General features: G+C 35.8%; 1 protein-coding gene across 8 annotated transcripts; it reads right to left on the bottom strand.

Annotated features, from left to right (window-relative positions):
- Nucleotides 1-34894: 34894 nt before the first annotated feature.
- On the bottom strand, nucleotides 34895-71818 carry ODF2L (outer dense fiber of sperm tails 2 like). 8 transcript variants are annotated; one of them, XM_045835522.1, is made up of 17 exons: nucleotides 71637-71818; nucleotides 64420-64584; nucleotides 62452-62584; nucleotides 61687-61815; nucleotides 59632-59694; nucleotides 59441-59512; nucleotides 58808-58924; nucleotides 54970-55155; nucleotides 51444-51553; nucleotides 50382-50517; nucleotides 45662-45772; nucleotides 44263-44367; nucleotides 40581-40666; nucleotides 40342-40504; nucleotides 37949-38074; nucleotides 36956-36994; nucleotides 35328-35443 (listed from the first exon to the last, which is right to left on the bottom strand). In XM_045835522.1, exons 2-16 carry the CDS (start codon nucleotides 64530-64532, stop codon nucleotides 36977-36979), a joined length of 1668 nt encoding a protein of 555 aa, XP_045691478.1. In that variant the 5' UTR covers nucleotides 64533-64584; nucleotides 71637-71818; the 3' UTR covers nucleotides 35328-35443; nucleotides 36956-36976. The 8 variants fall into 8 exon arrangements, 7 of the variants coding, with proteins under 7 accessions (XP_045691474.1, XP_045691479.1, XP_045691480.1 ...); XM_045835521.1 differs by having other exon boundaries at nucleotides 35340-35443; nucleotides 36930-36994; XM_045835518.1 differs by lacking the exon at nucleotides 36956-36994 and having other exon boundaries at nucleotides 34895-35443.
- Nucleotides 71819-72089: the final 271 nt, after the last annotated feature.

Raw genomic sequence — 72089 nt, 5'->3', positions numbered from 1 at the left:
ATTAGCAAAAATGTTTTCCCATATAGTTGGTTCTCTTTTCATTTTAATGCTGTTTTCTTTAGCTATGCAGAAACTTTTTAGTTTGATGAGGTCCCATTTGTATATTTTTTCCTTTATGTCCCTTGCTCTAGGGCACGTATTGGTGAAAATATTGCTGCATGGAATGTCTGAGATTTTCCTGCTAATGTTTTCCTCTAAGACATTTATAGTGCCACAACTTACATTTAAATCTTTTATCTGCCTTGAATTTATTTTTGTGTATGGTGTAAGTTGGTGATCGAGTTTCATTTTTTTGCACATAGCTGCCCAGTTTTCCCAACACCATTTGTTAAAGAGGTATTTTTACTCCATTTTATGCTTCTTTCCCCTTTGTCAAATATGAACTAGGCATGGAGACTTGGATTTATTTCTGGGCTCTCTATTCTGTTCCATTTGTCCATGTATCTGTTCTTATGCTAGTACCAGGCTGTTTTGATTAGAGTGGCCTTGCAATACTGTTTGATATCAGGTATTGTGATCCCTCCTACTTTGTACTTCTTTCTCAAAATCACTGCAGGTATTTAGGGTCATTTATGGTTCCATATAAATGTTTGAAATGTTTGTTCTATATCTGTGAAATATGCCATTGGTACTTTAACAGGGATTGCACTGAATCTATACATTGCTTTGGGTAGTATGGACATTTTGATGATGTTAATTCTTCCTATCCATGAGCATAGTACATGCTTCCATTTGTCTGTGTCTTCCTTAATTTCTTTCTTCAGTGTTGTGTAGTTTTCTGAGTACAGGTCTTTTACATCCTTGGTTAGGTTTACTCCTAGGTACTTAATGAAATTCTTAAGAAAAAAGTACTTATTAATGACTCCTTCTTTGAATATTAAAATATTTTTATTTCAGCCATGGCCAGGATGCTCAGTTGGTTGAAGCATTGTCCCATACACCAAAAAGTTGCAGGTTCAATCCCTGGTCAGGATACATATGTAGGTTGTGGGTTTGTTCCCTGGTTGGGGTGTGTACCAGAGGCAACTGATCAATGTTTCTCTTTCACATGATATTTCTCTCTCTCTCTCTCTCTCTCTCTCTCTCCCCCCCCCTTCTTCTCTCACCCCTCAAAATCAATAAACATATTTTTGGGTGAGGATTAAATATATATATTTCAGCTACAAATCGGTGTTATGTTTAAGGGGCAACACAAGAGCATCCGCACTTAAGAACAAGACAAGAACATCCTGTCAGCACTGTCATTTAACATTGCACCAAAATAACTAGCAATTCAATTATACAAGAGAGAAAAATTAAAGATGTGAAAATTTCAAAAAAAGAGATAAAACTATCACTATATGTAGATCATATGATAACATACCTAGAAAACCCAAAGAAGTCAACTAAAACACTACTACAAATATCCAATAGATTAGAAGGTGGAAAATTAACATATAAAAATTTTCATATAAATAATCAATATTAAATAAAAATATAAGAAAAGAAAACATCCCATTTCTAGGTAAAGGGTCTTAAAGTATGTTTAAGGCCTAATAGTTTAAAGGGAAAAAAACACTAAGACAATCTTTGAAAAATAAAGTCTTAAACAAATGGAAAGGCATTTGGGATAAGGAAAAATTAACATTGTAAAGATGTCAATTCTCCTTAAGTTAATTTATAAATTTAACTTGATTTAATTGAAAATAAATTCTTTTTTTTCAGAACTAGACCAAGTGATTTTAAAATTTATGTGCAAATATAAACAAAAACTCAGAAAATCTCTACAAAAGGAGCGCACTAAAGGGAGACTTTCCTTGTCAGATAAAGCCTCAGTAATTAATAAACTGCATTACTGACACATGAATAGGCAAAAGACCAGTGCAATAGAATATGTTGCCAGAAATAGACCTAAATACATATGGAGTTTTAGTATATAATAAATGTGGTATGTCAAATCAATAAGAAACAGAAGTACTATCAATGAAGCACCTGGGAATAACCAGAGCCATATGGAGAGAAATATGGTTTGATGGATAGCTTATATCATAACCCAAAATAAATCCCCAGTGGGCTAGGAAATATCGGCATTTATCCTATAGATACAAACACATAGAATAAAATAACATTTTAAAATTATTCATTGAAACAACATATTGACAACAAAGTAAATGCTCACCAATAGGGACTAGTTAAATCCATTAACAACATATATCTATAGAATAAAACACTGATTTTCTTTAAAAATATTTTATATCAACATATCAAAAGACCTCTAAAGTATATTAACTGAAAAAAGCAAGGAGCAATAAAATATGCATAGTATGCTATTATCTGTATTTAAAAAGGGAACAAAAATAATAGCATATATTTGTATTGGCATGTATATAAATAATTCTTATCAAAGATAAATAAGAAACCAATAATATAAAAGTGGCCAGCCAGAGCGGGACTCTGGGGACCACTGGCTGCTGAGGTGAGGAATGTAAGGGAGAATTTTGAGTGTATGCATGTTTATACTTTTTGATGTTTAAACAAGGTAAATGAATACTTATTCAAAAAGTTAATGCATACTTTTATTTTTTTATTTTTACTTTTTTAGAGAGAAGGGAAAGGAGGGAGGAAGGGAGGGAGGAAGAGAAGGAGAGAAATATTGATGTAAGAGAGAAACATCTGCTGCCTCCCACACACACCCTGACCAGGGATCAGGCTCCCCGCCCAGGCATGAGCATTGGAGGGCGCTCCAACCAACAGAGCCACACTGGCCAGGGCACAACATAGTTTTAAATAGCAAAAGGCCTAATCTAATTATAACCAAAGGATGAAATAGAAAGGTCTATAAACAATTTTCTAACTAGCAGGGATACATTTATTTTACAAGTAAACTTGTGCATAATTTTTGTAGATAAATATGACTTTATCTTTGCAACTGAGGCCAAATTTCTGTGTAACATACATACTTATATGCCCTGTGTATTTCCTTGGAGCACCTACCATAATTAAATAATCAACTCATAATAAATTGTTCAGTTGCGTGTCTTCCATTCTGGAAACTAAGTATCACCCGAGTAGCAGCCAGGTCTATCTTATTTACTTCTGCACCTCATAGTATTGATGCATAGCAGATACTTATTCCATTAAATGAAGGAGTTAGGATATTTTAAAATCTAGGTGGATTATTTCTATTTTATCCAGAGAATCAAAATAACTATGAACATCACTGCTTCTTCGCTACCTAGAGGGGCTGAGAACGATGCTTTCTGAAGTTCCCACTGCTGTGCTGCTTCTTGCAGGTATCCTTGCTTTGAGAGAAACAATTAGAGCAAAGGCCTGTTTGCAAAGGACCTCTGAAGTTTCAAAATCTTGACGATGTGCTCTTAAAAAGGTTTTGGTAGTTTCCCCATCTTCTTTTCCTAAGAGAACTCCCTGCACTCATCAAGTGTTGGCTAGACTAATGGCCATTCCAGTTGAGATCACAGTTTCCACCTTCCTTTGAATCTTGGTAAGGCTTTGAGTCTTGGTTCTAGTTACTAGCTTTTAGCAACAACTGCTTCAGATCCTTCAAAAGAAAGTTGTTTCGCCTTGGTGTTTTCTTTCTTGCTTCCCACAGCCCGGAATGTTGATACAGGGCCGTACAAACATCTTAGACGCAGAGAGAAAAGCCAAATGGAGCAGATGGCAGAGTTTCCCCACCAGCCCGAGTCCCTAGATGACTCTGTGGAGCCTAGCCAATTACCCATTTTGAACTATGATATGAGAGAGAAAGAAGCTTCTAAAATATTTAAGCTACTGTCCTTGGTGTCACTCTTTTTACAGTGGCTAAGTTTATTTCCCAACAATGACAACAATTGCTGGTGAGGTTCTTAGTGGCAAGATCTGTTTTGCAGAGAACAAAATCCACTCGGGCTAGTTTAAGAAGAAATGGATGGATTATAGCCCATTGGATGGGTAGATCCATAAATCACCATTAGGTGGTTTATGGAACTTTTTGGAAGGCCAAGGAAACAATCTATATACTGTCAAGAGCAACCTAGCCAGGAAAAAACCCCCAACTTACCACAGACAGTACAGGGGAAATCCCACAGTTCAGCACCCTATGCAGAGCACTCACCAGGATCTTCCATTTCCTTGGGTTCTAGGCCTGAGTGTTGAACAGTGAGAAATAAGCCAGGAAGCTGCCCAAAGAGCTAAACGGAGTCCTATCTCTCGGGGCCATGCCAGAGTGAGCTCTGTGAATTGATCCTCTTAGCTTTCTTTCATTTCTGGCATTAATGTCACCTGTAAAGTTTTCGTTTCAGTCTGTTGAAGTGATCCATGCTTTCATTGTTCTCATTGATATCACTAAATGGCCCATTTCTTCTTTAGGGTTTCCTAGAAGTGTGATCTTTCAAAATTTTTCATCATAGATTTAGTATAATAAAATGCTTTAAACAGTGGATGTAATTTTCAGTAACAGAAGAGTCATTCCGTCACAATTTTGAGCCTAATTCCAGAAAGGACAAACCCCGAAAGAACAAAATTTATGGTCAAAGAACTAGTTTAAGTTATAAAGTTGGCAAGTAGTCAGAGTAGATCAACGCTCAGTATTAACATTCTGAACCATATGTGAGTTAACGAGGAACCAGATCTTGATGTTATAAACATTGAGACTTGTTCTGTCCTTTCTATCTATTTAAACACTAGAAGCACTTTAGAAAATTAAAGAAACATGAATATTCATAAAGGAAAAAGATGGGAATGAACGTATTTTGCTTTAAATGCTAAGATATTCTTTCACATTCTTTCTAATGTTTTACTTAGTTTGAATCCAATGTTTTCTTTAATTTTTACAACTTTCTTCAAAGGCACTTCATTGTGAGTCAGCAAGGTAGGCCGCCTCTATCGGTTTTCTCATAACTGAAAATTACCTCTTCGCTATTTAAAACATTTTTATCTTATTTTTGTCAGAAACCTTTCTATAACCTATTACATTCTCACCTGCCTTATTAAACAAAGGATATTGTCTTCGGTTATCTCCGTGAATACTCATTGTGAGAAAATGTTTTACAGAATGAAATTCTAACAATTTTTTAAAGTTCTTTTCTCTAGAACTCCATCAAATATGTTGATCGCACCTCTTCTTTCAAATGTGTTCTTTATAACTTATTAAGCTTAATTGAAGTTGTATGTTCAGTGATATCAAGCAGGCTCTGAATGAGAGTTTATAAGTTCACCTAGAAGTGGGGGATTTAGCTGGAGTGCTATGGCTTCATCAAAGCTATTTCAGCATAATTTTAAAGAAATTTCTGAGTGAATAATCCTAGCTGTCACAATTTATATCCAATGTGTGAAAAGTTTCTCTCTGGAGTGTGTACCTGGTGTTTAAATCCATAATTTAATGCACATTTGGACAAAAGAAAGAATACATGCTTCATGAAGGTAGGACTGTTCACTCCTCCAGGGTAGGTTTTGTGCCCTAAAGCATTTGGTGAACGTACCTATTCTCACCCAACTTATTTCTCCTGTTCTTGTCCCTGTACCTGGAATGCCCTTTCCCATTTTAGCTAGTTGTGTGAATGTGTTTTAATTCTTCAAAACTGGTTCTGGGTCAATTTGCCAAGAATCAACTGCAGAAAGCCAACTTTCCACAAGGCCAATTTGCCAGATTTTCTTGTTCCTTTGAACTATTTATAAAGTTTACAATAATTCAGACTGGATGGGGTAGTTTTAATAGCTTTGAGAATGTTTATGTAAACTTTTAGTTGACCAGTTTTCATTTTGTTTTCCTAACAACATTTTAAGGAATGTTTAATTTGTCTCTACCCAGATTCCTGCTGGAGCTGGAAAGGGCTGGGACACACAAAGGGACTTCTACTCTGGGCTAGATGTGGAGCAGGGTCAATACGCACTGCCTCCCAGAGAAAGAAAGGCAAGATGTGGCCATCAGAAAAAAAGATCCATTCATTGGACATACATTCACAAAGAATGTATTTTCAAATATAACGACTTTTTAATAAACATACTATTCTTATAAATAAAAAGTTTCTCCCACTTTTCCCCTTTGTCACCCAGTTTGCCACATTCACATCCCTGGGAGGGTTGTGCTGTGCGCTGACCTTGCTGCCCACCTCTTCCCAAGTAGTCGTTCCGCCCTTGCTCCTTCCAGCGCCAGCAGCGCGGAGCTGGGGCAGAGACAAACCAACATTCCTTCAAATGCTATTATGGAGACAAAATGAAAAGTAGCCCATCAAAACTAGGTAGTGAGAAACAAAAAGGAAATTCACAGACGCAGTTATTCAGTGAACTGGACTCCAGGAACTCGCTCACAGGACTCCTTTTCTTCAAAGGCTTCTCAGACTGTCCTTGGCAAACATTTATTACAACCTGTTCACACACCCATTACATCACTTAGACATGATGTAAAGATAGAAGCATTCTATCTTGCTTATTTGATTTCATAAGGAGTTTGATTTTGAGACTGTTTATTCATTCAACAACTGCTTAATAAACAAAAATTTCTTCACTAAACAGGCAATTACCAAGGGGTGGGTGTGTGGAGCAAATTGGGTGAAGGGAGTTAAAGGTACAAACTTCCAGTTACACAATATATAAATAAGTCATGGGGATGAAATGTACAGTATGGTAACTATAGTTAATAATACTGTGCTGCATATTTGAAAGTTGCTGAGAGAGGAGAGCTCAAAAGTCATCATAAGAAAAAAATGTTTATGTATGGTGACAGAGGCTAACTAAATGATTGAGGTGAGCATTTCATCATTTATACAAATATCTAATCATCGCATTGTATACCTGAAATTTTAAAACAAAACAAAACACAGACATTTATTGTGAGCTAACTATGTGCTGGTGAGTAGCACAGATGCTGCGGACTAAGGTTAAATAAGTGTAGAGATCAGAGTCTGGAAGAGACAGCCCAAGTCTTAGGTGTTTTTACATTCACCCTGCCCCTGTGCATTATGCTTGGCAGAGTCTGCGCTCAGAAGTGCTAAGCATATTAGAGGCATGTTGTCACTAAAAGAAATAGAACTGAAGTCCCAAGTAGAGTTACAAGTGTTATACTAAAATTTAAAACAGCCAAATAGTTCAAGTCCAAGAGAATTTATGAGGTAGCTCTGAAGACTACATTTTCTAATTCATCAAATTAGTTAACCAAAAAAAAAAAAGGACAAACAAAATTATTTAGTGAGATACACAGAATTCAGAATATCTTGACAAGGAAAAAAGATGGTATAGCGCTTGTATGTCAAATTTCTATCTAGAAACAAGCTATCCACCATTTCACTTAAACTTAAATAAGAATAATCCAATTACTATGGTTAATGTCAGTTAGGATATGTTAAATAATCTGTTACATATAAATTCATTGAAAAAATGTATTAATTCAGCCATAATGAAGTTCAAAGTATAACCTATCAGTCCCTGAGTGACAAAAATTAAATGGCATTGAATCATTCCAGATTCATGGTCTTATAGCTTCCACATATTACAAATTGGTACAACCAATATGGAAAATAGTAGGGAGGTTCTCCCCCAAATTATAAATATAACTACTGATTACCCCAAAATTCCACTTCTGGATATATATCCAAAGAAATCCAAAACGTAAAGTCCAAAGATACATGCATCCCTATGTTCATTGAAGCAGTGTTTACAATAGCCAAGATATTGGAAGCAACCTAAGTAACCATCAATAGATGATTAGATAAAGAGGATGTGGTACATACATACAATAGACTATTACTTGGCCATAAAAAAAAAAAACAATGAAATCTTATATTTTCAACAACATGGATGGACCTAGAGAGTAGTATGCTGAGTGAAATAAGTCAGAAAGAGAAAGATAAATACCATATGATTTCACTTATATGTGCAATCTAAAGAAAAAAATAAGTGAACAAACAAAACAGAAAAAGACTCATAGATACAGAGAATAAACTGAAGGTTGCCATATGGGAAGAGGGTTGGGGTGGATGGATGAAAAAGGTGAAGGGATTAAGAAGTACCCACTGGCAGTTACAAAACAGTCATAGGGATATAAAGTACAGCATTGTGAATATAGGCAATACCACTGTAATAACTATGTTTGGTGCCAGGTGGGTACCAGACTTACTGGGAGGATCACTTCATATGTTATATAAATGTTGTACACCTGAAACTAACATAAGATTAATATCAACTGCAATTGAATAAATTTTAAAAAATGCAGAAACATACAACAATTTAGGAAGTTCAATAAAATATAATTCAAATCTTCAAGATCTTTGAAGACTGTATCTAAATTAGCCTGGATAATTACAAACAAATTATGTTTCTGATATTCCCCCAAAACAACCCCCTTTTAAAATAAACCTATTTAAAAGCCTAGGTTTATTACTTCCGGCCAAGATGGAGGCATAGGTAGACACACTGTGCCGCCTCACACAACCAAAAGAATGACAACAACAATTTAAAAACAAAAAACAACCAGAACTTCCAGGAAATCAAACTGTATGGAAATCTGACAACCGAGGAATTAAAGAAGACATATTCATCCAGACCCGAGCAAAGGGTGGAGTCTGGCAGCCAGAGCGGAGAGGGCTCAGAGCCAGGCGGTGGCTGGCGGACCCAGTGAGGCAGCAGATTGTGGAGCAGCAGCTGGCCAGTGAGGCAGCAGCAGGTGGACCAGGCGGTCCCACATTTGTGTGCAGATAAACCAGGTGAAACAAAGGGGGAGAGGGATGGAGTACAGGGAAATAAATCCTCAAACCACTGATTAAAAACACCTGTGGGGAGATCCACAGGGTCCTAGAATGGGCACAAACCCACTCACATGGGAATCAGCACCAGAAGGGCCCAATTTCCTTGTGGGAGGGAGGGGAAGTGACTGAAATCTGGCAGAGAGCAGAGAAAGCGCCATTGTTCCCTCTCAGACCCCGCCTCCACATACAGCATCACAACCCAGCGACATGGGTTGCCTTGCCCTAGTGAACACCTAAGGCTCCACCCCTCATATGTAACAGGTGTGTCAGGACAAAAAAAATGGCCCGAACAAAAGAATAGATCAAAGCTCCAGAAAAAAAAAATACAACTAAGTGATGAAGAGGTAGCCAACCTATCAGATGCACAGTTCAAAACACTGGTAATCAGGATGATCACATAATTGGTTGAATTTGGTCGCAAATTAGATGAAAAATGAAGGCTATGCTAACTGAAACAAAGGAAAATGTACAGGGAATCACTAGTGATGGGAAGGAAACAGGGACTCAAATCAATGGAGTGGGCCAGAAGGAAGAAAGAAACATCCAACCAGAAAAGAATGAAGAAACAAGAATTCAAAAAAAATGAGGAGAGGCTTAAGAACCTCCAGGACATCTTTAAACATTCCAACATCTGAATTATAGGGGTACCAGAAGGAGAAGAGGAAGAGCAACAAGTGGAAAAATTATTTGAATAAATAAATAAGGAGAACTTCTCCAATCTGGCAAAGGAAATAGACTTCTGGGAAGTCCAGGAAGCTCAGAGAGTCCCAAAGAAGTTGGACCCAAGAAGGAACACACCAAGGCACATCATAATTACATTAGCCAAGGTAAAAATGAAGGAGAGAATCCTAGAAGCAGCAAGAGATAAGGAGGCAGTTACCTACAAAGGAGTTCCCTTCAGACTGTCAGCTGATTTCTCAGAAGAGACCTTGCAGGCAAGAAGGGGCTGGAAAGAAGTATTCCAAGTCATGAAGGGCAAGGACCTACATCCCAGATTGCTCTATCCAGCAAAGCTTTCATTTAGAATGGAAGGGCAGATAAAATGCTTCTCAGATAAGGTCAAGTTAAAGGAGTTCATCATCACCAAGCCCTTATTATATGAAATGTTAAGGGTTTTATCTAAGAAAAAGAAGATAAAAATATGTACAGTGAAATGACAGCAAACTCACAATTATTAACAACCACACCTAAAAATAAAAACAAAAACAAACTAAGCAAACAACTAGAACAGGAACAGAACCACAGAAATGGAGATCACATGGAGGGTTAGCAACAGGGGAGTGGGAGGAGGAGAGAGGAGGAAAGGGTACAGAGAATAAGTAGCATAGATGGTAGGTAGAAAATAGACAGGGTGAGGGTAAGAATAGTATGGGAAATATAGAAGCCAAAGAACTTATATGTATGACACATGGACATGAACTAAAATGGAGGGAATTTGGGTGGGAGAGGGTGTGCAGGGTGGAGGGGAGTAAAGGGGGGTAAATGGGACAACTGTAATAGCATAATCAATAAAATATATAAAAAATAAAATTAAATAAATAAAATAAAAGCCTAGGTTTACAATTGCTAGTCAAAAATGAAGTAGGTCTTTGGAATCTTCATCTTTTGGCGTTAAGCTCAGGGGTAGTAGGTAGTAAAATGGTTTCAGTTTTAGCACATTTTCAGGCATCATGCGCATTTGGTTGAATAATGTCTCCCTCTCCCAAAAGATATCCATGTCCTAATCCCTGGAACCTATAAATGTTACCTTTTGTGGCCAAAATGCATTTTGCTGCTATAATAATTAAGTTAAGAATTTTGAGATAGAAAGATTACCCTGGATTATCTGAGTGAATAACCTTTACTGTATCAGTAATTTGTAGTTGCATCATAGTTACACTTTGTTAATGTAACTATTTGATTTAGAATTACAATGGATTAGGATAAATCCGATAGTCAAGATGATATGAAAGAAAATATTACCTAGATAATAAAAGTCAACATTCTCAACTCCGCCTTTCCTGAATAAACCAGAATTCCCTTATTCCCTACTTTGACTCCAAGGCCAGACTGTGACTTTTAGGTTATCACAACCAAGTACTTACACAATTGCCTCATTGATTCCCATTAAGTAACTCATGTGCTCTGAGTCAGAAACTTCCACAGAGACATGTGGCCCGAGCCAAAAGGTCCCTGATATTCAAACTCTGCTCTTCTGCAAAATTCAAACCCTGACCCACCTACCCAACCCCATGTGCCAATTACCAACTAGGCAACCTAGGCAAGAAGGGGCATTATTGGCAATAGCCATGACACAATTATTGGATGGAGAAATCATGATAGCATATTTTATGTTTCGATCCTGTAAACCAGAAGTATAAATAGAAGTTATGGGCTACTTGAACCCAGGGACATTTTCTAAGTGTGGATGATTTTCACAGGAACAAATATCAGGGACCATTTGGCCTGGACCAAATATGCCCATGAACATTTTCTGATAGGACCAAATTCCAATGATCACTTGTTGTGGACCAAACATCTCCACGTACATTTTGGACAGGAACAAATGTCCACTAACCATCAGGCCAGATTTTCGTGATGCAGCCCCTGAACAGAATACGTAGGAATAAAGAAAGATTCCAAAGACTGCTTCTATCTTAATAAATAGACACCGACAACAGTCATCTGATCCATAGCTGCACAGTTCAGAGTGTTAATTAAACCTCAGGCGACAGCTTTAACTTTACAATCTATGCGACTAAGGGATATTTTACACACACATACACATAAGCCAAAAGCCTTTTTAATTAAAATCTTTTGGCAGAAATACTCTTTCCATTTTGGAGATAGTCAGAAGTATAGGAAAAGTTTGATTCTGCTCAAGGCATTCCTGTTTTAAATCAAACTCATTTTTCCATAGAATATTCTATGATTTTCTCACTCTTAATACACGTCGGCCAGACATGTTCTCTTTGAAATTAATTCCAGTTTATGAAATCCAAAAGGTGAAGATTAGAAGGAATGTAATTTCATATTGGTGGTTTTTGTGGACTGAGTAAACATTCTTAATGTTTCCATGATGGCATGTGAGTGATTTAATTCACTAAGCATAGTGGAATCTGGTACCATATTCATTCATAAGCTATGCCCAGCACATGAAAAGAAGTCAGTGAGTAAAATCTACATACCTTTTACATTTTTTTACTAACCCATTGCACTTTAATACGAATTTGTCACTAGTAATGAAGATCTCCAGTTAATATAAACTATGGCAAGAGAGAATATACCGTTAGATGTATAGGTGAATAACCCTAGCATATAAAAAATTGGTGACCTATTCAATTCTACAAATGCTGTGATTTTACTATGTGATTGGCCTTGCGTACTGAACTGGGGATAGAGGAGTGAGTGAGACAGATGCAGGCCCTGCCCCTGGAGCCTAGTGCACAGAGGGGGTGCCACTCTTGCCAGACTCATGATGTGGGTGATTGGGGCAGATAAAGCCAGTTGTTTTATGCAACATCCATTCCAAGTTCTTTCCTGTACTGCTTAGGATTGAAAGCTAAAAGCTACACTTCCCAGACTCCCTAGAATCATAGTTTAGGATGTGATTTGAATTCCACCAATCAGGTACACTTATCAAAGACTGGGATTTGAACTAAATTAGGGGCAGGTTGGGCTAGCTACAGAAATTGTGAGGCCCAGTACAAAACGAAAATAGGAGGCCCCTGCACGAAAGGCAGAAAAACACTTTTTCCGTCCTTCTGTGGTCTTTCCTACAATTTGCAAGGGATGTTTTTGTTTGTTTGCTCATTAGTGGCCCAGGACACGGGCACATGCAACCAGAGCGCAGACACGCACTGGCACCCGGGGCTTCTGCCAGGACTCAGCGCACATGTGGGTTACCTCTCTCACCTGCACCAGGACCGAAGCCTCCAGATGTCCATGCAGGCGTTTCTCTCAAAGCCCACCACCCAAACCCATGGAGGACGGGAGACCCGAGAGTTCTTCACACCCAGACACTCTAGGAACCTGGATAAAGACAGGTTAAGTAGCTAGGCCCTTTCTCTGCCTAATTAAAACCTGTCACAACTACCTGCCTTGGTCAAGGATTCCTCTTTCCTGCCTTGTAGGCGCCTGGACCTGACTCAACCAATCCCAACCCTCCACTCACTCCCAGGCCTCCACCAGGGCCAGGTAGGCCAAGGTTGTCACTGGGCAGTCACAAGGAAGCAGTGCCCTGGGGTCCCAAAGGCCTTCACAAATGTAAAGGTAAATGACTTAAGAATTTAACAACATAGAACCTTAAACTCTGAGGGGTGCCCTTCTAAGTGTGGAATGGCTGGAGAGGTTGCATACTTGTGGAGCTGGTCTGGAGTGGAAAAAAAAGGTGGGAGTCTTGCATCTTATGCCTGTGGGTTGTGGCAACAGCATCAATACTGTCCTGTCGGCAGTTTCCTGCAGAAATGTCTGGAAGAGGCTATGAGTTTCTTGGCCATGCAGAAGCCGTGTGACTTTGGAAATTGGGAGTTGTTCCTAGAAGCTCAGCCTTCAGTCTGCTCTTATAGCCTTTCCAATAGTTTTGTAAACCATCTAATAGCTGGCAATAATTCCCTCAGGCCACCCAGAAGGGTTTAGTTGCAAACAGAAACCACAGTGGATACAGTAGTATAATTGTCTCTGGAGAGGCATGAAATAGGAAGATTCCAGGAGTAAATTGACTGTGGTGGTAGCCGCTGTTCAGACACAAAAGAAAGCTTTTCATATTGCAGAAAGTCATTCAGTGCTAGAAGAAAAATTGCTTTACCAAAGGAGAGGCATCGAAAAATGGAATAGGCGTGCCATTCTCCACTGCCCTTTATAGTACAAGAGCTAGAGAGGATTGTCGGAGCAGAGCAGTGATATGGTTTGAAAATGGGGAAGAGAAGCAGACTGTGTCCTTGTTCAGAAAGTAGGAGTTGTCCCATGATGTGCTAGGAAAAACATGAGCTTTAAATTTAAGTAGATCTACTTGCTGTCTTGCTTTGGATAAGTAAATAAACTTCTCTAAATTTACTTACTTTGGGTAAGTAAATAAACTTCTCTAAGTTTCAGGTTCCTCACACTATCTTTCCAGGGTAGTTAGAGATAATATATAAAAAGAACCTAATATCTGATACACAGTAGATATGCAGAAACTACTGCTATTATAATAATGAAATCAAAATTTATGCATAGGAACATGTGGATAGCTTTGTCAAGTCACCCCTGCATCTGGGTACCTCACCCAAGCAGAACTCTATAAAGAAACACCAACCCAATCTCTGTTGGATTCCTTGACATCCTTCTCCTATCTTCCACTTGACCATCTAACAATCCAGTCAGCGCATCCATCCATCCTCCATCTACCCTTATCTACCCTTCTCTCCTCTCTCCCTTCAAAAACTGGCACTACCTTAAGAGTTGGAATTAAATATTCAGAAGCCTTCAGATTATCTGGTAGCTGTCACAGCAAGACATGAATTAGAGAAGGAATTTACTTTTAAATAAAATTAGTTCAAAATATACATAAAACTTTCTCCTCAAAAAGTCACATCAACTTTGTAACAATGACATGGATGCTAAAAATTTCTCTGTGCTTGGTGAGGGAAGGGGACAGTGGGAGGTGGGTCTTCCTTTCAGCTCCATCCACCATACTGAATATTGATGAGAAAGCATCCTATACCTTTGCATGTGCTATTTCCTCAGGTTAGAATTTTTCCCCTGGTTTATTTGATCAATTTAAGGCCCATTTCATATTTCTACTCTTTGAATCTTTTAGCACTCCTGGACATCTGACTAACCCCCTCATTTCCAACACTATACCTGTGCACACCCCTGAATAGCACATTCTATAGTAAGTTACAAGTATTTGTTTATGCACCTCTATATTTGAGATCCTTGTTATACGTTTTAATCGAACACCTAGCACAGTCAGCCACATCAGGGTGTTGGATACATACTGAATTAACCTAGAGCCTTAAGAGCAAGCCCACACCTTTCATGCCCGACTGCACTCCACGTCGAGTTTCTCCTCTTCAGTTATGCGCAGGAGCTCCACCCACTTTTCCTTCCCCTTACCAGAGCTCCTGTGACCCCAGATTGCTCTGTGGAGCAGCAGCACCTCACCAAAATCTCACCCACCCCTTCCCATGCCCTTTTCTGTCCTGTACCTGCTCAGATATATCCTGGTATTTGAACATATGAGCAGAGGAGAACAAGGAAAGGAGAGGAAAAAGTGAGATGGGGGGTTTCAGGAAGAACAGCATGGTCAGCCATGACGAAGGCAGCAGGCGGTAGTGAGAGCATGGTTGGCGTGTCTAATGTATTGAGCCCTGCCACACCTCAGGCTCAAGTGAGATGTGAAGGGTAGAGAAACCAACAAGACAGATGAGTCCCTTGTCCTTTCAGACCATGCATCCCACCATGTTACTCACAATCAGGGCATAAATAAACAGTGTAATCACTGCTCGTAAGTGCAACAAAGGAAGAAAATAGGGAGATAAGATAATGAAAATGTTGCCTAGTTAATGATAATATTAATTACAGCTATCTATAATTAATCCAGAATTACTGCTATATGTGAAATCTTATTGTAAATACTACAGGTGTATAATCTCATTTAATCCTTCCAATAATCCTAGGAGGTAGGTACAATTATTTCCTCAGTTATAAATGAGAAACTGAACCACAGAGAAGTTAAGTGATGTTCTCAAGGCCACATTCCATGTATTGTGCAGGAAAGGCCTCTCTGACAATGGGTATCTGAGCCAGGACCAGATGAGTGAAAATCAACCAGCCATGTGAGAGCTGGAGCAAAGAATCCCCGGCTAAGGAAAGAACAAGCACAAAGGCCTGGAAATGGGTAAAGGTTTGGGGAATTTGAAGACTAGAGAAAGGACTGGGGTGGGGGGAGGGGCTGGATGGCAGGGGCTGAGGGGGAGAGTGCAGGAGATGAGGCTGGGGTGGGGGAGGGCATACATCACATGGGCTGGCAGGTTGCATGGCATTGCTGGTGAAGCCCAGGTGGCTTGAACAGTTGCAGTGGAGCCATGGTGGCAGAAGGCAGGCCTAGTGGGTTGAGAGAACGGGGGGTGCAGAAAGAAATATTCAGAACTATATAAATAAGCCTAGCTTTCGGAGGGGAAGAGAGGATGGTAATGAGAGGCAAGATGCTGAGTTGAGAAACCTTAACTACTTGTAAATCCTATAGAGAATGAGAAGTATAAGACTATGGAGACGGAAGAGAAGATTTCCTGACAAGGTCTGAACACACCCCAAAGGGCTAGAATTCCAGCACAGTGAAGGGATTAGATTCAGATGGGAGGAGGGACGGGTATTCCAGTGATAGTGTAACCAGGTAGGTAGGACCTGAGATCCCTGGAAACCAGGGGAACTCCCACAAAGTATAGCACTAGAGACTGCTCTCCTCCTGCCAAGAAAAGGCGGGGAGGGGGGGGGCAGGGAGAGCTGCTGAGGCTGCAGATTAAAAGCACCCTGCTTTCTCCAAGGCAGGGAGGAGCCCATGGTTCGAAGGCCAGTGCTCAGTCCACTAAGCCACACAAGCAGGGGTGCAATGATATATTTTTAATATAAAACAAAGTCATAATCATATTCAAAAGCAGGATAATGTGCAGATAACCTACAGCACAATGCAAGAGCGGAAGGCTCAGGCAGCCCAGAGTTGGACTTGGGGGAGGACAGAGCAAGGTCTCCTTCCTAAAGCTGGAACCAAGGAGTGTTGCCCTTTGCCAGCTCATATGACTGCATCGCCAGTCTTCAGTCACCAAGGGACAGGGGCCCCAAACCACAGACTAAGACCATGCCCTGGGCTAGAAATGGTGAATGGGGGGCGGGGGGGGGGGGTGCGGGGGATGGTAGCAGCAACCAAAAAACAGATAGGGAGGTTTGGAGAGGAAGAGGATGGAAACTTCTACATAAGATCAAAATTTCAAAGACAGGAAAATTAACACTAAGTCAACAAATGAACTTAAAAACCAAAGATTAGTAATTAATAGAGAATATAATGCAGTCATTAATTGTGGAAGAATGGCGACATGGAAAGAAAACATGTTAAAGGAAGGAAAACATTTCAAGGGAAGGTGTATGTTTTGAAAATTGGTCTGTTCCTTAGCCATTTGTTCTCAGCTATCCCCCTGTAGGTAAACACACCTTCCCTTTTTGCTACTCCAATCCTTCCAACACATTTGTAACTACTTTTCTGTACTACATTCCCTGTAGTGGTTCAGATCTCCTGAGTGGACACTGATGGATGGAGTTGACTACGCCAGTACAGTGTGGACAACGTCCAGCATTCTCAGATATGAGGGGCAATAGAGGAAATGTGAATGCCAGCAGACACTGACCTGTTCACTAAAAGAGTAACCACTTAATTCAAAAGGTAAACCTATAGAAAGGAGGCCAGTTTTCTCCATTTAATAGGACTGTAGGTGATTTTACCGTGGTGAGAGGATCACAAACGCTGGAAACAGCCTAACTAGACTTGAATCCCAGTTCTACCACTTCCTAGGTGGGTAGCCTCAGACAGAACTTTTAACCTCTCTGCCTCAGTTTCTCTAAGTGCAAAGTGGTTGTAATAATATCTCAAAAAGTTATTTGAAGAAAAAAAGTGAGTTAATGAAGTTAAAGAGCATAGAAGAGAACCTAGTCTATAGTATTATAGTGTTTTTTAGAAATTACTTTATGTAAGTGTTTTTGGAAATTACTATTTTTTAAAATTTGTATTTTCAAATTTTAATAAAGAATATATAATTTAGTAGAAAACATGTCATACATGAAAGGAAAAATTTGACATTCTATAAAAAGGAGATGTAAGTTATCTTCGAGTTGTCTCATTTGGAATTGCTACAGTGTCACAGGGCTTTGGAGGCCGCATCCTGCTGGTCACACAAACTGACAAGGGTGTGAGGGGGGGTGGGGGTCATCTTGGAGACTAGCCAACACCATTTAGAATATGAAGATCATTGTCATACTTAAGTTTTGTCATACCCAATTAAGTTTTTTTCCTGAGTCAGTTAGTAATGCACGCAGAAATAGTAACAGGAACTTCAGCAAATGGTGATTTAAACAAGAAATAGATTCATTACGTGCCACAAGAAGTCCCAGTAGGGAACCCACAACTAATGTGGTGGTCAGAACACCTTCCAGCACCCGGACTCCTTCAGGCTTTTGGCTCCACAGCAGAGAGTGGTGACGGCAGCACTTCTAGAGCCCTGGCAGAGACCACGTGGCACCAGCGACCCGCCCTTTACACTCCACTGGCCAGAATCCCCACACACAACTTCTAGCTAAAAGGCAAGCTGGGGAATTGAGTCTTTAGACATTGTAGCCCCTATAGTAGATGAAGGCAAGTGGGGGAAAGGGGAAAAAGAGGAAAACTGTGTTGATTGAGCCTCCAGTTCCTTTCACATTTTCTAAGGGCAGATTTCGAACACTGCATTTTCCTAAGGGTGATCTTGAGGCAATGAATTATTGGAGCTACATTATAACGTAAAAGAAGTACAGAACCTTACAAGGAACAGATTCTCATTAACTATTTTTTGAGTGAATACATTATATTATATTAGGCATTTAGCTTGTCTTATAAGCATTAACCTTATACAAGCATTTCCAAAAGTGACTTTGTATTATATTTGGGAAAAAGATTTGTCACTACTAGAAAGTAAAAAGAGTAAAACAAACAATAATTCTATTTCTCTTAGTTTTGGGATTTGTATTACAGGTTTTGATTTGTGCATGAAATGCTAAGCTACACTTCAGCTCTATGCTTCCCCACCTCCCGCATGCCCTGAACCTTTCCCCTACATCCCTGTCCTCATACATAAGTTCTTGTTCTGCAGTATCATTGTTCTTCTTGGTTCAGAATTTTCTTTTTTTGAAGAACTTAAAAATTTTAAAAAGTGATAGAGCAAGCTGATTAAATACACTCCCTTTAGGGAAAAAAAAATGATGTTATAAGAAACTTTGACAGAGACAACCCAAAAAACAAACTGCATTCTGAAAATACCATGAAACGCCAACATAGCATTTTTGTACTTCAAAAAAATGTCTTCAGCTTTCAAGCCAAAATTGACTTTAAAATTGAAGCTGTTAAAAATACACACTTAATTTAGTAGCTTTTAATTCACAGGGCTTTTTCATGGGTGGGGCTGCAAAGCGGTGAGTCGGAATCTGCCACAGAGGAATATCCTGCTCTGTGAAAGTCAGGCTTCTCACTAAGAATAGACTTGTGGGCTGCAGGATAATTAAAAAGTGCTTGGCATAATTGAAGTTCTGGTGAGGAAATGATTAAAGTCATGGTCTTGCATGTTGGGTGTATACAAACTACTTTAAAACTTGGACACTGGAATGTATGATCTTAAAAGTACTGCATTAAGATGAAAACATAAAATGCCAGCAATACATCATACTTCCATTTTTCAGTAGAACTTGAGTCACTACAATTATATAATGAAACCCGTTATACCTATTAGAAATGTAGGAAAACATCTTTTTTTAAGGATAGTTTATGCTCTTACTCAAAAAAGACAATGGAAGATAAATTACAGAAAAATATTTACTTGGCCATTTCAGCATTAACAAACATTTTCAATATTATTCAATATCCTTAACTTTGTGAAATACTAAAAATTGAAAGCATTGAAGATTAATTCATGTTATTTGTATAAAAACCAGATATTATTTTTTTCTTGGACTAAATGACTTAAAGATAAAGAATCAGTCTTTCTTTTAAAGGTTAAGCAATATAATTACTCAACTACTACCAGCAGCTACTTTGCAGAGTGGAATCTGGGGTGAAAAGCAGCTGAAGTAACACTTCTCACATCATATTCTTCAGCATCATTTGAAATTGTTTTTAAAAATATTAATTAACTTCATAATTAAATTATTAATTATAAAATTGGTTAAAAACTTTATAAGATCAAAAATCACTGAAGAAACTGAAAAATAAGTCATGAAAACAGAATTACCTTGACTGAAACTTGAAGGCAGCTTTATTTATATGAACAAGTTTAAAAACAATAAGACCCAACCTAAACCTAGAATTATTATCTTAAAACCAAACAGGAAAACTGAAATGGTTATATATAATTTTCTGTTCTAGTTTTTCTTAAGTTTATTCTAAAAATCAAAAAACCAAAAATTGCTTTTTATTAACTTGTTAACAAGAGGAAAGACCATCTTCTTCATCTTTTTATTAATAATTATGAAGTCTCATTAACATGCTTTTATTACTAGTCTGAGAGTTCAAGGCTAGGTATGGATTCCATGAAATCAGTTAAAGATAAATGTATAAATTTAAATGATTATAATATACATGGTTACAATATTATCTTATATTTTGAAGTAATATTTATATTGCACTATTATAGAACCAATAAGTGATAGAATTTACAATCCCATCTAAATAATTAAGGACTGGGAAGGGGAAAGGATGGGGGAATGTAGCAAATTTCTTATCTCCATGTAAAGGCACCAAAACAAAATAAAAACAATGAAATAAAGACAATTTGTCAGGCAAATGTGAAGAAAAAGTTACGCTATCCAATTATAATTCAAGGCAAAAAAAAAAGCATAACATGACCATTAAATCTCTTTAAATAGTATAATTTATAATAAAGGCATGAAGCATCAACTTGCGGCTACCCACAAAGGCTTAAAAAGTGAGTAGACTCAGACATCTTTATGACAAGAGCAGACAGTATCCAAACATAACACATCAAATTATATAGAATAAAAATACTGAGTGTGGAAGGGTAGAAGGGAAACAGAGGCAAATGCAGTGGGGGACGTTCACGCACACCAGCAGACCTCTGTGACAGATAACACAAACAAAAGAAGAAAGATTTACAAAATGAATCATGGAATAGACAAAGACAGTAAATTTCCAATAGCTGAAATTACAAGTCTTATTTTTACTATATCATAAAAATCAAGGCAAGAAAATTTTTGAATATATATATATCAAATAAGAAAAATATAAACAAACCAAAAAAATGCAAACTACACCCACACATCTTACTCATTATTATGGGAAGTAGTCAGATATAAATTGAACACATTAGAATCTCTCATTATTTAAACAGAATAAAAGTAAATTACTACAGTGGGTTAAAATAGACATATAAATATATATGATCTATGTGTCAGTAAGAATATATATTAAAAAAAACCCAACCACCATTTTTGTTACTTCAGGAAGCTGTTAGGCACTCACAAATTATTCTAAAAATTGAATCAAGCATTTCAGCTTTTTATGTCAGAATGATTAATCAGTTAATGAATTAATTTTTATAGAAAAATAGTAATGAACAAATACAGAAAAATAATAGAATTAGAAAATCACCATTTTAAGATTCCTTAATTAAATAATAGATCTTGGCAATGATCATCCATGGCTACTTATAAGCATTCAGTAAAAAGTTGATGAAAATAATTCTTTTTAATGAATGAATCAGTCTGACATTTTAATGTTAATAATACTAGGACAAGCAGCCATTACATTTGCTCCGAATATGATGCCACTGAAAGTATAAAGCACCACCTATGAAGTATTCTCACCAAAAAGATTTAACACTTAATTCAATAAAAAAATTTAACCTAACTATTGACTTATAGTTAGAGATCAAGAAACATGTTAAGTAATGCCATGAACATATAATGGCCAAATACAGACTGTCAGAAATTCTATAGGGCAAATGCTCTGATTCATTCCCTAAATAAATGTCATAAAAACTAAAGGCAGAGGACTGTTACAGCTGCAGGAAGCACATCTGCCAAGTGTAATGTGTGTATTTTGTTTGAATCCTGATATGAATGAGCCATTTGTAAAAATACATTTTAAATATGAATGATAGTTAATGAAAATACAATGTTAACTATTAGTATTTCTAAATATAATCTTGTGCTGCCTATTTAGAAAAGTCAAGAGAATCAATTGGAAAGCTAACAGAATTAATTAGTAATGTTACTAAGTACAAGATAAAAAATTATAGTATTTATATATACAATTAACCACTAGTTAGAAGCTAATAATTCTTGATAGCTACATAAAAAATATCTAAAACATTTACAAAGAAATATTTGTGAGCAGTTTGAAAAATACTAGAACTTATACAGGTTCATATGAATACTTAAATAAATTGAGAACTAGGTTTAATAAACTTTATCTTATACTGTCTCTTATTATTTTAATAATTATTAAATGTTAAATGTGCTTTAACCTATCTTGCAGTAAAACTCATTCCTTACTATCTTATCAATCTATTAATCAATAACATATGATAGGTAACTTAATTATTTGTTAATATTAGTAAAAAATATCTCTCTTTATTTGACAATCCCAAAATCATTGGCTTAAGTATGTGGTTATAGAAACACCTCATTAGCAGTTGGAGAATCATAAATGGATCATTTTTGTCTTGAATAATTTGGGGTTTGCTAACTCCTTTCTGAACTGTTTTGGATCAGGAAGTTGTACAGCATCATAAAGTTTTACTATGGGGGCCAGAGCCTTGATCATTTCCCATGGCCTCGCCTCTTTAAACCAAGCTCTCTAGACTAATGTTCACTCACATGTATATCACCATCCATCATTTGTAAGGCTTCCACTGCCAGCAGCAGCTGGACGATTACAAAACAGCTTAGGGAAACTTGTTGTCCTGGCCATGCCAGTTACCGCAATCTGAGTATTCACAGTGATTACACTGTCCAGTTAAGATCTAATCCTAGCAGGAATTAATGCCAGAATCATAGGCAACTGCTCTTGCTACATGTTTATCATGCCATCAAAGGACATCACATTGAATCAATTAAACTCTAATGTGTGAACACATTCTAATAATCTTCCACATCATCCCTCAGCTAAGTATCACAGTAAACTCTCAATTTATTATTTGTTCAACTATTTATATAATAAATAAAACATGTTTGTGAACTAGACTAGACATTAGTTTACACTTTTTATAAACTAAGAGATTTTCTGCAAATTGTATAGATAACTTGCATTCATCAGCTGAAAAATCTAAGAAAGTTATCCACAGACTTAGAATTTTTTAAAGTTAACAAATTACAAATACACATAAACTCAACCATACATATCATCTTACCTTAGTGATATTCCCACTGCAAATAATAACATTATCTCAGCTATTTCAAAGCCAAATTCTGCACTGCATATGATGCAAATTATGTGTCCCTTTGGATGAGAAAAAATGTTGTACTGCACAGAGAGAGAATAGAAAAGATATTGAGGTGCTAAACAGGTTAACAACCCTAATTTATGCTTCCATATAACTGATTATGAATAGTCTAGGTGAGTCACACAATAGAGATCCAAACTGAGGAAGGGCATAGGAATTCTGGCTCACAATGTTATCTCTGAGCAAAAGGCATCTGGAGTTAGTGCCACATCTCCCCTCAGGGGCATGGGAAAGAATTCAGTCTTTCACAAGAGAAAGGCTAAACATTAGATGAAATGATACCACAGCATGAACTGCTTGAGGCAGATTCCCAACCAGTGTCATCAAGGAGTTACAAGTATGAAGATACCAATCTTCTCAAATTGTAAAGTGGAGTGATTTGGCCAAGACCTATATTGGCTGGAGCTCTTGAGACAGACACTTCTGGCTATAAGCATCCTCCTCTATTTACTATAGTTTGACATAAAAATTGTGATTTTCCATGTGTCCTGGTTTAAAAAGTTGGGAAGCACTGTTGCAAGGGAAGGAAATAGGTCTTAATTATCTTGGTGTACTCTGTATCTAGCTGCTGCATTTTCTCAGGGTGTAGCTGCCCATGCTGGGTATGGCCAAAAGCTGAGAATTCAGGCTGGACACCTGGCAGAAGACTGTTTCTGGGGGTCAGAGAAACAGAGCTTTTGGTGGTTGGTAGGAAATGGAAGACAAAATTGGAAAGTGAGTGTCTCAAAAATACAGTGTCTTTCCTCATCGAGCTAGTTCCTGAACTCTAAAGGCTGTGAGGGGCAACTGGCCAAAATCTTAACTGAGAAACCTATGAAAAGTAAAACAGAATTACCTGCAATCAGTGCTGAAGAGCAAAACACCCACCAAATTTAGTTCCAAGTCCTAAATAGAGACACCACTGGAAAAGAAGTGACCTGACATAGACTGGGTCTTACCTAAACCACAACCCAGCCTCAAATCGGCCAATCGGATTAAGGTGACCTGCCTGAGCTCAATCTGCTTAAAAGCACAGGGGGGACCCACTCTGTCAAAAAATGTCATCTTTAGTTTCTACAGCCTTTTATAGAATGAAATTTGTAATAAAAATATTTGATTGATCTTGAAGAGGAATAAAAGGAAAGAAGAAGGAACATAAAACAAATGGATCATTTCTGACACTCCCTCTTTTAGATCCATTTTTCCAACAGACTTACACTGCGGAGCACTTTTAAGTTTTTCATAAAGAAGGAGAATGAAAAATGGATCTGAAAAAGAAAAGAGTGCCAGAAGTGGTAAGAATGTGGGTAAACATGACAGATTTTTTCTTATTTTAATTAATTTGAAAGATAATCATTCAAAGCAAGAATAGTAACAATGTATTACGAGGTTTATAGAATATATAAGAGTAAAATCTTGTAACAATAGCAAAAAGGATGGGAGAGAGACAGTGAAATTATACTGTTGTAAATTCCCTAGAATATATGTGAGATGGTGTTATTCCTTAAAAGTAGAATGTGATGATTTAAAAATGTATATTTTAAACCCTAGGACTCCTAAAAAAATAAAAATTAAAGGAAAACATAACTAATAAGCCAATAGTGAAGATAAGAATACATAAAATGATATTTAATTAATCTAAAATAAGTAGAAAAAGAGGTAAAAAGAAAAATAAAATAAATTGAACTATTAGAAACAATTAGCAAAATGGTAGATTTCAATTCAAACCTATTATTAATTACATTAAAGGCAAATGATCTAAACACCCATTTAAAAGGCAGAGATTCTCAGAATGCTTTCTACAAGAAAATTATTTTAAATATAAAAGCACAGACTGAAGTAAAAGTATTATAAGTGAGAGTGATAACATGCAATATCTAATTGAAACAGAGCTAGAATGGCTCTATTAATATGAAACATGTAGATTCAGAATAAGGAGTATTACCAGAGGTACAGAGGGACATTATATAATGTCAAAAGGCCAATTCACTAAGATATAACAATGCACATATATCTAACAATAGAGTTTCAAAATATATAAAGCAACAGAAAGGGAAAACAGACAAATTCAATGCTACCCTTTTAGTAACCGAAATAAGTAGACAGAAAATAGAAAGACTATCTTGAAAAACCTGAAAAATACTATCCACTAATTTGACCTAAAACAAATCTCAAATTCCAAAGAAACCAAATCATATAACACATATTCCCTGATCACAAAAGAAACTGGAAACTAATTACAGAAAGATAGCTGAAAAATCTCCAAGTGCTGGGAAATTAGAAAGATAATTAGAAAATACCCAATTGCCTGAGAATTAGAAACATATTGAATATTAAATTAAAATCTAAAAATATTTTGAATTAAAATATAATGAAAATATGATATACCAAACCTTAGGTAACCAGTGCTTAGAGGAAATTTCATGTATATATGAAAAGGAAAAATGCTGAAAATCAATGTCCTAAGACAACAATATCTGTTCTCACTGTTTCTATTTAAAATTGTATGGGATAGCCTATCCAGTGCAATAAGAAATAAAGAGAAAAGAAAGGCATAAAAATTGGAAAGGAGAAGAGTGTCTTCATTTGCATATGACATAGGAAATCCAAAAGGATATATAAACAATTAGAATTAATGATATTCACTTTATATCCAAATATAGGTGAGTATACAAAAATCAACTCTATTACAGCATCACAGCAACAAACATAGAAAATGAAACTTAAAAAAAATACCACTGATAGGAGCATCAAAAAAGATCAGACACCTAAGACTAACAAAGTATGTGCAAGGTACTTAATGGAAAACTGCAAAACATTAAGAGAAAAATTTCTAAAAATATAGATCAATGGAAGGATATACAATATTCATGAATAAAAGTGTCAGTCATCTCTCTCAAACTGATCTATACAGACCGGTAAGTTCAACACAATCCCAGTTAAAAGCCCCAACATTTAATTTTTTTAGATGGGCACTGACAAACTGAATCTAAAATTTACATTGAAATAGAAAGAACCAAAAATGGCTAACACAATCTTGAAGAATAAAGCTCAAGACAGAGTGGTATTCGTACAAAGATAGAAAAATTGAACCATACAACAGAATGAAGAGCTCAAAAGAACCCACACATCTGACTTGTGACATCTGATCTGTCTGCCTCATGACAAAGGCGACTCTGAAGTATGTTGGGGAATGAATTTGATTTTCAATAAATAGTGCCAGGTCAGTTGGATATCCATATGGAAAAAATATTCTTTTTTTAAAAAGACTTTATTTTTATTTTTAGACAGAGGGGAATGGAGGGAGAAAGAGAGGGAGAGAAACATCAATGTGTGGTTGCCTCTTCTGTGTCCCCTACTGGGAACCTGGCCTGCAACCCAAGCATGTGCCCTGACTGGGAATCAAACCAGCAGGCTGGCGCTCAATCCTCTGAGCCACACCAGCCAGGGCTGAAAAAAATATTCTTATGTCTTAATTTGGACTATACACAAAATATTTTGTAAGTGGATTGCAGATTGAAATATGAAAGATAAAACAATAAAGCTTTTTAGAAGAAAACATAGGAGACCATCTTCATTAGCTTGGAGTAGGCAAAGATTTCTGAAATAGAACACAAAATGTGCTAACCATAAAGGAAACAACCGAACTGAACTATAAACTGAACTGAACTGAAAAATTGAACTATATTTATGATAATTAATTTTATGTATTTATTTGACTGGATCACTGTATGCCCAGATATGTGATTAAACATTAATTCTACGTGTGTATGTGAAGGTGTTTCTGGAGGATTAGCATTTGAATTGGTGGACTGAGTAAAGTAGATTGCCTTCCTCAGTGTGGGTGGGCATCATGCAATCCACTGAATGCTTAAATAGAACAAAAAATGTGGAGAAAAGGAGGATTCACTGGCTCTCTGCCTGACTACACAAATGCGGACATCATTCTTTTCCTGCCTTCAGCGCTCTGGCTTTCAGGCCTTCAGACTCAGACTACAGTATCCACCACTTCCTCTCAGGCCTTGAAGAACCATAGGCTTTCCTGGGACTCCAGCTTGCAGACAGTAGTTGGTGGGACTTCTCAGTCTCCATAATAATTTGAGCCAATACCATATATATCCTGTTTCTTGGGAGAATTCTGACTAACACAGTATTAAAATTAAAAACTGTGATCATCAAAAGTTACAATTAATAAAGTGAAAAGGCAATTCAAAGATAAGCAGAAAATATGTTCTACATCTATCTCCAATAAAGATTCATATCAAGAATTCATGTTATCCTATGACCTCACTTGACTTTTAACAACATAAGGGGATTTTAATACAAATGGAAAATCAAATAAACAGAGGTGTAGGAAAATAAATGTCAGTTTCAGGCACCACTTGAACTGCTGTCAACTAAATATTAATGAGAAATAAAAAGACAATGCTTTTAAAATTGTGAACAATTATTAATACTGCAATTTTAGAACTCTTTATAATTTTCAAAGCATGTTCACTCCTACTTTAGAATTATAACTAGAATTGAGAGATGACTTGACCAAATAGATATTCATTTGACCACTGATTAACAAGATTTAATTGTTCTTACTAGGTGCCAGACACTAGCTAATCAATGGAATGGAATAACACAAGTATTAACATTTCCTGCCAGTATCTAATTATTATTTTAGGGAAAATGCCCAAGTTGCAAATTATTGTAGCACTGGCATGAACATTTCTGTGTTTCGAGAACTTGAATTTTTTCATGGCATTTGGTAGAATAATTCACATCTCGGCATTTGTTGTAAAGTAATAATGAGATGCAGACAAGGAATTGTGCATGATGATACTCACTATAGAAAAATTTATAACAGAAAACATGGAAACAGCATAACTATCCAACAATGGAGCAATAATTAATGTATTATAGTATATTCAAAAATAATAGAATAATAAGTTCCATTGGCAGCGTGAGAATTCTTATTTTACCCCATCTTTTTAATAGTAGGAATTACCTCTTTAAAATCATTGTAGAAAAAAATAGAGATTAGTTTTATTTACATTTTTACATTATTTACATTATTTTATTTACATTTCTTTGCTCATAAATCTGAGCATCTTGTAAAAGTGTTTATTGGCCATTAGAAATTCTTCTCTTATGAGTTGTCTGTTTTTTATCCTTTGGCTCTTTCATCTGATGGATGTTCATACTGTATTACTTTGTAAGAGCTCTTTATATGTTGGGTAGGAAAAAGAAAGTATAGAAATCTTTGTGTCTATTATACTCCCAAGAGTTATACTTAGTGTTTTATGAGCCAATGCATTTGAAATTAAAATTCTTATTTCTTGAAATGCTTCAACTTCTAGTAGTGTTCAGGCTAAAATATAACTTTTCAAGTAAGACAAGATCAAAATAAAAATCAAGTTAGACTTCTAGCATAGAAATAAAAGTGTATGAAGTTTGAAGGTAATTAACTGTGTTTATCTGTACAAGTAAAAAAGTCTTTTAAAAATAAAAAAAGTTTTAGATAGTATTATATTCAGGTGACATTCAAGTTTTTGTGACCATGAATTATTAAAATAAAATCACCATTTCTTAAAGACTATTTATATATGTCTTATGACCTTGGGTTTAGAGATGCCCTTTTGATTTAGTTCTTTAAAAAATAATTGAGCTCCTTTTTTTAAAAACGATGGGAAAAGATATCTAATTCACAAAATATAGTTGCAAAAAAAAATAAACTTTTAAGCTTGCAAAAAGTGATCAGTGTATAATTATAATGTTTCTAATCAAATAATGTATGATAGTTAATCACAGGTTTCATCTTTATAGTTTAAACCTCAATCTGTCATCAGTATTAACTTCATCTTATAACAACAAACTAGATACAAAGAGGCTCCTAAAGGTTCCTTCTCCCTTCAAGCCCCATTCCAAACTAAGCCAAAGTAAGAACACAAGCAAGATACTTGAGTTATTTTTTAAAATAAAGGGAAACTTCGCAATTTTAAGATCTCTTAAATTCTAAGGAAATAATGTTACTTATTTTTCTTTGTGGAAATGTTAAATCTTAAAGTACCACAACAAATTGTAATGTTAAATAAATCAAAACCACTGCCTTATACTTGGGATTTAAGCAACTTTCCCAATGCAGTAGTGTCAAAGTCAACACATGGGATTTTAATTGATTTTTAAAGAAGAAAGAGAAGAGAAATTCCTCTTAGACTATAGGAAAAAAAGCAGCTGTAAGGGTACCCATTCCACCTTCCTGACTGACTCCCAATACCAACTCCCTCGCTTTTTCCACCGTGGCCTCTGGAGCATGTCTGACTATAAACAAGGTCTCCTGCACCCTGAATCTCGTCAATCTCTTCCTCTGTCTAAAAGGAAAACCAACCCCTTACCTGGGAATCTACTTTCCTAGCAACCCGCAAGAGTGAAAGCTCTTCATTCTCCCAGACTGCATACATTTCTCCACCTTCCTTAAGCAAATGCCCTTGCCCTACTTGGAAGCTCAGAACTATGAAGGCAATATTGCCATTCCTCCATCTATGTATCCATCCAGCAAATATGTACTAGTGCCTGCTATGTGTCAGACTATACAACTGTAAATCATCATAGAGATCATAATCCACTGAGACAAATGAGACAAATAGTCACACACACAAAAATAATTGCCAGTTATGAAAGAAAAGAATAATAAGGTATATGAGAAAATGAGTACCATTTAGTCAGGCCAAGAGTTGGGGGAAAAGCATTTCAAGATGAGAAAAAAAAGGAAAGAATGAACTCGGTTTTCAAGGAACAAAGTTCAACTGGATATGGTGGAGAGGAGGTGGTTTGAGGGGGTGGAGGTGGTATGAGGGGACAGAGGTGGGAAGGGCCTTGAGGCCATGCACCTGACACCAGAACATTCAGGGCCTTCAGGGTGACATTGTGGACTTTGCATGTGGTTCTAAATGCAATCAAAAACAATTGTTAGGTTGTTAGAACTTCACTCCTTATCACAGTCATCTACTTATCTGCCACATTAAATCAGGATGCTTCTTCTTCAGCTCCACCGCAGTTCCTTCCAAATCTTTTGTAGTTTCCACATCCAAGACTTCTCAGTTACTCAATATCCTGGACTCCAGTGACCTCATCTCCACCTCAAGCAGGCTTCTGCTCACTTTTTCCTGGTCCAAACTACACCACCTCCAAAAATCAAATTCCAGTATTTCATTCTCTGACTATAGCCTCCCGCCAACCATACTCTTCCGCTCCCCATACCTATTAGGTTCATCCTCCAACCTTTAAAATTGTATCTGAATAGAAAAAAATGGAAGAGTAACACAATTTTATTCGAATAAATAAAAAATTATTACTCTTTCTCCCATCCCTACCCAGGCATTTAACATTTAGGCTTCTCTGTACCTATCTCCATGCCGATACCCACGCATGTGAACTTATAAACAAATAGATGCTTGTTTGATTACAAAAAATTAATCATGCTCAATACATAGTTCTGTGACTTTTCTTAACCTAGAAATAAAAATCACAAACAAATCTTAAGTTCAGCAGACTGAATTCATTCTTCAAATTGCTGCACACTATTCAAGGTACAGATGCTGCCTGCGGGTCCCCCCCAAAGGGGACTTCTCTTGTCTGCTGCAACAAACTTGCTGACTCTGGAAAATCTTGAAGTGTGCTCTTCAGTGGAGCACACTGCTTCCAGTTTTTATAGCTGGGAAAAGAACTCATGCCTGCGGTTGAAAAAGTCAGGGAGCAGGAGGATTTCTCACAGCACTTCAGCAGAGGGCAACAGGTCTCAGGCCCCTGAGAACTTGAGCCATCGCGCCTTTCACCACTCGGTTTGCTGCTGCCCAGGAAATACGCAAGGCAGCCTGCAGGCACGTATGAAGGGCACCACAGCCATGGGTAGGCAAGGATAATTAAGACTCACTTATGGGGCTTAGAAAGAAAAGATGGCCAGCAGAACAGAAACCAGAGATGCCTACTGAAGTGGGACCAATGAAAGAAACACAGAATTTTAATGAAAATATAATGGAATCACACACTACAAAACACTTTCAGGAATAAAAAATAAACAAACTTGCTTTTTTTAGAAGCTCAATATCAAACAGAAAAAGAGAATGACTGCCCATGAGAACCAAATTGGTGGTCAGAAAAATCGGGTGGAAGAATGTACCTCACAAGAAACCCAGTGACAGATACCCTGGGAAAAAAGGCAAGCTGCATGAAGTCAGATTCAGCTGATGAAACAAGCAGGAGAAAAGGAACATGTGGAGAGGTAACAATCATGTAAAGAGTGGAAGAAAACTTTCAGAACTTAAGAAAGTCATGAGTCCTTGAATAACAAGAGTGAAGAGAAAATCCTGGCAGCCTACTAGTGCTGTGGGGACCACTTGTGGGAAGCTGGAAGCAAAGACACTGCTTGGGACACCAGGGCCCTGACGTTAGGCCTCCCTGGCACTGAGTTTGGTTCTCACACCAGACAGCCCAATATCTGCTTAACACTTCACAAGGAAACACTAAGCACAGAGATTGTTCAAGTTCTTCTAGGGTCTGGTAAACTTCCTTTGTCATCCTGTGTCACTGCTGAGTACCAACCCTAGGGACTTTGCAAAAGTCTTTTCCTGTCTATGTAAAACACTGCAGGTACCAATTTTTAAATGCCATATGCACAAACTACTTTGCTACAAGTTAAAAATATAAAAAAGAGAATGTATTCATAGATGAGGTAAATGCATGACTGTTGGGCAAAAACATTACCTTTCTTTATGAAATATATACAAAAGTACCGTGGTCATAGTTAAGAGCAGAGACTTGCATGCCTGTCACTTACTAGTTGTGTGTCTTTGGGCAAGTTATTTAACTGTTTTATGTTTTGGCTTCCTGAAAAGTAAATGGATAAAAAGTTGATGGCACTTATCAGTCATAAAGATTAAATGAGATAATGTATATACCACACCAAGAACTTCCTCTGACACATAATACTCAATAAATAATAACAACAGCAAGCTGCTACTGGGTGGCTGGTCTTTGCCTGCTTGCAAGATGAAAACAGCACTGTATACAGAACTTGAATTTTGGAATCAGACTGGAGTTCAAATGTTGACTTTAAAACGTAAAATTTTTATACCACAACCATGGTGGTTACATTTTTTCATATCTGTGCTTACATGTTTTCATATCTAAAATAGGAATATAAAATACATCTATCCATCTACCCACCCACAAACATCAACTGAGTATCTACTATGTACCAAATGTTTAATAGCTGAAACAGAAATATGAATAAAATAGAGTTCTACCCTAAGGAGCTCACAGTCTAGTGAATATTCAAGACATTAGTTTTCTTTCATCTAAGTATTTCCTAAGCCTCCCTTTGCTTTAGGAAATGGAAAAATACAAGGGTCAAGCACGTACCTTAGGACCATAAGTACTATGATTTAAAATTTTTTAAAAAAGGTAACATTAATATTGTTGGCGAATGTTGGGAAAAAATGCAGTGTTTCTGAAATTACTACATTTTACTATTCTTGAAGTATTTTTATTGATTATGCTATTACAGTTGTCCCAATTTTCCTCCCTTTATCCCCCTCTGCTCTGCATCCCCCCACCCTCCAGTATTCTTCCCGCCTTAGTTCATGTCCATGGGTTGTACATGTAAGTTCTTTGGCTTCTCCATTTCCCATACTATTCTTAACCTCCTCCTGTCTATTTTATACCTACCACTTATGCTTCTTATTCACTGTACCTTTCCCCCATTCTCCCCCCATCTCCTCCCTACTGCTAACCCTCCATGTGATCTCCATTTCTGAAAATCTGTTCCTATTCTAGTTGTTTGTTTAGTTTTTGTTTTTGTTTTTTAGGTTCAGTTGTTGATATTTGTAAGTTTGTTCTCATTCTACTGTTCATAGTTTTTGATCTTCTACTTCGTAGAGAAGTCCCTTTAACATTTCATATAAAAAGGACTTGGTGATGATAAACTCCTTTAACTTGGCCTTATCAGGAAGCACTTTATCTGCCTTTCCATTCTAAATGATATTTTTGCTGGATAATCTTGGATGTAGGTCCTTGCCTTTCATTACTTTGAATACTTCTTTCCAGTCCCTTCTTGCCTATAAGATTTCTTTTGAGAAATCAACTAGTAGTCTTATGGGAACTCCTTTGTAGGTAACTGTCTCCTTTTCTCTTGCTGCTTTTCAGACTCTCATCTTTAATCTTGAGTAACTTAATGATGTGTCTTGATGTGTTTCTTCTTGGATTCAACTTTTTTGGGAATCTCTGTATCCTGGACTTGCATGTCTAGTTCCTTTGCCAGACTGTGGAAGTTTTCCTTCATTATTTCTTCAAATAAGTTTTCAATTTCTTGCTCTTCCTGTCCTCCTTCTGGCACCCGATTCAGATGTTGGAACATTTAAAGTTGTCCCAGAGGTTCCTAAGCCTCTCCTCATTTTTTTGAATTGTTTCTTCATTCTGTTCCAGTTGGAGGTTTATTCCTTCCTTTTCTTCCAAATTTTTGATTTGAGTCCCTGTTTCCTTCCCTTCACTGTTGGTTTCCTATATATTTTCCTTTATTTCACTTTATGTAACCTTCATTTCTTCCTTCATTTTGTGCCAGAACTCAATCATTTCTGTGAGCATCCTGATTACCAGTGTTTTGAACTCTGCATCTGATAGGTTGGATATCTTTTTGTTGCTTAGTTCCTTTTCTAGAGTTTTGATTTGTTCTTTCTTTTGGGCCATATTTCTTTGTCTTGGCACACCTGTTATATTGTAAGGGGCAGAGACTTAGGTATTTGCCAGGGCAGGACAACTCACTTCACTGCGTAGTGGCACTGTATGTAGGGGAGGGTCAGAGGGAACACTACTTCTTACTCAGCTCACCCTTCGCTTTCCATCCCTTCCCTCGCTTCCCAGATTGTGCCCTTTCAGGTGCTGCCTCCCAACTGGGTGGTTTTGTGTACATTCTAGGACCCCATGGGCTTCTCCAATGAACTCTCCTGTGAGGCTGGGAGTTTTTCCTCTGCCACAATCCCCACAGGTTTTCACAACCAGAGATTTTGAGGCTTTACTCCCCACCCCACCCCCGCTGGAACCCTGGGTTGTGCAGTCTCTCTCGCTCCCCAGCTGTTCCTCCTGATTTATCCACACACAAATGTGGGAAATCCCACCCACGCCTATCTCTGCATGTCCTACCAGTCTGGATGTATGTCTTCTTTAACTCTTTGTTAGACTTCCATGCAGTTTGATTTTCTGGCAGTTATGGTTGTTACCCTTCTTTTGGTTGTGAGAGGAAGCAAAGTGTTTCTACCTAAGGCTCCATCTTGGCTAGAATTCCCCCTGAAACTACTGTATTTTGCTATTTTAAGAAAAATACGATGAAGCAGTTGAGTCATTGGGAAGTAAGCACCTGCAGATGAAATGGAGGTCTTAGGTGTGAGGGGACCAGACAAAGCAGAGTCCCATTCCTGATCAGAGAAGAGGATAAAATGTCTTTCAGAGTCTGAGCTCTGTTCATAGGCTGGACTGTATAGTACACAACTTGCCTCTTTGAATGATCTTTTGAGACCTGGGTATCCTTTGAAGAAACAGCTTTCAAGTCACTGTCCGAGAAGAATCACTATTACATGATCCCTGGTCAACTACCTCCACCACCTTTTACAGCACCCTGCCTTGGCACACACTGTGGGAGATTATGGGAAGCAAGTTCTTGGTATCTCCTCTACGTCATCTCAGAAATAAAGCCCTATCCTAAAGCTTCTTATGGGGCGTGCTTATTTGGATCATCTCACGTGAGTTAGTGCTGAGACAACACCTTTTCAAATTTCAGTTTGCACTTAATAGCTATGAATATAAACTGCATACTTAAAACCTGACAGAAATTATAATGACATCTTAATGCATATACTTGAAACAATATTAAGTACATCAAGACATTGAATATCTTTAGAAAGTATATAAATAAGCCATTATTAAACATTAATATCCAGAATATCTTCCTTTATTCTATTAATACATATATAACAATACAACAATATACATTATTTAAAACCATGTATTTGGCTCATAATTAGCATAGACTTATAAAAAATTCATTTGGATGGTAGCTACAAACACACAAAGAATGATTCTGGCTTCTTTTGTGTATGTATAAAAAATATTCTAAAAACCAATATAACTTAAACAGAAATTAATCCAAAGCTATGTGAAAATTACCAGCAAAAAACACATGTTAACATCCATCTTAAGTTTTAACTGGATTATAAATTATGTTTCAAAAATCTTTACATAAAAATTCTAATACCACCATCCACAAATCATAAAGTATAACAACAGAGAGTATATATTTTTACCTAATCATTTTTTAGACTCAGTAAGAATCTATTGCTTATAGAAAATAAATTCAACAATTTATCCAAACATTGTTACATAAGAAGTTTTAAGAAACTGTAAGTAATTCTTAATACTCTCATTTTGATTCTCCGACTTTTCAAGACAATGTTGTATTTCTTTCAAACATACTTCCTGATGTTGTGCTTTCTAAATAAAAAAATAAAGATAATCAATTAATAACATTCATATTAAAGAATAATCATAATATAAAATTTGTATATACAATACTTGATTACATGATTTTAATTTTTTTAAAAGAAACAGTCCTAACATCAGATGTATTTATTAAAATCCAGAATAACTAAAGCACATACATGGATGATATTTACTGTGATATAATTTGTTGTAATACACATTCACTTATGCCCAAATTATTCCATATTTAACATGATTAACTTAATAAGTGGGTTTATTTAAAACTGTCATAATTAATTTCTCTCACATTTTAACATGACACTTTAATACTAGTTTTGCCATTTTTATCTGCCTAAGAATTCCTTTTATACCATTAAAATTGCTTTTGCTGTTTTAAAAATGGACAAAATTCTAGTTTTTATGCTATAAATATTTTGCTTTTAGAATCCTTAATATAAAGAACTCAATATTATAGGTGCTTTTTATTTGAAGAAAAATTTAAAACCTAATATATATTTTTTAAATATTCAGTTCATACAAATTTCCAAGTAGATCTGTTCTACTTGGAAATATTTTAGACAGACAGGCTGCAAATAATATTTAGCTTCCAACTAAAATGTAGGCACCTTGAGAAGAAAAATCTTTTCTCTCCTGCCCATTAGGTATTCAAGAATACTGGACACCTTCTGACACCGAGCAGCGCTCAGTGTTCCTCAGGTGAAGTCGGGTGGTAGGTACGAAGCAATGTGCTAGGCTGGGCTATACAAAGTCACAGAATGAACACAGGGAATCTTTGTGGAACATCAATTTTACTCAACATTTTGGAGGGAAAATACTATTACAAACACACATATTGTTGGGTAGAATGCAAAATGTGCATCTGTTCCAGGATAACACATAAGACTCCGATCTCATTTCAGGCTTCAGGAAGGGCGGCCTGAACCTGTGCATCCACTCTGCCCCCCACCGGAACACCTGGGCAGAGAGTCTGCGGAGGCCTGCTGCTGTGGACCGGGCCCTGTGGGAGACCCGGGGCATAGTCAGTCAGGAGACAGGCTCTCAGGGTGCCACGGTTCAACTGCAGCTAAGGAGTGTACACAAAAACAAACACTGAACTGCCCCCTGAACTGTCCCCTTGAAGGGACAGGATACATAAACTCATTTTTCAGCAATGTCTAAATCTATGCTTAGAATTCTAGATTTTCACTACTGTAAAAATTATCAGGTTTAATAAAACATTAAATCTTAAATCTATTCATTTCTGGCAGCCTTAGCCAAGTACTGGGAGCATTATAACAAAACCCATCTCAGCTTAGTGTACTTATTTTATTTTTTCAGAAGCTTTAAATACACACAAAAAACATGTATTTACAGTATCAGCAACTCTGATGGTGAGTAAAAAAACAAGTTTAGAAATAAAGAGAAGGCCTGTGCTAAATTCAAAGTGATAAAAATTAAACTAGTATTGCACGTCAAAAAAATCATTCAACTTTTGAACCTTTCAGATTTCAATTTTTCACACACTTGGGAATGAAAAATTTGTTTTCATGGAGTCTCCAGCTCCTGGAAAAAATAAAATATCATTATTTTATATGTCATTGTTAAGTAGAGAGTTTTCAAGTAATTTAGTCATGATTAGAGCTAGCTTTTCTAGTATCTAATGCCAGTTGGCCACTTCATGAACATTTAGGAAAAAATATTATAAGACTAATTAAACACAGCCAATTTGGTATTCTCATTTTGTGGCTGCGTGGACCAAAGCATCCATCTCATGTGCAGTTACAACAATAGTGAATATTTACTTAATGCCAACTTATAACTTTCTAAAATATAATATTCATTATTCAAGGCAGGTATCAAATTCTAACTCATAATAATTGCTTAAATTGTATCTATCTTAAAAAGGAAAAATTCATATAGAAAAAATAAGTAGATTATATCTGTAGCTTTCATTAAGTAGCTGTCATGCAAAAGTAATATGTAGGGAAAAGGCCTGATGAGGCTTTGGGGGAAATGCCATAGAAGCTTCGAAGAATGAGGATAATAATTTTGGCATAATTATGGCATAATACTGACATTTATAATTTTTGTAATTTATATTATTTGTTATTTATAATAGTATCAGTGAAAAAACAGCCCTGCCCTGGCTGGCATAGCTCAGTGGACTGAGCGTGGGCTGCGAACCAAAGTGTAGCAGGTTCAATTCCCACTCAGGGTACATGCCTGGGTTGCAGGCCATGACCCCCAGCAACCGCACATTGATGTTTCTCTCTCTCTCTCTCTCTCTCTCTCTCTCTCTCTCTCTCTCTCTCTCTCTCTCTCTCTCTCTCTCTCTCTCTCCCCCCCTCCCTTCCCTCTCTAAAAATAAATAAATAAAACCTTAAAAAATAAACAAACAAAAAAACAGCCCTGATTTCCCTTGCTTTGTATTTTAACTATTTAAGTAAACTAACAAGATAAGAATGTTAAATGTTAATTTATTTTTTTGTGAAAATACATAGCCAAACTAATACTTACACTGTTTATTTTGCAAACAAGTTGGTTTTGTTCTTCAATTTTCTTTCTAAGCTCAGTTTCCAGATCTAGTATTTTAATTTGTAAAGCCCTCTCTCTAGATGACATTTTCTCTACTTCTTCAGAAACCTGTAATTTTCATTAAAAGAGTAAAGTAACTAAATGTGCTTTCTTTAAAGTATGATTTAAAGCCCTGACATAGTTATCCTATACCTCAATTTTCCAAACAGATATTAACTGGATGCTAGACAATTTAATTAGAAAATGTTTAAAGTTGTTCTAGCATAAGGAAGCACAGGTAGTACAAGTATCTGCAAAAGGACCTCGGATAGAAGAGGGGTGTGCATTTGCACTGCTCTGTGTGACTTCAGGGGGTGTTTTCTCCAGCACAATATTTTTATACCTTACCGAGACCACTTTCCTTCTACAGTATTTGTATTTCCCATGGTGTCTAGAGTGGTGCTGGAACACAGACTGTTCTTATCCAATGCTGGTTATAGACTTGGATGGATCAGGGCAGGTGATATCTACACTTCACATACACAAAAGAGATTGATTTTTCATTCATTTACTTTCAAAGTGGTCTGAATTTGAGTTCTCATTTATCCCTGACTCTTTATTTAGTAGAAAATCTAGCTTACCTGTGTTCATCCAAGGATTTAGATATGTGGGACCTTATTTATAAGAATGTTGGGTTGGGGCCCGAACAATGAGAGCTGAGGTAGGAACTAGTTCAGGAACAAAGAGCTACTGGGAAGGACTGTCCTCTAATCTAACTCCTATGAATTTAATTCTAAGCTATTATAAAGTGATTTACAAAGATGTCCTGTGTACAAATTCTGAGGGTGATTGTGAGTGTGGCACACTGGCAGAATCTGAAGATGTGGAAGAAAGAGCCCTCAGGACAAATGTCCCCACCCTTGATCATGTCCCTCAGTGTGGACGATGGTGCAAGTGCAGTGACAATATTCCTCATGGGACAGGAGCTGGAGACAGCCCCACTGTCCACTGCAGCAGGAGAGAAAGGACAGGATGCACACATCTCTGGGGACTCTGAACACTTCTGAGTAGGAACCTGAAAGCATCTAGCATTTCCAAAGTCCACTTGGGCTAAACCCCAAATAAAGTCACTTCTTATTTTCCTCCCAAAGGCTGGTGGTGCTGAGCAATCTGGATTATAATTCTACCACTAGCAGTAAATTTTACTACTTAGCTTTTATTCAATGATGTGTCTTTCAATATCAATTTAAATTGGTTTCTCAGAGTTATATATATATATATATATGACACTTGCAGTGTAAAAGCCACATATCAAAGATATCAAATTTTACCTGACACATGTGGAATTGTCATTAATAAGTTGTGGAAAGACCACAGATGGAAGAGAGTTTAAAGGAAATGATTCAGAATTTGGTATTGGACATGTTAAGTTTGAGATGTTGCTGTTAAGTGAAGATGTCAAACAAGTACCAGAATGCATGAGGCTAGAATTCAGGGGACAGAGAAGTGGGGGGTGGGGATATCCATCTGAGAGTCATCAGGGAACAGATGATCTCTTTTTAGCATCATTCAGTCCTATGAGAAAACTCATCATCTCCATTTTATCAATTAAGAAACTAAAGTTCAGGGAAGTAACTTGTGCTGGGTCAGGGTATAACGTACCAGACAGAATTCAGATATATTTCCTGCTGGACACCAAAGCCTAGCTCATGTCCTTTCAAGATTATATTTTCAAATCATATCATACGTTTACCTCTTCTTTGAGATCTTCCTGAATCATTTTTCTTCACCCCTGGGTTGAACAGCCTTGCACCCTGCCTCTACTGTAGCGCCTACCTGCTGGATGACATTGGCTTGCTCACGTCACCTCCCTCCTGGGCCACATGTGTCCTGAGAGCTGAGGGCAGGTGTTAGTCATCTTTGCATCTCAAGGACTAGTACAGACACACAGTAAGATATTTATTAAATGCTAACCAGATGGGTTTAACTGGAATTTAGTTTTTATATGTGCAATAATTTTTCCCAAAAGGGAGTTGAGCATTACAGCTCACTGGATCCTAATCAACACCAAAGTGTTCAATAATTTTCACATTAGCTTTGGTTTTATTATTTTAAAAGGGAAGTGGAGGGAGAATATTCCTTCAAAGTGTTTTCCATCCCTACTCTTTACCCTGCCACATCATCATTATCTGGTAGAGCAACTCTGGACCAGTAATATATCTGTTTAACTGGAAAAGGCGAAAGTAGGTAAAAAACAAAAATGTAATTGCTCCCTTTACCCTGTCATCAGGATAAAAACAATAACTATAGGTCTGGCAAGATGAGACATTGTCTGTTTAAAAAAAGGACTCTTTGGTAAACTAATTAAAAAGTTTCTAAATAAAGGCCCTCTGTACCTTTTGTCTCCCTTCTTCTAAAGCAGCTTCCAGCTGTCTAGCCAATGCTGTATACTCTGCAGACTTCTCTTTAAACTGAAGATTGCTCTGCTTAAGACATTCTTCTTGGTTCTCCAGCTTCTTTTCAAGCTCTTTATTTTCTGCATCCATCTGTTCTAATTTTCTTTTTATAAAAACATATATTTTAAAATTATAGAGAAATGAATGTGACACCAATTCTAAGTCAACTTAATACTTACTGTTTAAGGTTTTCACATTTCAACTGAATAAGATAATTTTCTTCTTCCAGAGAAAGCTTTGTCAGAAGATTGTGATTTCCATCAAACTGAAAAAGAAAAAATTTTTTCTTAGCTATTTTCTTTATAATCAATTTCTGAAGAAATATGTAAGTGTTATTGTTAGAACAATCAGAAAAAATAAGAAGGTAGCCCTGGCTAATATGGCTCAGTGGTTTGGAGCATCATCCCGTGACCGAAAAGCTGTAGGTTCCATTTCCATTCAGGGCATATGCCTGGGTTGAGCGTTTGATTCCTGGTCCGAGTGCCTATGATCCCTGGTCTGGGTGAATATGAGAGGCAACCAATTGATGTTTCTCTCTCACACTGATGTTTCTCTCTCTCTCTCCACCCCCGCCCCCTTCCTCTTTCTCTAAAAGCAATGAAAAAAATGTCCTTGGATGAGAAAAAAAAATTTTTTAAAAGATATGAATATTATTATTACTCCTATACACAGAGACACCAAGAAATATTACATTGTTAAAATACAAGTTAAAAAACTATGGTTCCTCATGGAAAATCATCTACTACAAATTTTTCTGAAAGATAGCAATTAAAAACATTATGAAAAATGTTTTATTGCAAAAGGACATTTATTAAGTGTGAAGAATTTTAAAACTATAGAATATTTAGGGTTACTCTTATAGTTTTTGTTTCACCTAAATAGTGATTGATAATAGAATATCTGTGAGGTTGTAACTATGATTAAAAAGCATATTTCTGAATGCAAATTAAATTAACAAGGAAGTCAACGGAAGCTACACTTGCCTTTGCCTAGACAGAATGTGCTTCCCAATGCTTTAAGAGCTGTATTTAAATAGTTTCAGAAGCAGTGACATTTCTCATAATTTCAATTAGTAACTTAAGTTATCTATGTAATTTGACATTTTCCTAGAAATCTCTTCTCAAGAATTTAAATTCAGCAAAGTTTTGTTTGTATGTTTTTAAAAACAGGATGCATTTCCAAATTAAAATCCAAACTACGTTTGGAATATAGGAAATCATTCCTAAAAATGTTTTGCAAATAAAGAAAAATAGATGCTAACATCCTTGGACATGCTTCTATGACAAAAAAAAGTACTTGATTAAAACATATATTTATTAAATGCTTACCATGTGGTGTGTACAGAATTAGAAGATGGCTATGTGGTGACTAACAGGGCATCTGTGATCCCTGCTCTAATGAAGTAAAGAAATTTATGCCGAAAAAATTAGAAATAATCCAAATAAAGTAGATGCACTCTAATTAAAATAAATTACAATAATTTAGCTTATCCTGACATCAAAAAATATGTATGTAAACATGGCATTGCTCCTCCTCTTACACTATTACAATGTCCTCAAATGTCTAAATATAGATTTGTATGAGTAAACTGAATCAGCAATTCTGGTTACCATTTTTTTACCATAAAATACTGAAAGAATAGCTTGCAAAATAATATTACAGTATCTGCATAAAACTGGCATTTTATCAACTGATTCAGATGAGAGCAGAATAAATAACCCCTGACATGAGTGCCCTCAACTGGTGAAATCCCTCGCAAGCGTTTCCTTAACACATCAACAAAAGTGAGAATGACGGCTGGACACCTGACCCTGCAGCTCCCTAACGGTGTGGGCCTGGTCTGCCCATCTCCCCTTGCAGTGCTGCAGCCTCTCCTGACACTCCTGAAGCCTCCGTTCAGCCGCTGTCAAGGAATCGCGGATGCACTCTAACTCCTTCAGATGAGACTCCATCTGGCCTCTCATCTGAGTTGTAGCATTAGGGAAATAAGGGTAAGGATCAGCATTAATGTTTTACTATCTTAAATACTAGATATGCTTATAATACATATTTTAGGTATAATGATTTTAAACAAAGAGGTTCCACTAAATATGAATAAATATTAGGTTAGTCTCTGCTAAATAACATAAAACTCAAAAGGGGGCTATACTTTAATTAGTTTTCAAAAGGTTTGTTGAATAAATGAATATAGTAATATTAGCTTTCAGGGAGAATATTTAACCTACTTAGGAAAAGAAATTTTTGATTCCTGTCATTTATGTTCCAGCGTAGATATTACTAACACAGCTGGTATGGTTGTTTTCCACTATCCAGCCATCAGTCTGAAGTAACTGTCACTTTTTGTCATTCAACCTGTAACTCAGATATTTCGATTAAAGCGGCCTTTCTGCACTCATCTTAGTCCAAATCAATAGAGTTTACTGTATATTATTTCAAGAGAGCTAATATTATCTGTCCTCAGTAGACTATTTAATTGTTAATGTTATTACAAAGTAGATGCCTCTAATTTTATCTATGTTAATTTCTCTGGCTGCTGCAGTTCCTCAGTGTCGCACTTTTGAAGAAATGTGACAAGAAGCAACCCTAAGATATGCTTGTACTATTCATTAAGAAAAAAATAAGCAGACACATTGCACCTAGGATGTCCACAGGGAGGAAAAGCAAGAGCTAGCCTCTTTCCCTGACACAGGGCCGCTAGGCAACAAAAGATACAACTAGGACAAAGCATACCTCCTCAAACATCAAAGAGCCTGTGAGAAAATAAGGGGATTTAAAATAGTGGAAAAATAAACAGAACAATTTCATTAAAAAAATTACGTTTCTGGATTAATACCAGTAAGAAACCACTGTGACCTCACAGTACCTGAAAAACTCAGGCTCCTGCTCCATCTGCCTTTCAAAAAGGTTTTTAAAATAGGCTTTTATTTACAGTGCTGCCTAGCAAAAGAGAAGATACTTGCATTGGTATGTCTCCTGAGAAAAAGAGACCAAGAGACACACAATGATTTCTTCTCTAGTTCACTAAAAATAGGAAAAGCAATTCTAAGACAGTAGTAAGCTGCACATTGATGGGTTATCTATCTACCTCTGTTTAACGGGCAGAATGCCTGCTCTGGCCGACCCCTTCACATTGTGCCTCACTTGAACTTCTCAGTCCCGAGATACTGAGAAAACCCAGAGCAAGCAGTCACCTTACTATACTCAGTTGGAAGTGAAGAGTAACATCCCATGACCTCCCCAGCCAGGAGCTAGCGTCCTACGGCTTGCACTGCTTCCTTACCAAACATGAAAAGACCCAAAACGGGATGCGGTTTCATTTAAGAACTTAAAAATATTCACAAAAACATCATAACCTGCCAAACTGGCCTTCCTCTCATTCTGTTGCAATAGGGTGAAAAAAAGGAAATGATGGGTTTTTTTAATATTATTTTTCTTCCAACAAAGCATTTAGAAGAGAATATTTACTTTGCTCTTTTAGACACAAAAAACCTACGACCAGAAAAACAAGGTGAAGTTAAAAATTAGAGGTATTCAAATTTGCATACTTATGGTTGATGAAGCTCAGTGAGAACCATTTTTTTGAGCTATGTAAGTCTGCTCTTGAGTAAGAAAAATTAAATGTTTATACTATTTTCCAAATATCAAGGAAAAAGTGAAAAAACAGTCATACAAACAAACACCATTTCAAGGCTGGAAGAAACATTATTTCCTCAGTAAACAAACTCCTACAAAGACTGAGAACAGATAATTCCTAGGTCTAAACTTTGAGAAAATGACTATAATGAAAGATATTTGTATAATATTCATAAAGTATAAAGTATAAATCAAATATTATTTTATTATTTAAAATGTCAAACTTACCTTCTCTAATTTTTTATTTTTGTTTTTTGTTATTAGGTTATTTTCACTTAGCAAATTTTCACATCTGCTTTTCACCATTTCAGCTGCTTCTTGCAACTTTTGTATCTGAAAATAGAATATATTGTTAATATATTATTTTATTATTAGAATGAAATAAAAAGCTAAATACTTCAATTTCAATTTTGAACAAATTATTTCCCTTTCAATACCTCAGCCTGTTTATCTAATGTTATTCTTTCCTTAAATATGGGAATCACTCAATGCTCTCCTCTAATCTACAATCTTTTTATGGTTTAACTGTCTTTTCCCATCAACACTCAAAGACTCTTCTCTTGAGTTCTGAATGTTAAAGAGATCTTCATTTGCCGGTCAGAGTCACAGAGAATCAGCCTCTGGTTCAAAGTAGCTTCCATACCAATTATTTTGTCCTCCAAATCAAAATCTGCCCAAAAGATATCTGACTGGGTACTATATGCAAGGCCCAGAGCCTAGAATATGGTAACTCACCCAAAATATTCCTGCTAAGGGACTAAACCCAAGCAACCGGCTGGGAGACCCAGATGACGTTCTCAGTACCGTGAGCTACCACAGACCACCACCGCCTCCACTCCCACCCCCAGCCTGGATGGCTCACTGGACAGCTCACCTCCATTTTCCCACCTAAACCACCCACCTGCAGCCTCTTCCAACTTACTTGCACTATGCTCCCCTTAAGCTTTTACCCTTAGCTCGGTACTCTTCAATTCAAACATTTGCTTCCAGTGAAATCTAACTCTTTATCGAACAGTTTGTTACCCATCACTCACAGACCTGCATAAATCCCATCTTTCTCACAAAGTTTTTTCTTAAATAGTACATTTCCAAAACATAAGCTTTTCTATAAATTATCATTGAATACATGTTCCATTCCATATATATTATCATCTGTCCTTTCTAGATATTTCTTAGGAGTAAGTCTGAATTACACTTTATTTATTGGGAAAAGGGGGGTACTGGGCTTTAATGGCCCTAGAAAAAAGCTGTTATTCTAAATCAATACCATTAAATAATACAAGATGACAAAAAATACAAACAAGGTTAACAAAATTATACACAGGTTTACATTACATCTACGTAATTAATTTTACATCTACTTTTAGAAATATCCAACCTACGTAATTAATTTTAGATCTACTTTTAGAAATATCCAACACATACATAAGCAATGTTTGCAATCAGGAATCAGCAGAATCATCTATTTATAAAAGTATTTAGGACATTAAGAAACATTTAGAACATAATATGTTCTATCACAAATAATAGCTTCACCTTCAGTTCTGTTTATTTATATCTTAAACAAATACAGTGTTTTAAATTGTCTACCAAATTTAACAAACTTTAAAATAAATGCAGTGGTCACCTGAGTTTTATATACTTCAATGAGTGTTTTCTGCTGTTTTTCTACTTCTTGCAATTCTGAGAGTTCATTTTCAACAGAAACAACCTCGTCCTTCAAAGTAGCAAGTGTTGTCTAGCAAAAAACATATAAATAATATTACAAATTATTAAAATTCATTTGTACTACAATACTATAGGATTATAAAAGCATAACTCATTTACCAACAAAGTTAATAAAATAATTATTTTTATTACATATGATTATCTAAAAAATTTAAGGATTTCAAAAATTAGTGATACTTATAAACAATTTTCAACAGCTTATATAAGTAAGACATAGTTTTAAAATTTAAAGTTTAGTAACAAAAAATGACTTGGAAAACAGACTAGGTTCCTAACTGGGAAGACACAAACCAGTTTTTTCCAAATCAATAAAAGTTTAATCCAATTTCAACCAAAAGTATAACAGTTGAGGTGGAGGGGGGTGACAAGATTAATTTAAAATTCACATGGAAAAATAAATGAGTCTTTCCTTTATTAGGAAAGACTAATAAAATTGTGAAAGGAATACTAAGCAGAGAATGTCAGTACTTATTAGATATTTAAATGTATGAAGAACTAAAATTAAGATACTAAAATAAGACTATAGAGGTTGATAGAATAGAAAATGAAAAGTAACTAAAATTATATTTAGTATATGACAAAGGTTGGATTTTTAAGTCAATGGGGAAAATATGGGTCAGTCAACAATGGTAGTAACACATTGTTTAACTGTTAGAAAAAAACAGATGATTTGCCTATATCCAACAGTATTTCATATTTGTTAAAAGTGAAAAACAGAACTATAAAAATTTTCATAGAAAATATTATCAGATATATATGTAGCAAAAAAACCCTACTAACCATAACAACAAAAGAAGATACCAAGAACTATAAGGATCTGAGACTTTACTCTCTAGGTTCACAAGTTAGCTTAGCATAGTTTCGTGGATGCCTAACAGCAGGCACAAGACTCCCAGGTCAGAGACACGGGGCTTTATCACTCCCGGCAACAGCAGTAGCCAGGTGTCAGCATTTGTGTTTGTCTCTAAGCCCCAGTTTATACAGGGCAACACAAAAAGGCTGCCAGATGACATCTGTACATATAGTGGAACGCACAACAGAAGAGCAATGCTGAGTTTAGGTACTCGAATCTCTTATAACAGGGAGTCATTATGTCTACCCTTTGGTAGAAGGAAACATTGCTATGTTCCAAGCATTTGGAAGCAAGCATCGCTGTCTTTCTCTACATATACATCCTTGAGAAGACAGTCTGGATCCACAGGTAGTCAGTGCCTCTGCTTGCACGATGTGCAGAAATAGAGAGACTCCCAACAGAAGCCGTGAGAATAAAATATATATATATATATATATATATATATATATATGTATATACACATAAATATACATACATACAATATACACATAAGTGTATATATATCCAAAATTTCAGAGTCCCCTCAAAAGGTTTAAGAGGCAAGCAAAATTTGAAAAAAGTAACAAATTATGACAAAAGATAATATCCTTAATATATGGAATTCTTATACGTTAATTAGGAAAAAGGACCTAAAATATAATGAGTAGGTAACTCAAAAAGGCAGAAATATGTAACATCAGTGAATACATAAAAAATGTTTTCTACTCATTAAAAAAATGCTCTAGAGACTGGATACTCTTCTAGTGAAAAAGACAAAAACTCTTTCCTTCGTGGAACATACATATTGCATGTATAAAGAGACAAAAACAAGGGGTAGATGGGACCAAAAAAAAAAAAAACCCAAACAAACCAAGACTAAGAAGTGAAATATATCATACATGAAAGCAAGAGAGTAATGAAAAGTTGGAGGTGGGCCAGAGAGGCCTCCTGAGAAAGGGACTGTTAAACAAACACCAAAAGGAAGTGTGGCTCGGAGGGAGGAAGAGTCCTGTTGAGAAAGGCGATGGTGGCCTAAGTCCTGACCAGTCAGGGAAAAACAGCAAGAAGGCCATGTGGCAGAAGGGAAAAATGAAAGGGAGAATGGGAGGAGATGAGGTGTGAGAAGTAGTACAAAGCCAGATGGTGTAATGCCCCATAGATGTTTACTCTATCAACCAAGATATCACTGAAGGGTTCTGAATGACATGGTTACATTTCTACAGAAACTACTGCTATACTGAATGCTTACTGCAGGGTCAAGGACAGAAGCAAAGAGTTAGCAAGTCAGTGTAATGAGCAGATGATGGTGGCTTGAACCAGGATAATGGCAGGGGTGCCGGTGAGAAGTGGTCCAAGCCTGGGTATATTTGAAGTAGATCTGCTGACAGACTCGAAGCAGATGTGAGAGAAAGGAGTCAAGGATGACGCCAAGTAAAAGAAAGGGTGACTGCCATTGAATGACATGAGGATAGTATAGGAGAAACTATTCTGAGGAGTGCAGGAGGTCTATTTTGGACAAAACCTTGCAATGCCAATTAAATGCCCTAGTGGTGACTTCCAGTAGGCAGCAGAATATATGTATGGACAAATACAGGGGCAAAGCCCAGGCTAGAGATGTAAACGTGTAAGCTTCTAGGATGTAGATGCTACTTAAAGGCCCAACAGTAGATAAGATCACCTATTAAACCTGAAGAGATTAGTTTTAAATTGCTTAATACTAGAAAAATACAGGGACCCATTTATGATGGATAATTTAGAAATATATAAACCCAACATTAAAAATGGGCCTCCCTTTGACCATGTAATTCCACTCTAGAAATTTATCTGAAGAAAACAGATATGGAAAAAGATTCAAAGAAACTACTCACATTTTTTATTACAAAAAAAACATGGAAGTAGCTCAAAATCCCAAAAGTTACATATATCCTAATATAGTAACTTTAGTTATCTCTGTTGTGAGCTTCCAAGTGATTTTTATTTTTTTCTCATTTTGTGCTTTTCTGTTTTTCCAACATTCCATAATAAATAACTAGAACTTTCTAACCCTCCAAATAAAATTTTGGTTTTTTTCAATAGAGGAGGTCACCAGGCCTTGGAAGCAATATCAGCTAACTTCTTTTTTATTTGAAACTTTAAAATCTAAAATTATTTTGAAGTCATTAAAAGTAACAAGACATGACATCTAGGCAGTTTTACATTACAAATAACATATGCCAAACATACCTCAATTTTTTCTTAAACAAAATCCAGAAAATAATGTAGTAAAAGTACATGTTTCTGAGTTATTAAGAGAAGATATAAACTTTAACAATGACTTTATACCTATATAATTTACAATTAATTCCATTACCATGTAATTAAAAACTAGATTTATAATTAATGAAATATCCTTCTAATCCTTTCTCCCTGAAAGATATTGAGGAAATTAAGAAAATAAACACAATAAATAAAATTCCCTCTTCCTAGATGAAACATTTATAGCATTTATTCAATAAATATTCATTGAGAAATAAGTATATGCCACACCTTCCCTGGGCATCTTCTGCATACAAACATGGGACCTTATAAGGAGAGCTTCATCCTAAATGAGAAGATTTGGGAAGGGGAGTAGATTTTGAGCTGACCTTTAAAGGAAAGGTAGAATTTAGATACTGAGAAAAATAGCATTCCACACTGTAAGGCTAGTAAAGCTATAGGAATCGATATAGAAAAACATGAACAAATGGCATGAAATGAGTATTCGTATTTGGTTAGAGCTCAGGATAACAGTATACTACTTTTTCTCGTCTCCCTTGCAGCTATGTGGGGTCATTTGCCTAAATAAGTAGAAAAGCCTAGTGGTATGAAACTTTCAGCAAGCCTCTCTAAACAGGAAGAGTTGGAAAAATGAAAGGGAGATAACCCATCATTTTTCCTCCTTTCATCTTGATGCTTAAAACTTGGCTACAATGGCTGGAGCTCCAGCCGCCTTTTTAAATCATGAAGATAAGATTCACAACCTAAGAATAGCAGAGAGCTAAAAACAGAGGCTAGGTTACCTGATGCTGTATCAGCTTTGAACTGCCAACTCTGGCTTTGTTTGACATGAACAGCTTCTTTTCTGTTTTCTATTTACTGTCCTCAAAATTAACATTATGAAACTGAGAATGATGCCATTGCTTTTAGTCAGGTCTCATCTGGCTATGTGCATCTCTGATTGAGAACTCAAATTGTTCTCAGAAAATATAAAAGCTTCCTCCCCATCTTCTTTCTGGTACATGTACAAACCAATCACCCCTTAGATTTGATTAAGTTGGAACATTCTTTCTGGTTATGAAGCAGCCAAGAACATACTTTCTGGTTTTAAACAGACCGTAGCTGAGGTTATATTCTATCATACCATGATACCTAGAAATAATCTCATGCATTAAAGTTAATGTAATTTTGGATTGTTCACTTAGCTAAAATTGGAAAGTAAATACATTTTTTTAGGTTGAGACAAAGAAACAGTTATTCAACTTCTTAAATCTTATTTAATACTGCTGAAAACAATTTTAACATATATCTTTGTACATAACTTTAAAATTCAATACCTATTTACAAATGTGTGTGTATGTGTGTGTGTGTGTGTGTGTGTGTGTGTGTATGGAGGTTACCTATTATAATGACACTTTAATACTCTGAGAAACATAAAGGACAAAATGATATAACAGCATTACATTAAACATACTGTTATTCCAAACTTGTACTAAGAGAACTAAGTTGCCATTACACAACACACACACACACACACATAAACACATAATACCTTTAATTTTGTATTCTCAAGATTCAGACTTTCACTTTCATATTCAATTGACTGAAGTTTTTTAAGAATCTCTTCACATGAATTTTTTCCATTGTCCTCCATTTTCTTCAGGTCTTCCAAAAGATTATTGATTTGCCTTTATTAAATAAATGATATATTTTGTAAGATCATCGAAATTTTCACCCAAATAATAAATACATCATAAGTGTGTTTCTGAAGTTATTTTGGTAGATCCACTGTTTCAAAAGTTAACGGAACTCATGTTACAAGGGAAATAGGGAGCAATCATCTATATAAAGTTCCTACCTAGGTAACCTTGATTAGAAATAACTACCCATTGATAATGCCAATGAAAAATTATACAATATTCTCTTTGTTATTCAATAAAACATTTAAACTATCATCCATAGATATGTCTGTCTCTCATTCACACACATAAAATTTTGGGGCAAGATTAAATAAAGGATCAAGTGAGACAATAATTAATCTTTAAAAGCAAATTATACATACTAGTTTTCAATGATAATAATGAAGAAAATAAAACATTTAAAAGCAAATATGCAGAGTTCACTGTTTATCAATAATATATTTCAAAACATAAAATATATGTATTTTTTATAACTCATTTTCTTTGTTATGCACTTAAAGTGTTTTAAGGAATAATAATTTTTTGGATTTTGAAAGCATTTATGCTTTTATTATAAACTGTAGTATGATATATTCTTACTTATACATTCTTGTTTAGTAGAGAAATACTATTTCCACTTTAAGACAAAGTTAGTGTTAACATTTACTACAAATAATAGATGACATATAGTCAAATATCAACTATTAACTTAGAAGTTCAATTTTTTCAAAATGTGAACACCAATGTACTTTTAATGGGTGACCATTTTTGTTGTATTTTTAAAGTAAGTTTATAGAACTATAAATGGAAAAATATCAAATCATGCTGACAACACCTTTACCACTTGTAATCCAGAAGGACCAAAATACAAGCCACTTAAAGGAAAGATCTGAAAACACTTATTACACAGTAAAAGATTCTAAACTTTCTCTTACTTTTTCATTGTCTCAATCTGAACTTCCAATTCAGTTTTTTCTATTACAATTTTCTCATAATGACTTTTCCAGGCATTGGAAGCTGAAATTGCTTCAGACAACTTGGCTTCCTAAAAAATACATGAAGTACTCATCTTGTAATTTAATAACACTTTGGTTTTGTTCAGTCCCCTAATCACAAATATGTTATAAACAAGAAAACATCCTATAAAGCACAAAACTTTTGTTATAGAAAATTTCAGTGCACAACTCTGAATATAGCAGGATTTTAAAGTAAACTTTAATAATACCTTTATGTTACTATTATTTTATAAGCACATAGTGACAGTTCCAACTTAAAACCTTAAGGCTGTTGCTGTAATTGTTTTCAAACATTTCCAAATTAATGAAGAAAATTCCCTACTGACTGCACTCTTCATTTTTCATTCTATATATAGAAGGTACTAACAACCACATAAGCATTAGAGGAGAAAGAAGCCCCCTGGTGTACATGGAAACTACCTGCAATTCCATAATTCCGTAGCATTTAATAATGCAGCCTTATTTCATAATGATATCTATCCGCTTTGTAGAGGTCACCCCCACTGGCCTTCAAACACTGTTACTGTTAGCAAAGAGATGAAAATGGTAGTGGTGGCTTATGCACTTTGAATGTGAGCTCCCAAGGTAGAGATTTTTGTTTGTTTTGTTCATTGCTAGGGCCTTGAATATTGCCTCACACAGAGCAGACTCTTAATAAATGTCAAATGAATCTACTCTTTACAAATCCACCTAGTGAGCTGTACAGCCATTGTCCCCATTTGCATTCTACAGAAAAACATATTCACTGGCATGACAACAGCGCCAATAATCATTAATCAGAAGATCCAGAAGTGCAGTAGTCCCTCTTTATTTGCAGGGGTTCAGTTCAAAGGCTCTGAGTAGATACCTGCAAACACAGATAGTACTGGGCTCTGAGTAGATACCTGCAAACACAGATAGTACTGAACCTATTGCTACACACACACACACACACACACACACACACACACACACACACATACCTATGGTAGAGTTTAATTTATAAATTAGGCACAGTAAGAGATAAACAACAATAATTAATAAGAGAATAATTATAACAATATACTGTAATAAAAGTTATGTGACTACCCTGACTGGTGTGGTCAGCAGGTTGGGCATTGTCTTGTGGACCGAAAGGTCGCTGGATTGATCTCCAGTGAGGGCACATGGCTGGGTTGTTAGGTCCACAGTTGGGGGCCTGCGAGAGGAACTGATCGATATTTCTCTCACACATTGATGTTTCTTTCCTTTTCTTTCTCCTTCCCTTCCCCTCTCTTTAAAAATAAGTAAATAAATCTTTTTTAAAAAAGTTATTTGACTGTGATATCTCTGGTTCTCTCTCAAAATATCTAATTGTACCACACTCATGCTCTCTTCTGGTGATGATGTGAGATGTAAAGTGCCTTATTAAGTCAAGAACTTTCACTTTTCACTTAAAGAAAGAACTTTATGGCTTCTCTTTGACATATCTGAACTGCTAGCATCACTATTCTTGCATTCTGGGGCCATAAAAAAGTAAAATAAGGGCTACTTGAACACGAGCACTGTGACATCGTGCCAATCAATGTGATAACCGAGGGCTAAATAAATGACTACACGTCAGGGGGCGTGGATATGCTGTACAAGGGATGATTCGAAACCCAGGTGAGGCAGAGCTAGATGGTTCAAGACTTCAGAACAGGTACAATTTAAAATTTAAGAATTGTTTGTCTCTGGAATTCCGATTTAATATTTACAGACCAGACCACAGTTGACTGAGGGTAACAAACTGTGGAAAGTGAATCCACAGACAAGGAGGGACAACTGTAATAACAGTAACCGTGAAGATTTATACAGTGCTTCCTCCCTTCCTTCCAGCATTCATCTAATCACTGAACAAATACTTATGGGTGTCCTATACATGAGACATTTTTTTATTTATATTTTTACATTTACATTTTTGCTACATTGAAGACCAGTATTTTATTTTCAAATTCTATGTAAAATAAATTTTAGTTAAAAAATATATGTACTACAATGTTTAAGTTGGATGATTATGTTATAAATTAAGATATTTGGAAATTTTACCTATGAAATAAATGCTATGTAGAAAATTTAAGACATGATATAATTAATTGTTGTGGAACTACTTCAAAAGAAGTGGTCAAGGAAAGCACTTCTGAAGAGATGTCAATTTAAATGATACCTGAATGATTAAAAAAGAACCACCTACTGTGAGACAGAGAAGAATTATAGCCAAAGGCAACAGCAAACAAAATAGAGAAACAAACAACATGTATTAGAGGGCTAGAAAGGAGGCTAATATTGCAAATTGTAGTATGGCCACAGACTGTGTTTTGACACATATTTTCTGTTGTTGTTTTTTTTCATTTTTTTTTCCCTATAAACATATGAGATAGGCAGTATTATTATCCCCCACTTTAGAGATAAGTAAGCTTAGAAAGGTTAAGTACTTGACTCAAAGTCACAAGGTTAACAAATGGAGGAACCTTCCTATACCACACCTGGGGCCTGGCCTGGGTGATATGTGGGAAAGTCCCAAGAATGTTAATGACTTGATTAGTTTTTATCACTCACGAACATTTTCAGGCATTCAACTGTGTCTACAACCTTCTGGATTTTGAACCTAGCCCTCAATTCTTTTATCTAGTTAAATTCGTCTGAATGTAGGTAGGTTAAACATTAGTCTTAAAATGTTAACACTTGAACTCATAAAATTTTAAGTTGTTTTGTTTACATAAGTGTTTGTGCAAGTCTTCATTTCTAAAAACCTCTAATAATTCTGTAAGTCTTAACATAAGTTTCTAAGAGGTAGAATACCAGTGAAACATTAAAAAGAGTAAATATTTTATTAATTGGTATTTGAATAAATATAATAATTCATTAAAAACAACAAAGCACTAAGTCCATTTTCAACTTTGTACTACACACAAAGATAACTTTCACATGGTGTATTTACGTCAGCGGATAGTTTTAAATGCATTACAGAGTCTACATGAATTGCTGAATAAAGTCATATGGTCCAATAACATAAATCAGCATTTCCCAAACTGGTGTTCCTCAGAACCAGTTCCAAGAGTTGTTTTGTGGGTAAAAGAAGAGTTCTGTGGTTAAATAAGTGGTGGGAAACTCTGAGTTCAGTGCCCTTCATTACACCATTTCACTTTTACTGAAGTCTTCTCAGGGCCTCCTATATGTTAATGTGCACTATAAATTCCCAAAGGGGAGTATGTGTGAAACGTTGCCCTTACACATAACATATCCTTTAAGTAAAGTTCCCAAGGAAATGCTGATATAATTCAATACATAAATTTGACATTTTATGTAATCTTTCAAAATAAAGACTAGAGCAAAAAACTATGAGTAGATTTCTCCTAGTGTCAGCATATTAAGAGAAGCATCATGACATTAACTACATAAATTAAGGAAATAAAATAGTTCAGGAAGAAAAAATGTATGTACTAACCTGCTCTCGAATCTGGGAAGTAAGGTTTTCAATGTCTCCTGTAAAGTGTTCAAGCCTTTGTTTGTAAATTTTAGATGCCTTTTTCAGGGCACTAGTTTTTTGCCTACTCAATTCTTTCATTGCTACAGTCTCATGCTTATTCTTTTTCAATTGCAAGTTCCATTGGTATATCCTGGTCTCTAAGCTCTAAAAAAAAAGTCAGTAGCAATTAAACTATTTTAGAATTCCAATATTTATGTAAACATTGCAAAAATATGTAAATAATCTTCCACTTGAGGTTAGAGGATTCATCATATGGTTAATAAAAAGACAAAACAGTAAAGAAAGGTGATTTCATCAATGTTTATCTGTAACCAATTATAGAATGCAAATTTAAAATACATAAGTCTAGATAAAACTAATACTGCTCTTTTTATAGATACCGATATCAGTGATTATGGTACAAACATAACTTCCTTAAAACAGCTGTGCTTAACTGAACTTCATATCTAGACTATGACACATGATACTAGTTACTTCAAATCAAAAAAAAATTGTGCTGGAGACAATGCAAACAGTAGGTACATAAAGCTCAAAGGAATTAGTAGCTTACAAAAAATATGATAAAAAATCTATAGATCATGAAGGGTATGGATGAGATGTATTTACCAAAATGTTAACTTACAAGAATTAAGGGGCATGTCTTGACACTTAAGAGTTCATAAAGGACAATAAAAGCACTGCTTTACCCAATGAGTAGTAACTTTATGGAAGTTACTATTCTAAGAGTAAACAAGGTTTAGGGTAAAAGAATGTGTGAAGGTATGTTTCTATCCACTGAATTTAATGGTGTTAAACAGCAGGACTGTTTTCTCGATGTGCACCTCTTGATGACATAAGGAGAAACAGAAAATTAGGCTCGGTTGATGATAGATATGATTAAGTGTGACTACTCCCATATTTTTTCTACATTATTTTAAGCATTTGTGTCTAAAGTATTTGGGTATTAAGTATCTAAGAATGTAAAGACTTAAGATTTTAATGCTTTTACATTCTTGAAAGTTGTGTAACACTGAAAAGAATGCAAAATTATTACAGATTTATGTTTTAGTCTTCCATTGGCTGGACAATCATTTTAATTTGAAAAAAATCAAAGAAGTCATGGTAGAAAATGGGGGCTTTACTACTTAACTCTGCTAAACAATTTCTGCTTCATGACTTCTACTAAAGTTGAGATATTTTTATTGTTGTTCCAGTTACAGTCGCCTCACTCCTTTCCCCATTGCTCTCCCTTACCCCATCCCCCCCTCACAGTCAACACCCCCACCGTCCGGTGCCCATGAGTCCCCTATTCCTGTTCCCTTGCTTGCCCCTTCCACTTCCTCCCCGTTATCACTCCCTCCTCTTAAACAAGATTTAAAGACTTGATTTCTCTGAAAAGTAATTAGGTAGACTAAAAGAAGCAAAAGATTCTTAAATTGTCTTTAAAAGTCTATGTTAAACTAAAATATCCAAGGAATGTTTAAATAAGCCATTGGGGAAAAACAGGAAGAGCGCTGCAGTAAGTCTCCTTCAGAGAAGTGAAGACCCCACAGGCAAAACAGCTGTCATTCCTCAGCGAGACCACAGGGTGTCATCAGCACACCATGAATAATTGCTATACCTTTAAAAATCTTTTTAAACACTAAAGGCAAAGTAAATTTTTTTTAAAAAAGATTCCAGTCAAAATTTTCTCACTAGATTACCAATCCCACACTTAAACACCATTACAGAGTATACTGAAACTATCAAATTATTTTTATAGTTTCAGAATAAATAACCCCTTAGTCTTTTGCCAAATGAACAGACATATTTTAGGTCAACTGCTTGCTTTTTCACATTTCTAATACATACTGCATATTATAAAAATAATTATTCTCTGTATCTTCTAAAATGTGAAAATATTCTAACACTAAGTGCTATATTATAAAAATCTAGGGAAAAATGGGTTCAAAGTATCTTTGGGGTAGTTCTCAGAGAATTATAAAAGAACCAATATAATGAACTGACTCAGCAATACTAAAAAACTGAGATTAATGTAGTCAAACTGAGTTCCTTGTGTTTTTACTCAAAAATAACTTGTTAAACCAAAATTGAAGAATTAAATTCTGACCTGAAATTACTTAATTCCTTAAATTCCAAAAGTGTGTAACGTGGAAAGTAGAAAAATCAGTAACCTAATGAAACTTCTTTTGATAATTTCTAAACAGTTGAATTTTTAAAAGTAATTTGAACTCAAAATATCAATACTATACAGGAGACTGTCATTGAAAAATTTTGGGATTTTAACTTTATATTCTTTCCTTAAATTATCAGAAACAGAAAAAGTAACTGTTAACTTTTTTAAAAAAATCACTGAATATGAGAAAACAACTTCAAAAATTTCCCCAACTGCTATTTGAGAACATAAAAATTGTGTAGATAATTATTTGAGATATTAAATCACACATATTCTCTCATATTTATCATGTTGAGCAATGAAATAGCAACTGTAATTCACATGCAATGCCCTGGGATCCTGATACAAAGGACACCGGGAAATCTATGGGGGAACGTGCCTAAAAGCACAAGTAGGAGGACAGAGGACAAATTTTACATCCCCTATAAGCCTGTTAGTGCCTCTCTGAAGAGCAAAAGCTCACTGAAAGAAAAAAAACAACACCCCAAATGCACTCATGAAACATGTGCCACAGATTGGAGACATCTGCTGATTCAGGAGTACGAAAGCAGACAAATTTAACACAGAAGGCCTCATACTTGGTAGGATTTGTCTTTGTATAAAGACAAATTTGTGTCTTCTCAGACCACTGCTTGATTTCCTTTGGCAAAACTAGTGACAGCAAATCCAAAAATCTAGTGTCATATCATAGCAAACTCAAATTCTTACCACAAGTGGCTGTATGGCTTCCTAAAAAATAAACACTCAGTTTAAACCAAAAAGTTCACTTGATTATCTAAACACCAAACACTAAACAGCAGGATAACTGATTTTAAAGTTATTGCCATTAGCCCCGGCTGGTATAGCTCAGTGGATTGAGTACAGGCCTGTGAACCAAAGGGTCACCGGTTCAATTCCCAGTCAGAGCACACGCCTGGGTTGCAGGCCAGGTCCCCAGTGGGGGCCATGTGAGAGGCAACCACACACTGATGTTTCCCTCTCTTTCTCCTTCCCTTCCTCTCTCTCTAAAAATAAATAAATAAAACTTTTAAAAAAATAAAGTTATTACCATTAGTACCAAACACAAAAATAATAAACATTTATTTAACACTTAACTAAATATATGTATGTACATTGCATAGATGTACAAAAACAAGACTGGAATACTATATGTCAAAATGTATTTTTTTTTTGTAGATGAATTCAAGGTTTGTTTTTTTTTGACATTTTTTTCAATTTTATTTTATTCATTGTTCAAGTACAGTTTTCTGTCCTTTACTCCCATCCCAGCCCACCCACCCATCCCTCCCCACCTCCCTCCCATATTTTTGAGTTATTTTTAATGTTCTCTTTAATATTATACAAATTATCCACAATAACATAAATTAACTATATAGTGGGAAAGGTTTTCCAAGAAACTCAAGCTCTACAAATCTTTCCTAGAGTAGTACTAAAAAGAGACAGATTTTTATATTAGGATTTAGAGGCAAATCTTCAGACAGCCCAGAAATCTTAAGTTTCAGTTCTGCCTCAAATACGTATTTCCCACGGCAATACTTAAGTTGAATTCTTTCAAAACCACCAAATTCCAGAATTAAGGAAAGGCTTTATAGTAGATCATTAACTTATTACAAACTATAAAAATTGATGAATATTTATAACCTTTATATATTCTTTTAATTTGTCATTCTCCTCTTCCTTTTTATGGATTTGGAGTTGTAGTCGTTCATGCACGACTTTAACTGATTGTGCAAAACGGTTGGCTTTCAAAGCATTTGCCTAAAACAGAGGAAACAAAAATAAAATGTGTTATTTGATATATTTTTCCACAATCTTTAACTTACCTGCATTCAGACATGATCTAAATAGCTGATAAAAAGCAAAGTAACATGTCACATAAACGGTGGCACCTGCCCCACCACCGCAACTGTGTTCCAAGTAAAGCTATTTGGGACATTTTCTCCTCCCTCCTTTTATTTAATAGCTCCTGATAATTACCTCTTTTTAAAAATTCCTACAAGTGTTCCTAAGTCAAATTATGGGTATGTCTAAAATGCTGCACCATACAAATTTACACATAATTCCTAACACATAGTGATTTAAACCAAGTACCTTAACAAAAACAACATAAAAATCTAAAAATAATTTTTTTTAAATTAAGATGTGCTATTTGTTACATTATTTGTGTATTTGCAAAAACCTTTTTGTGTCTATTTCTGAGGACATGGGAGCCAGGGTGGAAAGAAAGGAGTCAATATCAAGAAAATAGATAACTTAAGGTCAAAATCTGCTTACCTTTTCATTCTGAAACAAACAAGAAAGTTCTTGGATATAGGCCTCCTTTTCAACTACCTTCTTCTTAAGATCCTTCAGCAAATATAATATTAGAGTCAGGAAAATCATAAACAACATTGGCTAATCTTACAGACAAACAGCATACAAACAAAAAGGTCAGAAGAATAGATACAAAGTGTAAAAAGACTTACAGTATTTTCACTTTCATTATCAATTAGCTTCTCTAACATGCTGGATAAATCTGTGTCATCTACCTGTGAAAAATACTGCTGTAAGTCAGTGTTCATACACTATATTTCTCAATATAAAAAAATAGAAACTGAAATAAGCATCAGTTAAAAAAGGAAAAAGGACTCATGGACATGAACAACTGTGTGGTGATTACTGGGGGTAGGGGGTATAATGGGACTAAATGGTAATGGGAAAAAATATAATACAGATTAAAAAGAGTATCGCAGGTTCGATTCCCAGTCAGGGCACATGCCTGCGTTGCAGGCCATGGCCCCCAGCAACCGCACATTGCTGTTTCTCACTCTCTCTCCCTCCCTTCCCTCTCTAAAAATAAATAAATAAAATCTTTAGAAAAAATTAAAAGACAAATAAATTTTTAAAAAGAAGTAAGTATCAATTAAGAAACTAATATGATTATGTGCCCTGGCTGGTGTAACGCAATGGATTGAGCGCAGGCTGCGAACCAAAGAGTCGCAGGTTCGATTCCCAATCAGGGTACATGCCTGGGTTGCAGGCCATGACCCCCAGCAACTGCACATTGATGTTTCTCTCTATCTACCTCCCTTCCCTCTCTAAAAATAAATTAAAATCTTAAAAAAAAGAAACTAATATGATTATGTCAATTATACCTCAAAAAAGCTAAAATAAAAAAGAAACTAATATGAACAACTATACTGCACAGTTCAGATTTTTTTAAATGTTAACATCAGAAGGATTTTTGCCTAAGTGTTCCAAATTATGTTTTGTCCACAATTCATAAAATTAGTTAATTTAAATAATGCCACAGAAAGTACAGGCCAATGACATAAAAATCACAAAAATCTTATATTCAGAGCAAGCTCACAGTGCTGTTAGTGAATAGGTAAAAATTATAAACATCCTAATTCTACCAATAAGAATTATTTTTATTCATGGCAAATCAGTAACAGAATTTATGTAGACATACAAAATGAGAACACAGAAGAATGTTTGTTTATTTATTTGAGTGTTATACTCCTGTTTGAGGATGTGGAAAAGTTATGGTTTCTTTCACCTAAAAGCACATATGCAGGTGCATGGAATGCAAATTTGTGTTCACAGTGTCAGAGAGGTCATGGACCTTCGTGAAGCCCATCCAGGTGCTCTGTGAGGTCACACAGTGGACCTGCCTGGAATCTGTGTTTTCACTTCTCTGGGTACACACCTCACAAATGAATGTTCACAGCAGCTTCATTCATAACAGCCAAAAAGTAGAGGCTATCCAAATGGACATCAAATGAGGAATGGACAAATAAAAGTGGTATGCCATACATAAATAAACTCATAAATAAAATATTATTTAGCAAGAACGAGGAATGAAGCACCGATACATACTAAAACATGGATGAAATTTGAAAACATTGTTAAATGAAAGAAGGCACTTAGGAACAACCACATATTCAATGACTCCATTTATGGGACATGTCCAGAATGGACAAATCCATAGAGACAGTAAGTATATTAATGGGCTAAGGAGGGGTGGGTAGGGATGGGAGGTGGACAACTAAAGGGTATCGAGTTTTTTTTGTAGTGATGAAATGCTCAACAATTGACTGTGGTGACAGCTACACAATTCTGTGGATATCCTAAAAATCACTGAATCGTACACTTAAATGGTAGAACTATATGGTATGTGAATTACATCAGCACAAAAGTGTTAGCAAAAAGAATACATAGATGTATAAATATAATGTACACAAGAGCTTACATTCTATGAGTATTTTAGTATAATTGGCTGAATGACAACATTATAACAAATAATTGAAGTTTTTGATATAGATAATAAAAATATCTTTCTATAAAAATACATTGCAATACATGTAGAACTATTTATGAAACATTAAAAGTAAGGGTTAGTTTAATGATTGCCATTTCCAAAAAATTTAAGAATTATTTCCATCTTAAATATACCAATATTTTAACTTCTACAGTTTGAAAAATAATATAGCCTTCAAGTGAGAAATTCCGCTATTAAATTAGTGGTTAATATTCCTTACTTGTTGGTATTCTGGCTTTCTAAGAAGATGTTCTAAAGCTTGTTTTGCGCGTTTAAATGTATCTAATTCTTTTGTTAATATTTCCTTCTGTTTAAAAATCTTCTTCAAATTGGATGGAGAAAGATCAGCCTGACAAAATACAAAAACCACATCATATTTAAGACATAGCATTAGCACACTAAAATATGTTACTTATTATCAAAGAGTACTTTCTCCTAGTGACAAAATCATTCTTTTGTACATAGTAATAGTCAACGCTGCCAAGTTTATTAACAGCAATAGAATCTGTTACATGGTACATTACAGTAAAATGAAATCAAAATAAGAGATTAAACCCTAAAGTATTTCAAGCATTTATTTTAATAAAACTAATAGAATGCAATCTATTTTTTTGTCCTTACCTCAAACGTTAATATACAAAATTTTAGATTTCTATTCCACAAAACATTATAGAAAACAGATATATTTCATCTTTCAGAATATTTTGGTTTTAAATTTACTCTTGAGAAAAGTTGACTCACTAATTCAACTCCAGGTAAGTCAAGCACTGAGGTATACAGTTTCTACCTTAACCTCTTATCAAGTGCACTCCTGAAACTACCTCTGAGGTAAAGAACTGTGGAACAAAGAACACCGGTAAGCCTGCATTTTTTAATATCCAATACCAGCACGTGCACATAACTACATTAAGATATGAAACCTCAGTTAGTGCAATCTGAGCATTATGCTAGCTTTTCATTTTATTAGATATTCGCAAGTACTCACATTTTCAAAACTAATTTCTTCAACGGTGTCCTTAAATAATGGTAAAAGTAATTCCATAGAAAAGGCTGCCAATTCGGCTTCCTTAAATGTTGCTTCCAACTCAGTCTTTACATTTAGGATGCCCTGCTTTACACTAATTAGATATGCAGAAACAAAACTCTAATTAAATCTGTCAAATAAACCAGTTGTATTTTCATGAATATATATAGCATACCTTTAACTAAATATTACAGTTACCTAAATTGCTCTGCAAAATATAACAGTAAATTGTCATTGAAAATGTAATGGATTTTTCTATACTACTATATTTTTTCTACATTTACTATAAACAGAGAGACAATTTTTAAAATGGTAAGATATATAAAACACAGAGACCACCAACAGTAATGCTTTCATTGTGCTTTTGATAATTATTCAACACCTCTTCTCTAGTTTGTAAAGCAATTTGTGGGAGTGTCTGTCTTTTTTCCTTCCCTTCATTTTCCCTTACTCCAAACCCAAAAGACTGGTCTTTCTAGACCTTATTCCCAAACCCTTTCTTAAAAGTTACTGCTCTTCACAAACTATTCCCCCAGAATGAATAAGCTAAAGAAAAGGATAACAAAAAAACTACATCTCTCCAGCTATCTAAAAATCCTTCATATTTGGCTTTATAGTAATTATCATTTAGAACAAAACTGATAATATTTGACTTCATTATGTTTTACCTAGACACAACTGTGTATCATTCTAAGACACATCTTTACATCCCGAAATCAGGTGCTTCTCACAATCTCCCTCCACAGCTCAGGAGGAAGCCTGAGCTCTCTATCCTGCACACGCCCCAGGCTTGTAAAAGGAATATCCGATGCTTTGCCAAATACCCCAGAGACAGGGCACAACATTTGTTTAACCCCTAGGAAGGGAGGGTCATGGAGAGAGGCTGCAGGAGCTGGTGAAGGAGGAATGTTTAGCAATATTCCAGAAGCAAGACTCCAATGTAGGCTTGCTGTATATTGTAATTAAGAGCCCAACAGCAAGAAATTTTATTCCAGTTAAAGACATTCCTAAAAAATGTCAATCACCAATATTCTTAATAGCAAGGACAACTTGAGTCAAAAAGTGACTCAGAAGAGTTGGACTTGAATAGAGAGAAGTTTTGAGAATACCTTAACTCATTTATTATACTTTTATTTTTACATAGGCACATATTTGGAATAAAAATCTATGTATAATTAATGAGCTTTTTAAATGTTTATAAATAAAATTCTGAGTCTGTCTTCAATTGGCAGCTCTTTTCTTTCTTTATGGAATATATATAATGGCTCATCAGCATTTGATGGCATCTTAGAGGCTATGTCAAAAAGTAGACTGTGTTCTTACGCACCACTGGCTTAAAGTGATGGGCCCATGAAGATGCTGGCTGTGAATGACAATTCCCCATTATTAAAAACCATAGGCAGAAAGTCAAGAATGATTATATATGTGCAAATACCTTCTTTTTTAACAAAGTAAACTAGAAGTTGGTCTATACCATCCATAGTAACAATAATTGTATTTTAAGATTGTCATTTTGGGGAACAATGAGTCATATAAATAACAAGTATATTCCCCATTCTAAAAAAGCAAACCATGCCAGGTATTTCTTAAACAGCAATATACCAAGTGACAGAGAATTGATACTCATTAACTATATATCCAATATTCCATAATTTATATCTTCATTTACCTTAGTTAAAACACTTTATACTTTATAAATTCTTAATAGGTAAGGTTTTCATTTTTAATTGCTTTCCTTGAGAATCAAAAAAACTACCCAAATTCTCCTAAATAAGTACATTGTAATCAAATTAAATCAATACATTAATTACTAGACTTGAAGGAGTTATTCTTGAAGAAATGCTGTATTTGATTCAAATAATTTACAATATGGACAAAACATGAAACCCTGAAACCAGAAAATTAGACATCCCCTATTGTTGAGAATACCAGCTGAGATGACTTTCACTGGTGTGCTGTGGTACATGTTCTCTCTCCAATCTAATTTTAAAATGGGAAAACAGTTCTTCTGAATGACTTCCACCATTTGTAGGCTCCTCCATAAATCTGGTAGATGAATTACAGGTGGCTTCCACAACAACCTCTCCACACAGGCTGAAAGTCAGGAAATATTTTAGTTATTACACTTATTGTTCCATTAGATTCTTTTTTATGTCATTACCTTATAATAAAAATCTAAAGATGTATAAACAAGTAATATTTCACAAATTGAAACTCATAACTGCTACTCATTGTGATACTAACTCAAAATAGTATCCAAACTGCATAGCACATTCAACAGTTGCCAGTTTCCATACACAGTCTCCAAAAAGCCCACTATTTTCTGTATAGTCACAGAATGTAGAAACCTTTATTAATCTATTTTTTGAAGTATTATAATAACATCTTAATCCAGTCAGACTAGAAAATGGATATAAAAAACCATACGCTCACTATAGTACTCAGTTTAATTACAACCATCCAACAGGAAATGTATATTATTTATGCCTAGAACAATAGATATTTAACATACTTTTATAAGTATTTGACAATAATAGCTACAAAGAAGATAAGTTATTCCTTTAAAAGTAGACCTTTCAAAATTAAATTCATTTACTCCTACTTTCCAGCTCAATCTAGTATATTCTTTGGTGATAATGAATAGAGAGATGGCATTACTTCTAAGTTTTACTCATTTAGTTGCTTTCACTCAAATTTGGAGGTGTCATTTTAAATGTGAGTATTTATAAATTTTTTAAAGCCATTCTAGTTTAAGTAATGCATATTTCAGCAATCATTAAGGCTGTGTTCTCACAACTCTAGTATATAGTAATGTGTTCCTGACTTCATTTTATGTTTATATGAAATCAAATGTTGCATTTAAGATTTTCTGCATTTTTTCAGAGATAGTTACCTCTTTGTAATTTATTTTTATATATCTGGGTTATGAAATCCATATGTTCAAGAATTTTCATACTTTGGGTAAATGTAAAATAATAGGTTGAAAATTATTCAAAATATTTAATTAGTGATTCAAAAACCTTCCAAAGTATGTGTAAAAATGTATTTATTTTTGTCTGAAGATTCTATGTACCACAGAGGCAAATATTTAGGATACAGGCCAAAGAAAGCATGCTCATATTTTGGAAATGCCACCAATTCATGTCCAAATGAAATTGCTGACTAACCTACAGATAGTCTAAAATGATGTAATCAAATGCTGCATATATGCCACATCCATTATTAGGGAATAACAATATTGGAGCTATCTACAGTCTAGAAGAATTAAAAATATAGATATACAAAATCAAGGAAACTAAACCTAAGGGTAAAGAAGAATATGTTCTGGATAAACCACTGCAATCAAGAGAATTATCATCTACTGATTTGTTCAGTTGCAATAGCTTCTCGACTCAAGAGAGGAACTGGTGTTTATCTTTCAGCCATCCTCTTGTTTAAACAGCTTTAAACTTGTGTAAACATTGCCGAATCCTCGGCACCTATGTGCCTTGTAAAAGTCGAGTAATAACTGAAGGAGAGGACTTAAGACACAGAGCAGTTAATGAACAGGATGAATACAGACTGTTCTTACTCATTCGCACTTTGATTCATCTTTTGGGGGATCATTAAAAGAAAAATGGTTTCCATCTTTGGAATAAAATTTCAAAAAACAATGTGAGTGGATAGGTAGCTTCAATTTGTAGGAAATATTTTATGAGATAAGATTCGATTTGGTAGCAGTATTTTAAAGACATTCTTGACCTACCCTTGTCTCCTGACAGCTACTTATACAATATTCCTAAAAAATTTATCACAAGATAAAATCATACAACCTTTTTCTTCTTCATTTATGAAAGTAATTGTGTCTTATCTTAAAGGATAAACAAATAAGAGTAACACAATGTAAAAATAGATCTGAGAATGACTTTGGCCCAACATTTTAAAAGGTTATCTTCATTACTGAGTCCTCAAAATGTGAAATAGAGAACTGTATAAATGAAGTCTCAAATATTTCCAGAGAAATAATCAACAATCAATTCTTACAATTTAGAAATATTTTCCAGGATAGAAATCGTTCAGAGGTTCCAAGACACTCCACCACTTTTGTGTTGTGACAATACAATAACCGAAAACACATGTGCTGAACAACAATGCAGTAATTTTCTTTAGCATAAAAAGTCCTACCTTATAAAATCATCTTAATGGACCAAATGTATTCTTGTATGGAAAAGCAGATGTTTCAAAAGAAAATGTTTTCAATTATGTAGTATATACTGCCAATTGACAAATGTATAAACAATATTTTTATACAACTTGCTAGTGGTGAAACAAAGATACATATTCTGCACACATATTTAATGATCAAATCCCTAAAGATTAGAAATTCTAAAATATTTTTAATGTTTAGAGGATTAAATTTCCTATACAGAGATGACTTTACCAGTCCCCTACCAAAAGGCATGTACTTAAAGCTTTTTCCAGGAGTGGTCATGGGTTTATGCTGATCCAGCTACACTCACAGAACTATGTTCCATTTTGGCCAACGACAAGCATTTGAAGGATGGCCGCTCAGGGACCGCGATGCTGGCCATGGTCAGAGAAAAGAATGATCACAGTCCATGACCTTCCTTAGCACCTAGATTGTTTTAAGTAAACTAACCAGCTGCAAACAAATATGTATTTAAAACCAATCTCTTTGATGAGAAAAGTGTATTAATCTTGCAGGTTTCAATTATTTGCTGCCAAACATTAATTCTTGGAAAATTAGCTTCCATTGGCTTCAAACAAAAGAATAAATCTTCTACAGAAAAAAAAAAATCCACTATGAAATATTCAGCAAGGAACACAAAATAGATATAAGAATCCTGATCTTCCCTCTCACTATTCTAGACACTAGTCAAAAGATTACTAGCAAAGTAATTGTATGGCTTTTTAGACTCCACAATGAAAAAAATTTATAGGAAATTTGAAAATAAGCAAAGAGTAACAACGAACCAAAGGCAGAAAATTGATCTTATGAGAAAAAGCTACTGTAAATGAAAAAACAAAACAAAACATTTTTCGATGCAGTTTAACTTAGATACAGTCCTGCAGCACTTAATGATGGAGATACGTTCTGAGAAATGCACCGTTAGGCAATTTCATCACTGTGCAAACATCACAGAATGTACTCACACAAGCCTAGGTGGTATAGCCCATTGCTCCTAGGCTACAAGCCTGTACAGCATGTTACTGCACAAAACAACACGAAATTCTATCAAGCACAAGAGAAATGATGTAATCTAGAAACATGGTAAACAGATGTATGAGGCTGCTGCTGGCATAAGACAGCATACTGTTTTACAGCAAATATTTTTTTATAAGTAGAAAGAGTACACTAAAATAAAAAGTGTGGTGCAGTGAATACATAATCCAGTAACAGAGTCCTTTACTATCATTATATCATTATCAAGTATTATGTACTGTACATAATTATATGTGTTATACTTTTATGTGGCTGGCAGCTCAGGAGGTTTGTTTCAACAGCCTCACCACCAACACGTGAGTAATGTGTTGTGCTCTGACACTGGGATGGCCATGACATCAGTAGGTGACAGAAACGTTTCAACTCCATTATAATCCTATGGGACCAGCATCATTTATGCAGTCCAGTGTTGACTGAAATGTCATTATATGGAGCATGACCATAAATAACTAGCTAAATCCTCTATCCAATGATAAAGTAATTTAAATATAAAACAGCTGCAGATTAAACAGGGAAAAAAGCTGACAGCAAGAATGACTGATTTGTAAACAATGGATTCATACTCCATGCCCCAGTCTCTCTTCCTTCCCAAAGTATTTCCCTGACTGCTCCCAACCATCAAGAATCCTAAACATCTAATAGTATTTTCAGAATCATACAGTTTAGAATTTAATTGCTCCATAGTGCTCATATTTTTTTTTGTCTTTTAACTTGCCACTAAGTCTGTAGGAGCAAATATCATACCCATCATCCTCGGCCCTCAAAAATGACCTAACACTGAAGGGCGTAGGTTAGGTTCCAATATATGTTTGGTGATCAAATAATTTGTTATTCAAACCAAGACACTTTTGAAAAGAAAGGGGCCCCATATAAAGCCCAATTATCTAGAAGAAGATTGGCCCAAAGTTGTTCAGAATAGCCTAATCCCAAGCAAAGTAAGTATCCTTTATCAGATAAACTTAAGGCATTTTCCATCCCTTCAACATGAGGACAATTGTCCTTTATTAATGGAGCACTGGCTGATCTTATACATATCATCTCACAAAAATCCTTGTCAGGTTGCTATTAATATTAATATTCAAAAGATACAGATAAAAAAAACAAGTTTTAGAAAAGTTAAATAGCTTGCCTGCCCACGATTATAAATAAGGAAGTGGTAGAACTCAGTTTTGAACCAAAAGCCATAAGATACTAAGATATAAATATAATAATCTACACAGTAGAAAATAACATACAAACTTGCCCTAACCCAGTCAGGTTTCAACCACACTATTACATATTCAGTTTATATTTAAAAATAAAAAATGTTCTGTACAAGTAAACAATGAGTAAGATTGAACTCTTTGAAGGCAGAGACTCCAAGTCTAAAGAGAATATACAGGCAGTGAGGGGACCACTAAAACCCGGTGTGCTAAAGGCTGTGACAGGGAACTCATGAGGTGCCACGAGAGCGTACAGGATGCCTAACACCAACTGGCAGGAACCTGGAAGACTTCCTGGAAAAGGTGGAACCTCGGTCAAGTCCTGCAGAACAAGTTTAAGTTTGGCCAAACAGAAGAGCAAAAGGCATTCCAGGTAAAGGGTAACGTGCCAGCAAGAGCAAGGAATCATGAGGGAACACGGATTACAAAGATGAGACTGGACAGGCTGAAAACAGTATCTGTATGGCAAACACAAGGATTTTTTCCTACAGGTTAAGACAAACCATTACATAATTTTAAGCAGAGGAATGACAGATTAGAAGTGCATCTTTAAAGACAAATCAAGTGGTATTTTGGGGAATGACTAGGCATATGAAAGAGAGGAAAGCAGAAGCAGTGAAACTAGTTATTAGGGTCTCAAAGAGATGAAATGTCAACATTCTTTCCTATAAAAATTTTGAAGAAACCAAGTTGTTTCCAGTGGTGATAAAAAAAAAAAAAACATGAAGAACACTGAAAGAATCAGAATTAGAATGCCAGACTGGCAAGAGATCAGTACAGAAAGAAGTGATCAAATATAACACCTCATTTACCCATGACCATCTGAATCAATTGCTCCACATACAAGTTCTAGAAAATGATAGCTTATCCCTTTAAGTACCAAAATTAACTTAGACCAGATTGAAGAAAATCTTTTAAAAGTATTATTTTTTCCCTTTCAAACACAGCACAGGTAGACGGAATATAAGTAAAACCATTCCTTGATGACCCAGATGCAGCATATTAAATGGAAAGAATATTGAGCAAGACTCATCAGTTTTTGGTTCTTGAGCCACCTGACATGGGCAACCCTTAGCCACAATGGGCCTTGGTTTACAAAATGAGACTAATCTTTGTCAGCCAAAGCTGTGGTGGGGTTCAAACAAAATGAGGTAGAAGCACGGACAGGCGAGGGTTTTTTGTTTTAGGGTCTCTTTGGTTCACTCTGTTGAGGCTATTTTCCCATCAAGTCTTTCCTTTAAACTTTTTCATCCTTTTTAAAAATAATCATCCTCAGTCAACTGCCATTCCTGTAATTACTTGTAGGCCTGAATTATCTGTATAGAACCAACTTTTTAAAAACAATTTTTGAGACCTATTATTTGCAGGATTATTACAAATCATCTTCAATGTAGTCATAAATTGACTACTATTGAAAATACCACTAAAGTACTACTAAACCAGAACCCAGTGAAAACAATTACTAACTTCCAAAAGAATTGTGCCCAGCAGGTGGACGTTATGCCAACTTCATTGCTATACCCAGCTTCCAGGGTCTCATTCATTTGTACAGACCAAGCACAATGATTAATAATAATATAAACAGCTATCTTCTCATACTTTTGGGCGTTTGGGATACAAAAACAATACCATTAATATACACCAATTGCAAAAGCAGAGGAAAAGGAGAAACAAAAAATGGACACCTGTTAAAGAATCACAAACATGGCATTTTTATAGTAAGCAGAAGGGAATCAGACTAATTTTAAAAGTAAATAGGCTTCCTGCGGTTTGTTCCTTTAACCGTAACTAGCTCGGTGGTGCTTAAAACTACTCCAGGTGCCTCATTCATTCAAAAACACCTGAAACGTTACTATGCATGAGGTTACAAGGAAACTGTCTCAACAGACTTCATTCTCAACACCAGCCACCATGTGGTTTCTCAGTAAACAAGCAGCACCATTTACTAACCACGGACACTCAAAACCTGGCACTGATTTACTTAATCTCTCTTATTACAACCACTCCAAAGTAGCTATCATCGTCCTCATTTTACAGAAGAGAAAACTGAAGCAAGGATTATTAAATGAACTGTCCAAGGCCACACACCTGAAAGGGTCTCCTATAGGCTGGAACCTAGGATCCTGGAGAAGGAATTATTTCCTGAGGCTTCCAAAGTGTTCTTCACTTTGGGAGCCCCAGGGCCTACTAGGGTCTGCTATATTATATAGTGGATGCTTAAAGACTAGTCGAATGAGTAAAACCAGTATTTCGGAGAGAAATACTGTCGAGCCCGGCCGGCATGGTCAGGGCTTCATTAAGAAGCCCACCCAGGCTAATATCCGCTCTGATGTCCCAGGGACTACATCCTTTCTAGCAGTATCTGAGCCTCGCAGCCTTTTTCCAGCCCAGGCAGCCAGTCTCGGGGGAGCGGAGGGTGTGGGCACAAAGGGGGCATGATGCGGTCGCGCCCGGGATGAACTCGAGCGTCTTTCATTTCCGGGTTCATCACTGCCACCGCACCCAGGCCCCAAAGGAAGGCTGCGGTAACACCCCAGCCTCTTCTAAACCCAAACTTCCCTCTCCCAAAAAAACACGTCTACGCCCCCACCGTCGCGTTAGCACGTCGCTGTGACGTCAGTCCGCCACCGCTCCCGCCACCGCTCCGCAAAAAGCGGAGTTCGAAATGGGTCGCAAATGCTGGTGGTCCGTGAACGTTAGTGAAGCCTCGGCAAACGTACCTGAGATCTCTAGCTCTGGGTCAGCTAGGAGGGAGCGGGACGCAGGGGGCGGTGCAGTGGATGAAAGCTTAGAAAGGAAGGCAAGGGACCTGAGGCGGAAGCAGGCGAATTCCTAGAACGGCTTGCGGAGGAAGAGCACCCGCTTAGGTGAACTGGGACGAAAGCGAAGCTAGTAACCAGCAAGTAGCTTCTCTGGCAACCCTCGCCCCGCCCCTTCCGTCTAGTACAGCTGCGGTAGCCAATTGGCTAGGCTCGGAAAACCGGTGTCGGAAAATTTTGCTATTCGCGGGAGTAAGGGGCGGGACCTGGGCATAGCTATCTGTCCGTTGCTGCACTAGTTTAACTTTTTCCCTAAGCCTTTTGTTTTGCAGAAGAGCTTGTGGTTACCAAAAGTCTTACCTGAGCTCAACCAGAAGTGGAGGTAGATTGCAAATGTTCTGACGCTTGGCCTGG

Source organism: Phyllostomus hastatus, unplaced genomic scaffold (genome assembly GCF_019186645.2).
Source record: "Phyllostomus hastatus isolate PE091 unplaced genomic scaffold, TTU_PhHast_1.1 phas_contig_209, whole genome shotgun sequence".
In the NCBI taxonomy this organism is placed as follows: domain Eukaryota; kingdom Metazoa; phylum Chordata; class Mammalia; order Chiroptera; family Phyllostomidae; genus Phyllostomus; species Phyllostomus hastatus.
The sequence above is the reverse complement of the archived record's forward strand: the minus strand, read 5'-3'. Positions and strand labels throughout refer to the sequence as shown.

Bases quoted from the DNA above. Each gene is read 5' to 3' on its own strand.
- ODF2L (XM_045835518.1), bottom strand. From the start codon at position 64,532: ATGGAGGAGCCTACAAATGGTGGAAGTCATTCAGAAGAACTGTTTTCC. The intron at 55,156-58,807 runs GTTATAAATATT...CTTTTTTTTTAG, and splicing joins AATTAAAAGAATATATAAAG to AGCTTAGAGACCAGGATATA. The intron at 40,505-40,580 runs GTAAGTATTAAG...TTTTATAAAAAG, and splicing joins AAATGTGAAAACCTTAAACA to AAAATTAGAACAGATGGATG.